Source organism: Pelobates fuscus, chromosome 1, assembly GCF_036172605.1.
Source record: "Pelobates fuscus isolate aPelFus1 chromosome 1, aPelFus1.pri, whole genome shotgun sequence".
NCBI lineage: Eukaryota > Metazoa > Chordata > Amphibia > Anura > Pelobatidae > Pelobates > Pelobates fuscus.
In genome coordinates this window covers 421842597-421914685 of record NC_086317.1, presented here as the reverse complement: position 1 = coordinate 421914685, position 72089 = coordinate 421842597, and the positions used below count along the sequence as shown (strand labels likewise).

The window sequence follows — 72089 nt, the reverse complement described above, 5'->3', positions numbered from 1 at the left end:
CCAGAACAAGAGAAAATAGTAATAGCTCCCAAAAGTAAATATAGATAATTTCTGGAAAATTCAATGCCCGAAGAGCTATACAATTCAAAACAGCTCAGAAAAATGAAGAACCCTTCCCCCCCTCCCCCCCCAAAAATCACTTAACCTTTAAGTGTATATAAGATCGGACTGCTGTTGCTGATTAATGAAAACTATTATTTCTCGTTTGTCTACTTCAGGCAGTTTTAAATAGTTTATACGTTCCACTATGTTCTGGCTCTCTGCTTATACCAACATCTTAAACAGGGTTTATCCATTCAGCGTTTCATGTATGTCTCAGGATCTACCAAGTCCTGTACCCTACCTCCTGACGTGTGCATGCGAGATCGCGTCAATACAGTTGAAAGCATGTATTGAGGTTTAAAGATACATTACTGTGAATATTATTGCCATGCAGCTCTCTTATACACTCAGACTCATTAACAATACGGAGCTCCTAGAAAGGAGGGACATTGGGATAGAAAATAGGGACAGAGGGATTTGGGCCCCAAATAGGGACTGCTCCAATAAATAGTGACACTTGGGAAATATGATATGATCTCTGCACAAAACTTGACATGAATATTACATCCAATTCTATAAAGACTGTTCTTGAACACCTGCAGCTATAAACATCTCCTAAGAGTTTTATTGACCTGTACGTACCGGTATGTAACATGAATAAGGGGAATGCTGATTACAGTTGCTATAAAGGATTACTGTTATCTGTGATGTTTAATATCTTAATATAATCGTTGATATACCATCTCATTAATCGTTTGTCTTTTAATTTATTTATTTATTTTAACTCCTGTATATTGAACTTTTTGGAGATATCACTTGTCTACTTTTCCCATTCCCCATTCCTGACATTCAACCATATGTACGCCACTTCAGTTATATTTCAGTTATCTGATCTAATACTCACTATTTTACAACATCCAATTGCTTTTTAAAATTGTGCGCACCGTCTGCCTGCAACATTTTCTTTCAGGTGATTGGGAGTATGAAGGTGCATAGTGATGCCTGTCAAAAAAAGGAGAAGTGGGAAAGATAGGCAAATGATTTCTTCAAAAATTTCAATACAAATGAAATGAGATGGTATACATTATATTAAGATATATATTTTTTAAATGATGACACAGTTCCCTTTTCTTCATCTTTAAAAATGTTGCATTCCATCTTCTAGCCATTGAGGTGTAAGGTGTAGTCTAAAGAAAGGTCTACTGCTGGGTCAATGCATTTCTTAGTTAAACTTGTCATTTTTGAATGACAGGTGCTTATCAACATATAGATACACCTGGGTAATCCCTAAATCCTGGACTGTTAGGTGTGCCTTGAGAGGAGGGTTGAGGAGCACTGTATTTATTGGATTTGTGCTGAATCTAAAACTACACTAAAACTTTTAGGCTGAAACAAGCAATTATAAGTTACAAACAATTTAGCAGCTACTAAAGCTGAGCTGGAGAATTTCCCAAACATTTTATTACTGCTTAGAATGGTTCTCTATATAACTACCTCCGCTTAATGAATTAGAGGTGCTAGGATACAATCCCTGAAGTCTTTCCTTTTAGTACAGTAACACTATAGTGACTGGAATAAAAACTTGTATTCCTGTCACTATAGTGTTAAAATCTCCATTTAAGCCACTGGACCCCCGTGGAACTCTTTAGAAGGGTAATAAAATTTACCTTTATTCCAGTACCGTGTGGGTCCACTGGAGCTGGCTCCTCACCTGCTCCACCTCCTTGACTGAGATCATCAAAGCCAATCAAATGCTTATTTCCATGCACCCCCTACAGCCCCTTACCCCCTAAAGCCCCTATACACCCTACACTAACTATAGCTCATATTACCCCCTGCATCTACTACAGCCCACTGTAGCCCATTCACCCACTACAGCCCCTGTACCACGTTCACCCACTACAGCCCCTATACTCCATGCATCCCCTATATCCCCTACAACCCCTATATCGCTTACAGCCCCTATACCCACTGCATCTAATATAGCCCTATTAGCCCCTGCACCCACTACAGACCCTATCTCTTACCTGCACCAACCACAGCCCCCATCACTCCTCTGCACCCACTATAGCTTCTATTACTCCCTGCCTCCAATATAGCCCCTATTTTCCCCTTCCCCCACTATAACCTCTATTACTTCCTGTCCCCACTACAGCTCCTAACCCTTACCTGCACCTACCACAGCCCCTATCACTCCTCTGCACCCACTATAGCTTCCCTGCCTCCAATATAGCCCCTAGTTTCCCTTACCCCCACTATAGCCTCTATTACTCCATGTCCCCACTAGACCCCCTATAAGCACTACAGCTACTATGCCCCGGCATCCATTGCAGCCTTTATTCCCCTGCCCCCATGTCCCCTGCACACACTACAGCTCCTATTACCCACCGCATCCATTAAAACCACTATTAACCCCTACACTCACTATCCCCCCGGTGATTACTACTATGACCCCCCCCCCTCCCTATTTTTGACTGTGGTGTCTTTTTATCCATTTAAATATATTCAATGAGGCACTCAGCTCACTTCAGCTCATTGAAATGGTCTGGGTGCAGTGTCCTAGGTTCCTTAACCCGGCAATGGTAATTATTGCAGTTTTTGATAAGAACATCCAGCGTCACCCAAAACCCCATAAGAAAGTATTACATAATGCTTTTCCATAGGAGAAGTTCTAATGCGAGCGCGGTGCTCGTTGCGCATGCACTTTAGGTCCCTTCCGCCGGCTGACGGAGGCGGAACCTAAACCAGCACTGAGGGACATCGGCGCTAGAATCAGGTAAGTGACAGAAAGGGTTTTTAGCTTTGGGGAGCTATAGTGCCCGGACAATAACTTTGTTTTCCTTTAAATATATTCTGAATCCATATATCCTGATATGACACATAAAGACATACCTATATTCACTTACACAGTGACTCACAGTGAATACACACACAGAAGCATATGTTCACTTTACATGCACATCCAATCAAATACACAGTACATCTACACCAGCATATATATTGGTCTGCAGGGGTCCCAGGTTCTTATTCTGCCCGGGGGCCCAGGACACTGTCAGTCAGTCCCTAGGCTCAATCAGGTTAAAAGGACACCTTACCAATACTACATAGGTGTGAACCGCATATTTTATTAGGGTATGCTCCTCGGGAGAATGTGTATAGATTTTTAATATTTATTTAATACTTACAGGGTTTTTCACTATAGTGAGAATTTCGGGAATTCAAAGTGAATTTAAATTTTAAGGCCAAAAGAGTTGAACTGAAAAGAAATCTCGAAGTCAGATATGCTTCCAGTTCGGACGTACAGGAACAGAGAGGTGGCAGGCCCTGCTCAATGAGCTTACATTCTAGAGCATATAAACATTGCCCAAAATATTGCCTTTAAGGGACAATCCAAATATCAAAAACAAATCACAATTTAGTAGATATTTAGTAGATATACTCCCAAATAAAAACACAAATGCATTTAGCTTGCAAAATTTTCCGATCTCTTGTCTGTAGACTTAGCAAGCCCTCCCCCTCCTATCCCGCCCAGAATTTCTGTGGCTGTCCAATCACAGACTTCCCAATACAGGTCATTGAGAAATCTTTGCAAGACAGGTGCACTGAGCAACTGCCTGTCTTTTGAGTTTATTTCCACTGAGCAAACCAACCAACCAGGAAGTAACAGGACTGTCAGTCTAATGGACAGCCTGAGGGTGTAACAAGGTTAACCCCTTAAGGACACATGACATGTGTGACATGTCATTATTCCCTTTTATTCCAGAAGTTTGGTCCTTAAGGGGTTAAAGGGTGACTATAAGCACCATAACCAGTGATTTGAAGTGGTCATGCTGCCTACAGTCTGTATGTACAGGTCTTCGCTATGAAACACTGCATGTGTGTCATAGGCGAGACACCACCTCTGGAAACGTCATTGGGCGATCATCAGCCAGTCCGGAACTAAAGCTCTGGGCAATGGTGTATTCTGGTTTTATGCTGCCCTTGGCATGACAAAACCCAGACACCCCCCTTCCAAATTTCTCTTCCTGTGTCAGGATTACAAGTTGATCCAGCACGCAGTACTGTGTCACACCTAGGACTAAGGATAACGTATAACCGGACCTTAGAATGGCCGGACTTAACGTCAAAAATACTAGCCGAGGTCAGGGACACAGAATCAGACACAAAGATGAGGGAAAGCCAAAAGTCAAGGATACCAGATATCAGGGAAGTCCAAACAAAGTCAAATACCAGAAGATCAAGATCAGGATCGCACTCTCGGATAACCATACGCATGAAACCACGACAGGGCACTGAGCAAGCGGAGAACTGGGCCTAAATACCCTACCTGTGGATCTGAAAGGCTGTAACCGGCCTTTGACCCCAAAGGCAATAACCAGGTTCCCATTTGCATGATTGCTGCTCAGCACAAACCCTCCTGTGGATTTGACTGCTGCTTGGCACAACTTTTCCTGTCAGGACAGTAAATGCCATTAACTACATTTTGTATGTGCGGATGAATACGTGACATCCTGACAGACACACACCCTCACTGATGCATGCACTCATATACACTCACTGATAGATACACATCATCATACACGTCATTGTGTCACACACTGTTTAACCAACACACGCTTTTACTGACACAGACATACACTCACTCATTCACAGTTATTCACTCACAGTTACACACACATTCACCTACAGACACACATACACACCGACAGACATGCATTCACTGACAGAAATGCATACACTCACTGACAAGACACATATGCTCACTAGCTGACAGACACACACACTGACAGAAATGCATACACACTCACTGACAGACACACACTCACTCAGTGTCAGACACACACAGAGATTTACATTTACTGACAGATACACACTCACTGAGACATATATACACAGAGACACACATTCACTGACAGACACACTTACACTAGCTGACAGACACACACTGACAGACATTCAGATTTACTAACAGACATATGCATTCACTGACAGACACACACTCTTAATGACAAACACGCATACACACACTCTCAGTGACAGATATAAACAATGACAGACACTCACTGACAAGCACATATACATTCTCACTGCCAAACAAACATACACACTCACTGACAAAAACATATACACTCTGTGACAGACACACACACTCTCTGACAGACACATACACATTCACTAACAGACACACTAACACACTTACAATTAAAAAAAAAAAATTAAAGTTCAATCCACCCAGCCTCCCTAACTTTGGGAGTGCTGGAGTGGATTCTTTCCTGGGGTGCAGCGGGACATGCTGTAGCTCGGCAGGCACAGGTGGGCGGACGCTCGGGCAGACACGTGAACGGTGGAAGCGGGCGGTGAGAGAGCTCTGGTCCTCTTGTTCAGCTCTCTTGTGCGCCTCTTAGTGATGTCGAGGCTGGAGTGACATCATAACCCGGCACTGGCATCACTATGGGGCATGTGAGGGAGCTTAGCAGGAAGAAGTCAGGGGAGAGCGCTTCCTCGCCGCCCGCCTCCATTGTGCGCAGATGCCAGCCTCGGGGAAGGGGAGGTGCCCTGAGGTGGCCAGCTCCTGGGCCCCTCAAAACCACATGCTGGCAAATCATCTCATAGGGCGTTTGGGTGTGGTGTTTTTTGCCACCCCCTGAAAGTGCCGCCCAAGGCAAATACCTTGTCAGCATCGTGCTAAATACAGCACTGTTTCTGGATTGGCTAATATTCTGTGCAAATTTCATTGCACAGAATGATAGTCATTGGCTGAGAGAGGTCAGCTCTGAAAAAGTCAAAAGTGCATGAACAGACAACAAGAAAGTCTTGGAGCCCAACAGGGACCTAGTTAAAAGTACCGGAATACTGCGCCGCGATACTCTTTAAAGCAGCAAAAGGTAAGTAAAAAAACTTTGTATTATTATTTCTACTACACACATGAAGCTATATAACAAGGGTCAGGGACACTAAAGCAGGTTTGTATTTATTTTAATGCATTGCATTTCTCTATTTGTTATTGGCATAATGCACTCAAAACGTGTGTGGTAAAGTCCACCTTAAAGCGTGTTATGTTAACATTAAAGAAACTGAGCGCTTAATGTATGTACTGTGATCTATTCATGAATATCAAATTATGGTAGCGATAGACTATCTGACTAATTGCAGTATTGTGATTACACCTGCTATCAGGTTACATGGCTTTCTGTCTGAAGCAAATGCTCCGTCCATGCAAGGTGATCCATGGATGCTTCAGAATGATTTTTTAATCCCTGGAGAAGCAAAGCTTCACACACCACCTGGTTGGTACAGCTGGACAAGACATGGAAAATACACAAGATGAAAGCACCAGATCTGACCCTACTGATCAAGTCATATGCATGCAATCAGCAATGTTATTAGGCAGGGGGGAGGAACACTAAGGGGCAGGGTGGAAACACTATGGGACAGGGGGGGCAGAAAGAACACTATGGGACAGGGGAGGGGGGGGAAACACTCTGGGACGGGGGGGAAAGAACACTATGAGACAGGGGAGGGGGGGGAAAGAACACTATGGGACGGAGGGGGGGGAAAGAACACTATGGGACGGGGGGGGGGAAGAACACTATGAGACAGGGGAGGGGGGAAAGAACACTATGGGACAGGGGATTGGGGGGAAAGAACATTATGGTCTAGGGGAGGGAACTATCGGGCTGGGGAGGAGGGGAGAAAGAACACTAACAAAGAGGGAGGGGAGAGGAACATTAAGCTGGGGGGGGTGGGGGGACCACTAAAAGAGAAGGGAAGTTTTTCATATTCATTTAATTAAATTAATTAAAAAGTATAATATGAAAAAGATTATAGGAAAAAAACTTTTTAAAAATCATTTGCGGGAAAAATTAAATTTTCGGCCACGGGCATCCTGAATTTGCGGTTTCGGACAAGAATTTGTATTTCGGTGCATCCCTAATATATATAGATACATATATGTATTTATAACGTCATTCTAAATGTATTTTTTTATTTAATATATAGGTATATTAATATGAAAATACAGTTAGAACAAATGAAAACTGGTGTATATATATTTTTTTATTTATTTTTATTTTAGATATAATTATAAATATTTAATTAACGTAAATCTATTATATATTAATATTAAAATACACTTTTATTAATGATGTACGTATGTGTATACAAAAGTAATTAGATCATATATATATATATATATATATATACACACATACATATATATGATCTAAGTACTTTTTATTTAATTTAAAAACTGTTTTATAACTTTTACAAACTTTTTTACAGGCATGAGGGGGGCAGCCTGAAAGGTCAGGCAGTCCCCCTGCAGGTACTGCATAAGCCGGCTATTCCGTCCATGTGATCGCGAGGACCCCACGATCACATGGCCGGGAGGGGGATTGTGACTGCCGTCGGGGGAACAGCAGGGAGCCGGTAAGTACAAAGGACGGCGGGGACGTTCTATGCTGCCCGCCTAAAAAAACGCCATCCTTAAGGGATTCATTTGACACTAACCTCTTGTGAGGAACTGTATTGAACACCTTGGCAAAATCCAAGGAGATTACATTCACTATGACACCCTGATCTATACTAATAATTTGTAGAATGCAATTAAAGGGACACTATAGTCACACGAACAACTTTAGCTTAATGAGGTTGTTCAGGTGAGAACTATAGCTCCCTGCAGCCTTTCTCGTGTAAACACTGTATTTTCTGAGAAAATACAGTGTTTACATTGAAAGCTAGGAACACCTCCAGTTGCAGTCACTCAGAGTGAACCAGAAGGACTTCGGCGTTGATGGAGGCATAATATGCCTCCATCCACTCAGATCTGCTGTCAGCAGAGCACAGGGCAGCACTGTGCACAGCATCCTGTGATTCAGTATCTCCTCCCTCTGCATGCAGACACTGAACTTTCCTCATAGAGATTAATTGATTTAATTAATCTCTATTTGGAGATGCTGATTGGCCAGGGCTGTGTTTGAATCATGCTGGCTCTGCCCCTGATCTGCCTCTTTGTCAGTCTCAGCCAATCCTATGGGGAAGCACTGTGATTGGATCAGGCTCCCACATGTCAGCAGACTGCTTGTTTTTCTGAGTCTAACAGCATGCAGATTTACAGCTTCAGGCTTGAATACTGTAAGATTTTCACTATATTTATGGAGGCATGAGGGGCCCAGGGGGGCTAGATGGTGGTGTTAACACTATAGGGTCAGGAATACATGTTTGTGTTCCTGACCCTATAGTGATCCTTTAAGTTAGTTAGACATAATCTGTTTTTCATGAAACCATGCTGATTTCTGCTAATTACATTGTTGTTGTTCCCAATGAATTCCTGAATAGTATACCTTAATAACCCTCCAGGCAGAGATTATGAACCCTTTTAAAATACCCTTTTTAAATAAAGGAATCGCATCTTCCTTACTCCAAAAGTACCCTAAAAGTTTAAAAACAGAGGTTTGCTTATTTGCATAGTTAGATCCTAAAGGTTTTATCTATGATATGAGCTATTTATGGATATCTCACTAATGAGACATTACAGAAATAGGTATCTAGAGGTCCCCCACCTAAGCAATTTCAATAACGTCTCCGGCAGACAGCATGGAGTCTTCCGTTTAACCCCTTAAGGACCAAACTTCTGGAATAGAAGGGAATCATGACATGTCACACATGTAATGTGTCCAGGGGTTAAAGGACCACTCCACATACAGCTTGCTGAAATGCTCTAGTATCCCATTTTATTTGCACATCATTAAAGCAGCTATTTCCATGAGAAATGGGCACTTTTATAACTTCATTCTGAAACACCTTCCTGGCTGTCAACCAAACAGTTGGGGAGGTTTGCATCCTTCTTCCATTAGCTCCTCGGAACTAACAGAATTTTTAGGTGCCTGCCTTCTCCCCTTGGCTTCCCACACACTTCATCTAGTCCTGATGGCAGAGATTCAGAGGCTTCTCAATGACAAGATACTGATAAGCCCTACTCTGTAAGTCTTTTCCTGAAGAAGAATGGCAGGGCTTGCAAAGGCTCTTGTCTTTTTTAGATGTACTCCCATTGGCTACGTGTAGAAATAAATGTAAATTAAATCCACTACATATCAGCATTTTGTGAATAAATGACAAAGGGGTTATGCATATAAAGTGGTGCAGCTGTATTCACACCAAAATGTTGTCACTTTTTCTATTTGCTATTAAATTGTTTCTCCAATTCTTTTTAGATTATATTACAATTCTATCCATCCCACCCTACAAAAACACTCAAACAGCATTTTAAAATAAGGTTTACTTATCTTAATGAAGCTCCTCAAGCTGTTTGGTGCACCCCTATCTGAAATAATAGAAGCTGCGCCAAGGTACAATCAAAGGCTTCTCATGGAGAAGACTTTGATTGGACCATTTTACTGGCTCGGGGCAGGTGAGAGGGAGGAAATGGAAGAAGAGGGAGGGCGGAGAACTAAAAAATATTACAGAGGGTAAAGGGAGGCCTCCGGCGTTACACATTGTGGGAGGTAGGGGAAATTATAGTAGTTAAGTATGTCAGCAGCGTGCAGTGTACTCTCAAGACACATCATCATGGTTGTTAGTTAAAAAAGTTGGAAATGTTCCCAGAACGTAGTGATCGATCACTCTTACACCTCAGCCTTGCCATGTGCTTATTTTTCTGCCTGGACAGGAACACCACCATTAACAAACATATTATCCCTAAGGGTATGTAGTCCATGTGACCACTGATCATTTGACTTATATAATCATCCCAATTAATATATCGAGAGGCTATAGGTAGGGTGTGTAAAATAACTATCTGGAGGCTGTAGCTAATTTAGGTTTAATAACTATCTGGAGGCTGTAGCAAAGGTGTGCATAATAACTCTTTGGAGACTGTAGCTAGGGTGTGCATAGTAACTATCTGGTGGCTGTAGCTAGGGTGTGCATAATAACGCTCTGGAGGCTCGTGAAAGAGAGCTGTCTTGGTGCTTGAACCAGTGATGTAGAAATGCGTCAGCCATGTGCTCACAACATTGGTGAAAACATATAACACATAATTGATATAAAAGTTACCTAGGGGGGGGGTATTTCTAAGTGAGATCTTCTTAGAATAGAGTAGTGTCTTCATAGAATAGAAGAGAACAAAGATGGTCATGTGTCAAGACTACGTATGTGACGTCCTTGCAATGTACAAGGTTGTTAGTTTTATGTCAATCAATATTTATTGAGTTTTCATGGGTAACAAAAGAAATACAGTAAGTACTTTGCATATTCAGTACAGTGGTTAGCATAGTGAACAATTGAACATGAAATTGGCTAACATTACACATTGGGGGAGTACGTCTAGTGGCGATAAGGTTCGCTTAGAGATAGTAGTGTCTAGGGATAGTCCTAACTCTGAAAGGTAAGTACAGGGTGCAATGGATAACAAATACCAAAAACTGGCAGCAACATACGTTCACATGCGTCTGGAATTGAGTGATAGCTCAAAAAATAGAAAAGTATGTACGCTCCGAGGCAGGTATGTTAGAAAATATATATGGTGTATCTTTTGAGATAAGACTCCTATACAATAAACATAAACTTAACACTGGTAATGTCTTGCTCGTTCGTGGAGACAATCGCCTGAGAATGATATATTGTGTTCTACACAGCCTCTCTCCCTTTAGTCCTTAGTTTAGCTCCCTCCCCTGCTTGGGTATTTTGTCTCATGGGTTATCTGTGTCTGGCGTCTATGTAGGATTGCCTGATGTCTATCAGGGCCATGTCTTGACTTCCCCCCTTGCAGAGCTTACGGAGTGGAGCTTACATCAGTGTGGGGGAAGGCGTCGGGCTCCCTCCACGTGTCTGATGGTAGTGAGGCTATTTGTCGGGGTAGTGTATGTTGTGTCTGGGCCCGGGTTTTCCGGGGCTTCTATTTCTGGGTGGTTCTCGGTCACCGTGCCCCCCTGTGTTGTCGCCCATCTGCTCCAATGTTGTGAACCTATCTGTACGTCAGGTGCCAGGACCAGTCCTGTCAGTGGGAGGTTGGATCTCTCACGTATCCAGTTGCGGTCGTGTCAGTCTCCCTGGGTGGTTTCCCATCCGGTCTGGGTTGTTTCGGTCACTCCTCTGGTATATTGGGTTGAAGGGGGTGTCCAGTAGGAGGTGGGGGGAGAGGGGGTGAGGACAGGGGGGTAGGGCAGGAAAGGTATCGGTGCGGGCATGGGTCCGCTGCCCGGGTGAGGTCCCCCCGGGCTTGTGTCAGACTCGTGATCCAGCAGCACACGGTTTGCGGCAGCACTTTTGTTCGCTTTGGTCCCAACCACCCAAGCTCGGTGCACTCCTCCGCTCCTAAGCCCTTCCCGTAGATATGTAGAGCCTCCACGGGTACCACTGTAGAGCGCATTTGTCCGAGCGTCCCTGCAGGGAGGCAGTCAGTATCTCCATATCATATATTGTTTCTACTTTATCCACACATTGACTAAAGGTGGGTGTCGATGCACTGTTCCAGTGTAGGGGTATCAGCGCTTTTGCGGCGTTCAGCAAATGGATAGTCAGTGAATGTTTGTATTTCTGTGTGGGGACGGATGTGTGGTGAAGAAGCATCGTCATGGGTAGTAGGGGAAGGTCGCCTCCAGTGATTTCCCTGATTTTCGAGTTTATCTGCCGCCAGTATGCCGCTATGCGAGGGCACGACCACCAGATGTGCAAGGTCGTGTTGTTGCCGTCGAAGTGTCTCAGGATATCGGGCGTGCGGTACCAATGGGACAACAGCTTATAGCCGGTCTCCTGGAACTTAGAGCTAATTGAACATTTATGGGTGAGTAAGACTATCTTGTCCCATTCTTGTTCTGTGAGTTGTGTACCGGTTTCCCGTTCCCATTTGCCTCTGTATCCTATGGGGCTGTTGTCTATGGTCCCCCGAAGGGTCCCGTATAGGAGTGATACCCCATGGTCCATGTGCGCCCGGTTTGTGCATAGCCGCTCGAAGCCCGTGGGTTGTCTATGTAGATGGTCTTGACCTGCCAGTTTAGCAACATACGTGTGCACCTGGTGATAGCGGAACTTATCTAGCTGGGTGGGTCGTGTGTCTCCCAGTAGGTCGGGCAATGGCCTGAGTGCTCTCCCCGAGCACCACTGACCCACGTAAATCCAATCCGGTTGCTGGAAGCTCCCGAACGCCGCCGGGGGTAAACCCCCTGCCAAGTCCGGGTTGTGGGTGATGGGGGTCAGTGGGTTCGGCGAGGATGTTAATCGCTGGGTGTAGCGGGTTTTGCACCAGGTCTTGAGGGTCGCATCTATCATGGGGTTGTCTGTGCGTAGCTCCGGGAATGTGGCGCGCCCTAGCCACAGTCTGGAGGGAAACCGGCCTTGCGTCTGCTGGAGTTCCATGGCTACCCAGTGTTTTGGACTTGAGCTAACATGCCAATCAACAATTCTATGTAGATGCGTGGCTTGGTAGTATGTGAGCGCCGACGGTAGTCCCAGCCCCCCAGCCAACTTAGGCCGCTCCATGACTGCCCTACGGATGCGCGAGGATCTGTGATTCCAGACAAACCCGCGAATGGCCGAGTCTGTCTCCTTGAAGAACGAGTGTGGTATGGATATCGGCAAGGTGGCGAAGAGGTATAGCAGCCGTGGCATCACATTCATTTTGACTGCATTAATACAGGTTGTTAGTTTTAACATTCACCAAGCAGAAATTAACCCTATCAGTGATGGAATGTTAGTCAGTCTCACATTAACTCTTTGTTAAACTCATACTAAAACTTACATGGTTGGAGTAACCCTTTAATACATTTTAATTTGCCTGTGCCACTCTTTGCACATTTTTTCTGATAGTTATATCCTGCAATTCTTGTTTTGAAGAGGAATAAAGCGTGGTGGAAACATAGATTATTTTGATGCATTACAGAAAAAAATTCCCATTGTATAACAGTTAAGTAACAGTATTATACATAAGAAAATGACGCATTCAAACAAAAATTTACGCAAAATTTAAAGACGCAATCTTTATACATAATACCCCACAGTGAATTTAAAATGTTAGCCTAAAATTGCCAAACTGGAAATGTTCCGACAAGCTATTTGTAAAAGTCAGCTTTCTATCAACTGCGGCTATTTTTGGCCCCAAATGTGATATACACATAGTGGTTTATTCACTGAACACAATTTGTAGTGAAGTGAAATCCAAATTGTTCAGTTCAGCCTAAAATTACAGAAGCCCAGAGACTGAGAGACAATGTATTTTTTTTAAAAATATTTTTCTGACTTATCTCCAGAAAACAAGTTGCTTTCTGTAGATAAAATGTGAGAAAAATAATTAAAAAAAAAAAAAAAAAACAACACATTTCCTCTATGAGCTTCTGTACAAAATAGCCAAGTTGTGACTATGGTCCCCCCTCCCCCAAACTGAGATGTTTTAGCTTAAATTTTGCTATTTGGAATAAAATTGACTGCAATTCGTTGTTTAAATGACTAAGTCCTACCTACATGAATGGAATGCAATTCCCATGTGGCTGCTATAACTGGGGCAAGCTAGGCTGCCACCACTAGGGTGTATCAAGATGGCCACTGCGTTGACTAGGACGTAGCAAGATGGCGGCGGTCCATTTGTGGTGTAGCAAGATGGCAGCACCCAGATTCCGGGTGCGGTCTGTCATGGAGGCGGAGTCCCAGCATACAGCCCCTGTGACTGAGTCCCGCCTAGTTTCCGTGTCAGATTGAGGAGCTGGGGGTGGGGGGGGGTTACCGTGTCTTCCCCTGTGCTGTGCGTGCCGGAGGGAGGCCAGGTGTGTCGGTCGGGAAGATGTCGGCTCTCGCGGCCTGGTTCTGGAACGAGCGCTTCTGGCTGCCGCAGAACGTCACCTGGGCGGACCTAGCGGACAGCGAGTCCGGGGAGCAGTACCCGCGGGCCGGTCACATCCTCTCCGCCTTCCCCATAGCGCTGGGGATCTTCGCCGTCCGCCTACTCTTCGAAAGGTGAGACCCGGAGCCATCCATCACCTGGGCTGCCCACAGCCATGGCCCCCTGGACCACCACCCCTGCTGGCTGTGCATGAAAAGCTGTGTCCCTGGGTACATGGGATTCATGTGCAGTAGGGAGGAAATTAGGCAAGCATGTAGGAATCCCAGAGGAACTGCCTTTACTTTACTCATTTCCTATTGCAGCATATGAATCCCACTTACTGTTGCGGCATGTGAATCCCACTTACTGTTGCTGCATGTGAATCCCACTTACTGTTGCTGCATGTGAATCCCACTTACTACAAGGCAGTACCTCTCACATTCTGCCCATCAGCATGGAGAAATGATAAATGTCTAGGAAAACATGATGAATTTGGCAGTCTGGTTATCCACCCCTCTTCCATGCAGTTTTCTATGGGGAATTATCCCTAAGGGTCTGTAATCCATGTGACCACTGGTCATTTGACTTTTATAATCATCTCAATTAGTATATCTAGATGCTATAGGTAGGGTGTGTAAAATAACTATCTGGAGGCTGTAGCTTGGATGTGTATAATAACTATCTGGAGGCTGTAGCTTGGATGTGTATAATAACTATCTGGAGGCTGTAGCTTGGATGTGTATAATAACTATCTGGAGGCTGTAGCTTGGATGTGTATAATAACTATCTGGAGGCTGTAGCTTGGATGTGTATAATAACTATCTGGAGGCTGTAGCTTGGATGTGTATAATAACTATCTGGAGGCTGTAGCTTGGATGTGTATAATAACTATCTGGAGGCTGTAGCTTGGATGTGTATAATAACTATCTGGAGGCTGTAGCTTGGATGTGTATAATAACTATCTGGAGGCTGTAGCTTGGATGTGTATAATAACTATCTGGAGGCTGTAGCTTGGATGTGTATAATAACTATCTGGAGGCTGTAGCTTGGATGTGTATAATAACTATCTGGAGGCTGTAGCTTGGATGTGTATAATAACTATCTGGAGGCTGTAGCTTGGATGTGTATAATAACTATCTGGAGGCTGTAGCTTGGATGTGTGTAATAACTATCTGGAGGCTGTAGCTTGGATGTGTGTAATAACTATCTGGAGGCTGTAGCTTGGATGTGTATAATAACTATCTGGAGGCTGTAGCTTGGATGTGTATAATAACTATCTGGAGGCTGTAGCTTGGATGTGTGTAATAACTATCTGGAGGCTGTAGCCAAGGCGTGCGTAATAACTATCTGGAGCCTGTAGCCAAGGCGTGCGTAATAGCAATCTGGAGGCTGTAGCCAAGGCGTGCGTAATAGCTATCTGGAGGCTGTAGCCAAGGCGTGCGTAATAGCTATCTGGAGGCTGTAGCCAAGGCGTGCGTAATAGCTATCTGGAGGCTGTAGCCAAGGCGTGCGTAATAGCTATCTGGAGGCTGTAGCCAAGGCGTGCGTAATAGCTATCTGGAGGCTGTAGCCAAGGTGTGCGTAATAGCTATCTGGAGGCTGTAGCCAAGGTTTTGTGTACTATCTGGTTGTTATGGTCAGTGTGTGTGTATATAAATATATATTATGCGGAGGCACTAGCCAGGGTGAGTATATTTTAACTATCTGGAGGCTGTAGCTAGGGTGAGTACATATCAACTGTCTGGAGGCTGTAGCTAGGGTGAGTACATATCAACTGTCTGGAGGCTGTAACCAGGAAGTAATTGAAAAAAATAATAATAAAACAAACGCACAAAACAAAAGGTTTGATGTTCTATACATAACAGTTGGTTAGTTGCTTAGTTGCTGCTTCTGGTATAAATGAAAAATATAATTCATATTGTATCTTCAACATTTTGTTTCACAAAACTCCAGATCACATTCCACGAACTAAACTTCAAGCTTTTGAACAGTTTTTTTTCATTTATTTTTTTATACTCAACAGGTTGACATTGAGATGTTTGAAGCAATGATTAAATTTGTTGACAGGGTGACTTTTAAATGTTGAGATAACATCTTCATGAAATTGGTATTATTTATAAAGCACCAACATAATCCGCAGCGCTGTACAATGGGAGGGGGACTAACATACAAGTCTTTGCAGCAAGACAGAGGGTGTTGCTCAATGCTCACAATGACTGTGTTGGAATTTCATTGAAATTCCAACCCTTTCAAAAGATATCATAAGACAGGGACTACTTTATCTTATGTATTTTTCCCTACGCTTGACAATAAGATGGAGCTATTGCTGGCATGTTTTGTCAAGTCCCCAGCCCTCCCTGACGGATGAGGGGGAAAATACTTTGTCTGTGGAGGATCCCGCTATTTTGCTGGATCTTCCATAGACATCAGTGTTGTACTATTGCGCATGCACAAGAGTATAGCATTGACATGAGCTCCTGGCTGAAGAGGATCTCGCGGAAGATGATCACCAGCTTGGGGCTCTCCTTTCCCTGCAACCCACCTCTATTTCGCTGCAATTGACACCATTGGGGGACTTTACTAAATATGCAAAGACCCCAGAAGGGGACAGAGCCGCTTTAAATTAGATTACTCTTTATTGAAGTCATTGTGGTTTTATCCACTTAGTTCTAGCTTACACTACCTAATCTCTTGATTTCATAGTGACATCTATAACTTCTTTAAAGCGATACTTTTTTTTCTCTCAAAACTTTGCAGAATTAGCAAAAACCCCTGATGGTGACATCGCTGCTGTGGGTCCAGTGGGCAGGGAGGTCAGGCAAAGGTAAGCTCTACTTACCTGAACCTGTCCCTCTCGGCCATCGCCATATTCTCCTGGCGGTTCCTCTTCAGCACCAGGAGCAGACGTCGCTGCAGAACTATTGAGCATGTAAAACAGTACAGCATTGAGGTCTATGGAGGATCCAGCAAGACGGGTGGGAACATTCATGGATTAAGCCAATTCCCTGCAGCCGTGACTGGTGACGGTGGAGGGGGAAGATAGACACTTGTAGACAGCGGTAGCTCCACACAGTGTCTCCAAGTGTCAGACATTGGATATATACAGAGACAAAGTAGTTCCCACTTTGGTTCAGTATATCTCTTGACTGGGTTGGATTTTTGAGCCCTGTCGCCCTGTTCCGATTTACATCCCCACTAATAATGCGGTGATCCTCACAGAAGTAGTTAATTTGATCCGCATCATAGAACTATGGACTCTACGGCACTATAGCGTTAGAAATTCAAGTTTGTTTTCCATAATACTTTAGTGTTCCTTGAACCTAATGGCAAGATTGTACCTTTTAGGAGGCAGGGAGTTATGCTAAAATATAGTGCCTATTTAACGTGCGCATATCTTGTCACTGTTTGTGTCCCTTTATAGGAATAAAACTTAATTTTTTTTGGCACTCTTGCTAGCACATGCTTAGATAAAAACTAGCTTATTTTTTTTTTCTTCCCGTTCTTGATCTTTTTCATTTATGATGTTTACATAAAGTTGTAAAAGCTAGTATGATGTTCACCGGTGCCTGCAAGATCAGCCACACTTCTTGCATTCTACATGTCAGTAGTCACTTCCAGGTCAATTGACAATCCACTGTGTCTGGTGATTCACAACTCTGTCCTTAAAGGACCACTATAGGCACTCAGACCACATCAGCTCAATGAAATAGTCTGGGTGCCAGGTCCCTCTAGTTTTAACCCTGCAGCTAAAAACATAGCCGTTTCAGAGAAACGGCTATGTTTTACTGAGGGTTAATCAAGCCTCTAGTGGCTGTCTCACTGACAGCCGCTAGAGGCGATTCTCATTGTGAAAATCACAGTGAGAAGACGCTGGACGTCCATAGAAAAGCATTGAGTAATGCTTTCCTATGGGCGATTTGAATGCTCGCGCCGCGCATGTGCATTCGGATCTGACGTCGGCAGGGGGTGGAGAGTTCCCCAGCACAGAGGTAGCCCAGCGCTGGAGAAAGGTAAGTGGCTGAACAGGGGCCCTGAGGGTGGGGGGGACCTAATGACTGTATAGTGCTCCTTTAAGGTACACAAACGCTTCAGGTTTGGTCAGTGTCCCGATAGGTATAACATTTGGAAATGCCTAAATACTACGCTATTGGTGAGCCTTGAAGTGGTTCTGTCACCTCAACCTTGCATTTCTCCTATTGTATCCTCTTTCAGTACCTGTTCTTTTATTCATTTCTAATCTAGTTCTCTTTAAAACAAAGGTAGTCACTATTTATCTACTATATCTTATGTATTTTTCCTACACTTGGCAATCTAGATAAAGGGTGGAGCTTAAGGCAAACTTTAGCTTGACAAAGGAAGCTCCACTCTTTTGTCAGAATTGTCAGGCGTAGAAAAAATACACAAGACAAAGTAGTCTGTACTTTGTCTTACGTTTTAAAGAGACAAAGAGCCGATTATGAAAGAGGCAAGTTTGGGCTGACAGTGCTGCCTTGTCAAACTCGTTTTTCCTGGCACTATAGAGTCTTTAGCCCCCCCCCCCCACCCTCAGGGTCCCACTCCTGCCGGGCTGGAGGGGTTAAAACACTTGCCTTTCTTCAGCGCCAGGCTCCCTTTGTGCTGGGTAACTCTCCTCTTCCTGCCAACGTCAGTGCCGAACGCGCATGCACGGCAAGAGCCGCACACATTTAAACCGCCCATAGGAAAGCCTTTCTCAACGCTTTCCTTTGGACATGCAGCATCTTCTCACTTTGATTTTCACAGTGAGAAGCGCAGAAGCGCCTCTAGCGGCTGTCAATGAGACAGACACTAGAGGCTGGATTAACCTATATGTAAACATGGCAGTTTCTCTGAAACTGCTATGTTTGCAGCTGCAGGGTTAACATTAGATGGACCTGGCACCCAGACCACTTCATTGAGCTGAAGTGGTCTGGGTACCTATAGTGGCCTTTAAGGCTTTGGTTGGAAACCAGTGTTTTTATACCACTCCTGACCATTATACACCATGTTGTAATTTTTTTCCTTTTAATTGAACCTCCAAGTTACTTGGTAGCATTCAAGATCTCTTGGCATTTATCTGAGTACTAGAATTATGGAATCCACTGTGTGTACAGCTAGCCAGGCCCTTTTTAGTTATGCATTTGAGGGCAATTTCACCAGTACTATTAGTATAGATTAACTTTAAACTTATCTAAAGGGGAAACGGGTGCCTGTGAATTATATGGCTGACTGGTGCGCTTTAAATAATCCTATCTAGATAAGACAAAGTATGTTATGCAAGCTCTGTAAACTTCATTGACTAGATCAGCTTGTTTCATTAATCCAGATCTAGTTAGATAAGATGTGCTGTTGCAGCCATGTCCTGTGTCAATGCAAATTTTACAGAATTTCTACCATAAGTAGTGTACAGTAGTTCAGATTTTTTTTTAATGAATCTAGGCCCTATAAATTTGTAAATATTGTGCTTGATTTTAACCATTAAAGTTCAGTAAAATACAGAATCAGGGGTATATTTTTTATTTATTTTTTTAAACTCCAATACATTGTTTTACTCTTTGTGTCTCTATTATATAACTACAGTATTATGGACATGTTTTTTTTACATGTCAAGAACTTTGTTGAGAGGTAAAACCTAATATTTTTAGGCCAAACCCAACTCTTGTCCCATCCACGTATTTCATTATCACAAGTTATGTTAAAGAATCACTTGTCAGTGTTTAGGGTTCTGATTTTTCTTTTCTGTCCATTAGTTGTTAAATAACAGTACTGTATACTTGTATAAAATATTGGTGCTGTATAAATAATAATAACCCTATGCTGTGATTAACATGAGAGCACACACACATTTGGCATGTGCATATGTGTATAGCAACTTCTGTTTGAGCAATTCTGGAACTTTTATATAGTTGTAAAACGTTTTGCAGCAAATTGTACGTTTTAGGACTATTGCAAACTTTATTGGAAGGGCAGTGAGGAAAGATTTACTAAATACAGGATACACTGAAGTGCGAATTGTTGGGAAATTTCAAAATAGACAAATTGAAAAAATGTCCACTGGCTACAGACCAGACACCTGCAAATGCAACTTGTAGGTTTGTTTTTATATCTCTCTTATTTAGAACGTTTATTTGTGCCATGAGGTGCAGTGAGTACAGCTCAGCCTTTTTTTTTTTTTTTTTGGCTGAATGACATCATCCCAAAAACTTGACACAAATGTCATAGTGCTTGTAATTGGCAAAATACGTTGGGCTCACGGCGATTCTATGTTTGCTGAGACATTTTTCTTACACAATGGACAATTGGGATTGGATGGTTTTTGCTTGAATAGTATTTGATACTTTCATCAGCTTCTAGGAGAATCAGAGTTAAGTTGATTAAAACTAAAATGTCAGACATTTTTGATGGTGTGTAAAAGTAAACTTGGCATAGAAAATGTAAATTTTTCTAAAGTAACATTATTTAAAATGATCGGTTATCAAAGTCTCCTGTGATCGTTAATTGTTTTAGGTAATTGCGTTTCCTCTTTGTATTAAGACACTGCAGATAGTTTGCTGCGAGTGCTTCTGCATTGTGCTATGGGAACACCTGAGAGTTGTTTGTGGATCTTTTTGACCGGCAGGTGGGTTGGCATGTTGAGACGTAACTTAGCTTGCCCCTTGTGAACACACGCCTATGCGATGTAGCGCTCAATGCTTCTCTTTGTGAAGTATTTGATTGGATAATGGTTATCAAGCTTGATGGCTTCAGAGTAGGCAGATCGGCTGTTGTATGAGGTTGTCTCAGCGCAAGAATAGAGGTACGTTAAAGTGTAGGTTTTTTTTTCTTTATTTTGAAAAAAAAAAGGAAGGCCCAGAAATCTAAACTTTTAAACTAACTTGACAAACTGACTTAGATCATATCTACTTTTTTTCCGCTAACAAAAAAATTGTAGTCAATTGAAAAGCAAATTGCAAAATTAGCCTAAATTAGCTAAGCCGAGTTTATACAGGAGTTTGAGTATTTTTTTCTGTATTGGTTATTTTAACTGTTATTCAGCATTTTGGTTTTTCAGTTCAGTGTTATTGGGTAACCCCCTTTGTGTATATTATTTTGATGTATACAGAAAAACAAAATATTTAGCATAGCTGTAATTCTTGCAAATTGTTGTAAATACACTTTCCTGTGGAGTCTTGTATACGGTATAAATACAAGTAAAGCATTTGGTAAACATTATTGCAAGCAGAATAAAACGAATGCTATTGGGTAAATATTAACACATTTTTCATTTGATGTGTTAAAGAAATGTAAATACACCTAAGATGATACGTTGCCTGTGGCAGATTTATGAACATTCATCCTTCTGTAAAACAAATGTTAACTGGAAGGGTCTAAGAAAGATATGCAGTGGTGGAGTTTTTCTCAGTACATATATATATATACTGTATGTGTATATATGTGTACAGCTTGTGTCCAGTGTAGTTTCGCAGTCTTTTATTCTATACCTTTGCTGGCAGAGCTACATTTGTAAATGCAGTTGTGTATCTGGATTCCTGACACTACTGCCCTGATGCCCCTCATCAAATACCCCACAGACATAAAAACGAAGTAAGTTAAAAAGACTTGATCACCTTTCCGCCAGCGCCGGGTCTCCTTTAAAGCTGCAGCAGCATCCTTCTTGGGTTGCATCATCCTGGAGGCGTGCCAGTCAAATGCTTGTCTTAGAGGAGCATTGGGGAGCGTAAGCACAACAAATCTCTATGGCCAACCGTGATGGCGCTGCGCATGTTCATATGATGTCCAGTTATGAGAGCCAGGAAGTAAGATTCCAAGCCTGTTAATTAGTGAAATAAAGGGTTTGGGAGTTGAGTTGTTAGTGCCTACAGCTTAAGCATGTCAGTGTGAGAGTGTCTGTAAATGTATGGAGAGCCAGAGGTACCACGGCTAATTTTATTTATTTTCGATAATTGTGCACACAAAATACCGGGGCTCCGTAGCAAAGCATCCTGCAGCATGTATGTTAAATCTAGCCCATAGCTACTTGTTTAGCAAATCAGATGTAGATAAGGTGATTGGATATTGAACTTTACTAATAAAGAGCAATATGGATGACACGCTAGTCGGATTTTGTATTTTCTACCCATACTATAAGTACATCCTGCTGCTCATACTTGTCATGTCAGTATGAACCAAACTACAGTTCTGTCCTGTTTTGCTCTATACCACAAGCAGATCTCTGGTCCTCCACGATCCAGAAAGCAATGATAGCTTTTGTCCACACAGCAGCCTGGACCAACTCACTGGAGAGCTTAATGTACACTAACCAACTTACTGTGCGTGAATCTGTTTTAACCTCGCAATATGCAACTACAGATTGGATTCTCGCAACCTACTGTCATCTACATAAGCAGGTTCATAAACCCCCTTTACAGGAACACTATAGGGCCAGGAACACATTCTGTATTCCTGATCCTATAGTGTTCAAAACACAATCTGACTCCCCTAAATATAGTAAAATCTTGCCTTTAATCCCAGGCTGATGGTGCTGGCTCTGCCCCAGACCTGCCTCCTTCCACTTAGAAGGGGCGATGTCAGCCAATCACCATGCTTTCCCATAGGAAAGCATTGTATTGGCTTAGATTGTCAATTCAAGATGATCTGCCCAAGTAGGCAGGCCGGAAGTGGACCAAACACAGCCCTGGTCAGTCAGCATCTCTATAAGGAAATTTCAGTGTCTCCATGCATAGGATGGAGGCGCTGAAGGGCTGTGCAGCACTGCCCCAGGAAGCACCTTTTAGAAGCCATCTGAGGAGTGGCCACTGGAGGGTTCCCTAGGCTATAATATAAACACTGCCTTTTCTCTGGAAATACAGTGTTTACTGCAAAAACCTTGCAGGGGCTGATTATACGCACCAGAACAAATACAATAAGCTGTAGTTGTTCTGGTGACTATAGTGTCCCTTTAAGTAATGTAGTGTGACTACTGCTTTATACAAATCCTTGATGCTAATGTTTATATACAAAACATAGTTTTCTTTTGTCTGCAGTGCAGTCTTAGACTTGCAAAGCATGGACTTCAGCACCCCACCTCATCTGTTATAACACTGCTCAAAAGGTGTGGTTTTCCAGAATAGTGCTTGCCCTTTCATTACAGAACAGTTGAGAATTAAAATGGTGATTTCAGACAGATAATTACTATTACCAAGAAAGTGCAAGTGTTTTTGCTTATGTAAAAGTTTTTTTGATTTTAACTGTAATAAATTCTAACCTATGGACACTCTTACAGATTTATTGCAAAGCCATGTGCACTTCAAATGGGTATTCAAGACTTCGGCCCGCGCAGAGCACAGCCAAACGCCATCCTAGAAAAAGTGTTTATGTCTATTACAAAGGTCAGTAACTATCAATAATTAATTGTGATATTCACATGGCAGATTTATGTATCAATGAGAAATCTTATAGGCATTCTTCTGGGGATTTCCCAATAGATTATATTTTAAAGAGTGAAAAGGAATTTTATTATATGTCTGGGTTGTGAACATTTTCCAAACTGGCCAATTTTTAACTCTGCTGTCCACTTAGTAAACGAATGCATTAGGACAGAGTTCCTAAAATTTTATCGGACATTCACAAAGATAAGTGCTATGTGTGGATATACATGTCTAATTTCTGTAAGTCTGGGGTGATCAGAAGTTTGGACTGGATCATCCATGGTGAGGAAAGAGCCCTGGCTGCTAGATCCTGCCATTGAATGACTCACAAGAGCTAACCATCTCCCTTTCTATTTGTGCAGTATTACAAAGAGGGGTCATACTTCTCTGCATTCCTTTTGCTGACCTTTCTGGCTTTGCTAAGTCTGTGCACATGCTCCAGTATGCAACCCCTCGCTGTGCTGTAATGTGCACTAGCAGTGGTTTGCAAGCGCCCCTTAGGTCACTCTAATTGTGACTTGCCCCTTTACTAGTGGCTTGAAGTAGCTTGCAACCCAGTCCTCAAGGCACATCAGCAGTCATAGAACTGCTGGACTGGGTGATTTTGGCCATAGTGGCAAATTGCTGTGGAACTGAAGAGGGGTGAGGTTAAATACCTGTGTGGCATGACGTTTATGGGCACATGGCTATAAATACATTTGTTTTTATTGTTGGATTGTTGCTTTTTCAACTTCAGCATCTGTATTAAAAAAGGCTCAATTAAACTTACCTGTAATCCCTTCTCGTCACTGCAGCTGCTCCATCTCTAATGAAGTTATTCATTCTGGTTTACTTTTGTCCAAACCAATGCTTCTTAAAGGAACTCTATACTGTTAAGAATCCAAACCTGTTTTCCTAACACTAGTGCATCTCGTCATATAAAAGTTCCACTTCCCCCTTGTGTGCAATAAAAATTAATGTAAATTTTACTTACATTTTTCCAGTGTCGAGTTTACCTCAGTGCTGCTCACCTCTACCCCTCCAGTGATGGTAGAGGAGTATTGGGGACCTGATGTGCTACCAGTGTTTCTCATAGAAGAGCATTGAATCCAATGCTTTCCTGTGAGTTTTACGGTGGTGGATTTAACCCCGCAATGTAAACATTGTAGTTTAAAATAAATAAATAATGAAACGAAAAAGAGCTAATTTTTTTTTTTTTTTTTTTTGCAAGCTACATTTGAGTTTTTCTTCTTTTTCCTTTTTTTTTTTTTTTTTTTTTTTGTAATTCTTTATTTCTGTGTGAAGAAGAATATAAACAGACTTGCATAGCCACAACAGCTGTGGCAAGCATTTGGTATCATACAGGTTGTAACAGTGTTGTGGCAAATAATATACAGGCACAATTTTGTGGTTTAGAAAACATAAGCAAGTACATCGATGTTCTAAATTCGCCAAATATATTAGAGTAAATAGTAGAGAGAACAAAAAATAAAGTAAACTCGGGATACACTTTGGGGGCATTTAATTCTTCTGTCTGGTGGGCCGATGGTTGTATACCTTAAATGGCAAGCTCGAGACAACACGTTGTAGCCTATACTGATTTACCTCTAGAACTGTGGTAATTGGACTCAGGGGTCCATGGTGCCAGAGGTGGGGTAGGGGGGCGATGGGAGAGCCTGGTTTATGGCCAGGTTGAGCATAAGTATATTTGACCTGTGTTTTGGACTGGTTTTCCAGAAAAAAAGAGAAGGGTTCAGAAAGAAAAATAACCAATTTCGAACCACAATTAGTGTAAGGCTCAAGCCACAATCCCTCAGCTTCAGGTAGTTACTGCTGCATAGGCTTCTGGCGTTGCATTCTTTGGGAAGGATGGCGTGATTGTATTCGGGTCCCAGTGGTGTACCGCCGATGTCATTGCTTGAAGGTTAGGCTGTTGTTTTATGCAGTGAGTCCCCTGGAAGGCCTAGCTTGGTGAGGAGTGTGGTTGCGTCGGAGATATGTTAGAGTGCACAGTATCACTGTGTCGCACTTGTAAGGCTCGTGGTGATCTCCAGCGTTATCCTATGTTATGGCTCTGGAGCAGAGCTGTGAGGGGTTGCAGCGTTTTGCGCCATTGTGTTTCACCGGAGAGATCTGCGAAGGAGAGAGCCATGTTCTCAAAGTTGTAGGAGGTAGTCCCTTTGAGTGCCGCATTTACCGTCGCCTTGTCTGTTCCACTTCGGAACTGCACAGTTAGATCTCTGGGAGCTGATTCACGTGCCTTTCGTGGTTTCGGGACCCTGAAGATTCCTTTGTGGTTTACATTTCCTGTTTAAGCTCTAATAGTTGTGCCAGGAGTCTCCGTAGGAGATGTGGGAGCTCTGCTGCAGGAACGTCTTCTGGAATTCCCTAGACTTTCAAGTTATTGCGGCGTTGCGAGTCTTCCAGCATGGCAAAGTGTTGGTCAGAGGCCGCTTGTCGTTTGGTAAGCTTTTGGATGTCCAGCTGGAGTTGAGCGATTTTTCTAGTGTCCTCTTCAGAGGTGGCTTCCACTGTTCCAAAGCGGCCGACTAGGTCGGCGCAGGGGGAACATCTGCCTGGATTGACCTCTGGAGAGTCCCTAGCATGTTCTGGAGCATTTCTGCCATCACGGATCTTAAGTCTCCGGTCTTAGGTATGGCTTGAGGCCTCCCTCTTTGATTTTTCGAGTTGTTTGAGAAATCTTCCAGGTCGGCGGCCATCTTGGGCCAAATATTGGCTTTGTGGAGAAGGTCTCCTATATTCATACCCGGCTTGGGTCTCTTGGGTTTTAGCTTTTTAGTTTTCCTACCCATATTTGTTAGGGCTGATGGGGCTGCGGTTTTGGGGTTCGAAAACTGGTTAATATCGCCGGGATATTATGTGTGCCCGGAGCTCATCTCTCGTGCGTCCGTTCAGGTCAGTTGCTTGGCTCCGCCTTAACAGCAATGTTTTACATAGCAGGGTTCAAATGACAGGACAAATGCACCTAGACCACTTCATTGAGATAAAGTGGTCTTGGTGACTTTAGTGTTCTCTTAAAGAGAAGCACTGAGGATATGTCGCTTGTGTGGCAATCGCTGCTCCCCGCCAGTCTGATGCTTCTCGTGAAGTATTTTATCCATTTTTGCGATTATACACTGAGCATGAAGACTTTTGAAAACCGAAAGTCTTCAGTGAGGAATCTCGTTAAATGCCTCTTAGCCCGACCGCTAGATGCATGGGTTTTTGCCAGAAAAAAATGGGTCAGGGACCACAACCACTTCACTGATGAATACATATTTAGGCTGTTTGAGTACCAACGTGTTGTCCATCTTCTTCTGGCCTAGTATCTTTTACCCTTGGTTCCTGGGATTATAACGTCTGTGATTATTCTCACCAATACACATTTCAGGGCAAATTTAAAGACAAAATGCATGTACGTAGTTTTATTTAACATCCCCTGCTACATCTTTCTCCATGAAATACCAGGCACCCTTCCTAGGTTTCTTCCTTTTTCTTTGTGCTCTTTATTTTGTGACTTTGCATGTGTCCAGATGGCAGCTGACACAATACAGCGTGCTTCCTGTTGAAATTTAGCTTCTCTCCACGGGCAGCCTGCCTCGTGAAACATACAGGAACCATTGTTGCTTGTGATACCTTGGTATTTCAGATGGTGAATTCTCTTACGAAAACAGCTTGTCTATCTGTTTTTTAACCCTAACAATCACTGGTAACATTTTATTAAATGTTTACGATAATCAACTTGATGGTATACAGTCTGAAAGTGGTTGCTTCTAGTTACAATCCAAAATAACTTTATATCAAATGATAACCCTTCATCCACGGTGACTTAATCCTTAGCTCTCTCTTTATTTTTTTTTAAACTCCAACTATGGTTTTATTTACTTAACTTTACTGTGCATTTACTTTGTCAATTCTAAATGAATGAACCCCAGAATGACTCTGCTTATTCTTTTCATTGACCAATCTGTAACAGCCTATAATCTACAGGGTTATTTATTAAAGGTAGAATTTAAAAATTATAGGAACACTGTAGTGTTAGAGATACATATCTGTAGTTTTAAAGCCTCTCCTTCATTTTTGTTAGAAAACAAACAAAAATAAATTGTCTGATGTCATTCTGGAGGCATGATGGTCCAATTAGGGAGCGTAGGTGCCTGCATTGCACAATCACGGGGATGCGCCTATGATTCATTGAATGAATCTATATGGCAGACGGTGAAAGCGTTGGGGACTGTGAGCTGGGAAGTAAAAGTCCTGACTCTAATAGCCACAGAGTGTGGCTTGAAGCCGTGCTACCAAGTGTTTGTAATAATTAAAATAAAAGGTTTTGGGGGTAGGACTTGGAGAGGGGGGATGGAGGTCTGAATAAGATGAAGTTGTTATAGTTAAAGGGACACTACAGGCACTCAGACGACTTTATCTCATTGAAGTGCTCTGGGTGATGTGTTCCTGTCCTCTTATCCCTGTAATGTAAAACATTGCACTTTTAGAGAAACTTCCAGACAGCCACTAGAGGCGCTTTCTTGATTCACACAGAGTGTGATACGACGCTGGACATCCTCCTGCTCTGCATGAGAATATCCAGCGATTTGAAAAATCCCCATAGGAAAGCTTTTATTTAATGTTTTCCTATGGCGCAGGCCTAAAGCATGAACACACACACTCTCTCACAGCATTGCTCTGATGTTGTGGGAGGAGACGGATCCAGTGCTGAGGATTTTAACTTTTTCATGGCCACAGGGGGAGAGCTGTGTTTTCAGTGTGGCTACTTGGGCCTTACATTTGAAGTTCACTTTGAATTCCCACTTTTGTGAATAACCTTGGTAATGTGCAGCCATAGTTCTTTCCACAATATTCTATACATATTTTTCCACTCGCACTCTTTTGTGTTGTTGCACTCAAATCCGTTTAACTAAAGTGTCTGTGCTAGTTTCTGTCTTAAAGGCGAATCGATTTGATCTAAATGAAAAAGCACAAGGGAACATTAGCCTAGGTTTAATAATATTTCTTGTGTAAACCATATATCAAGTCTAGATTACATCACCAAGCTTGTTTATATACTTTATTCCTATATATGGAACATCTGGTCAAGTTCTTTTAGTCTTCTCCAAGTACCTGCTTAAATAACCCTTTGCTTAAATGCTTTAAATGAAAAATGTTTTATTTTCATTAAACCACTGCATTATAATTCTTAGAATAATGTTCCACCTCTGCTCATTACCTTCACTGTGCTCCACTGTCTGCACACATCAAACATTGCAGTCCTCAAACTTTTAACCTTAAAATATATATATATATTTTTTTAAAGTGAATATTCGTGACAAATCTGTTATAAAAAGCTAGCTCCACTCATCACTGTAAAAGAAGGGTTTGACTTCTTGTCTGTCTGTCATATCTCTGCTATTCAGTGGCAAAATTAGCATTTTTATTGCAGGGATCTGAAATATATTATTGGTGTCATAGTTCTGAAAATTAGCCCTTCACCCCCACATTACCTTTCAAGTCACAAGACTAATTACCATCCTCTGCACCTTGTACATTAGTATCACCTCCAGGAGTGTTGGATGGGCGGGGGATCTCGGGTAAAGTCTGCTGATTTTTATCCCTCTGTCAATCATTTGCCAGAGTTTTATCACAGCTCCCAATTCACTGTTTATTGAATGGTGTTAGTGTGTTTGATTTCAGTGTAGCTTGGGATGAAAGGTGCAGGTTCATGTACTTTGGTTAAATAGCACTTGTTGCAACTAAATCTGCCAGCTGGAACACAATCCTTTATTGCATTTGAATAGTCGAACTCTGCCCATAAATAATTCTTCAGCAACATCATCTTTTTATTCCCCCCCCCCCCCCCCCCCCCGTTCTATATTTTCTTGTCCACATATTCTAGCTTATAATCATGTGATAAAAGGGACGGTCAATGAAAAGCTGAAAGGTTTAAAATAGAAATAGAAACTATAGCATTATTTCTGCCCTTTTTTAATAGACAGATCTGGTTATTCCTAAATCTGAAAATTGGCCTTGTAATTGCAACGTTTGTTTAATTAGCTGAGCTGGAGACAACTTTTTTTTTTGCTGTTATAACCGAACATTCGCTATTCACAATTTAAATTTTTTTTTGTGCCTATCCTCCTTGAGAACTCATTTAACGTTTGGTGGTAGAACCCATTTAATTTTTGGTGCTCACATCTTGGCAATTTGCCATCTGAGTTCATGCTGTCCAAACTAAATTATCCAAATTATGCCTTCAGACTCAAGTGTATAATGCCTCCTTTGCTATTCTCAAAGAGCATTCATTAGATAGTGGGAGCCCCGCTCCGATTCAGGATTTACTGCTAAATATGTGGCAATTGGCACTGGTGTGTGAAGCTATTTCAGCAAGCAGTAACTACTTTTCAGCAGAGGCTGTTCTTTTATTAAACTTCTACAGTTCTTGTCAACATTATACTTCACTATTAGACATTAGCCATGTGCTGCTAATCTTTATTTATTTTTTATTTTTTTTTGTCACCTTATCTCCTCCCCCCAAAAAAGATATTTAAGTATGCAAAAAAAGCCCAAAACATATGTACATTCTTTCTGTCACACAGTGAAGAAAGAATATTTCATGTATGCTAAACAACGTGTAAAATGTTTTATTTATATTTTCCCCCTTGTTGTGTATACTGCTAGGCCAGCATAGTGGTAAAGACTACAAATATAGAGTCTGAGTGGCTGAGATCAAAGTAATCTGGCGATGTAACGCAACTCTGATTTTAGGATTTGTGAAGTGACATTTATATATTTTTTTTATTTTTACATTGAATCTTTGTCTTTTTCCAGACATTGTAAGAGAATCTTTAGCTGCACATCTTTTAATCAGTTCATTTGCTGGTGATTTTGCAGTGGGCCGTGTATAGATTAAAATTATATTGGTCTGATGGCATTGTTGTCCACAACGTAAGCGTTTGTCAGATTCTCTTTAAGGAGATTCTATTGCAGTGGTTCTGAAATCAATCACTGCCGCACTGATGTGAGTTTACCTACATCTATGCCTCCATTCTATATACTATAAATGCTGCTGTCGGCAAGCAATGTCTGTGAAAAGACATTTATGGGGAATGTTAAGGGCCATAACCTATATTTCTTGGATAATATAGACTGCTTCCCTGTTTTAGGCACTGCATGCCTTACAACAAATTTTCAAACATTTTAACAGTTTTGAGCCCACCCCTTTTTTTCGGGTTCATCAAAGAGGCTGTCTGTACTTTCCCTCTGTCCATACAAAATTTGGTATGGCATTTTCCCACAAGGAGGGCATGTATTCTATTAAAATACCTCCTTCATCCAATCTTGCGCAGTTCGTTTCATGAAACTTTTGCCTTGAGCTGTTAAATCTCCATGCTTTTTAGTTAAAGGGTTACTCCAAGCTTCAGAACCACTACAGCCTGCTCTAGTGGTTATAATGCTTTGAGTATTGTGACACTGTTCTTGTTAAGTGGAGGGGCACACCCAGGTCCTGATGGGGCGCCGTGCCATCCTTATTGGCAGCTGAACCACATCAGGCTTCTGTGGAGCTGCAGTAACAGAGTGCTGATGCTGTCTATTATCCATTCATTGATCCAGATTTTTAGATCCAAATACACATATGTGTAACATTTGGAAAATGCAATTGACCATTTTTCAGCAAAAGCTTTACCTTTTGCCTGCTATACAATCAGATTGACCACAGCTACCAACGTACGGCCACATGTGTTGAATGTGTGGGATGTAATTAGGAGGCAACTGAGAAGTGTAGAAAAAACATGAATGGATATATAGGCCTTCCAGCGTCTTGTATGGGAGCACACTTAACATCTATCGTTCGCCATCACGTGTGTTGGCATCTAAAGCTCTATCATCAAAACGGGAGCTGTCAGCAGCCACTGTAAAAGCACTCTTAATGGGTACTGCAGTAGCTTGCATTCCTTGCATGGGGCTAACCTGTGATTGGCTATTAGTACTATGTATTTATTTCGTTTTACAATGGCAGTGATTTTTCAAAAAGTGCACCATTTGTGAGCCCACCACCTTGTTCACATTTGTTAGTGGTAGTCTTCACTACTCACTACCCTAAAAAATATCTGTTGTATTGCCTGTTCCAACAAGGAGGATGGGTGTACAGTACTATTAAATTCCAGGACCCTCCTTTAAAAAAAACAAAGCAAGCTAACATTCGGGCCTGGTAAAATGTCAGAGCCTCACTGGTTAATAATAATCTATACCAATTGTAAGTGTTGAAGTACCAAAAGAATAATGTGGGTACCTCTCTACCATGCCTTATATCCAAAAAGAGGACAAATATGTATAACATTTGGAAAATGTAATTCGTCATCTTTCAACAAAGCATTGTCTGTTACTTGCTGTACAATGAAGTTGACCACAACAACCGCTGGAAGGTCCGGGTGCTGAATGTGTGAGCTGTAATTTGGAGGTGAGAAAAGAGTCAGGAAAATAAATTGGATTGAAAAACGGAAGGAAGTGGGAATGAGTGATATTTGTACATTCTTCCTTTCTCATTCATAATATTCCTTTTGGAAGTGTGACTGGAAAAAAAAAAAAGAAAATGAACATCAATGTATAATCTGTATCCAAAAATGCAGCTCTTACATAATGCTGATTATAATGAAAGAGGCACTTTGATCACACAGGACTTAGGGGGACCTCCTAAACACCTCTAAAGCATTTCAGCAAGTTCTGTTCTTGTGTAGTAGCAGAAGGGGTTCATTATAGTTCTTAACACATCTCAACCTTGTCATTCCATTTGTAACGATTAAAATGATTTATATAGCGAAAACATATTCCCCAGCACTGTACAATAGGTAAAACAAGACGAGCTATTCTAACAAAACATAATTCATATACAGGTACAGTAGGTAAAGTGGGCCTTGCCTAAATAAGCTAAAAAAAACAATAGTTTTGAGAAACAAATTTAATTTATAATTTACTGAGTAAATGGGGAGGGGGAACACCTGTGGTTTTTTTTTTTTTTTTTGGTGAGGGGGGGAGGGGATTTAATTTATAATTTACTGAGTAAATGGGGAGGGGGAACACCTGTGGTTTTTTTTTTTTTTTTTGGTGAGGGGGGGAGGGGATGCCATGGCTTCAAATGGTCTGTGAATATTACATTCAGCCAATGAATGCCTACACTGACATTCAACTAATCCTACCAAAGAATCAGGGATCCTGTAAGTTTCAAATAATCATTTTTGCTTGTTTACTAGAACATGCTTACTGCTTCCTTTCTGTCCTTCCTCCTAAACCTGGAGTGTCCAATAACACGGTTGTCATCAGGAAGCACAACAAAGCACAGATAAAACATTCAAAGTAGTAGAGGATGTCAGTAGAGGGCTCCCAGAGTGGAATTGTTCTGGTGGAACCAGGATTGTGTGGGGCAGGGCTTAAACATGCTGCCTGGCAGTGCATGGAATTTCTTTGATGATCTCCTTAGCTTTTGACATGAATGAAATGATGCTTGAACTTGCAGTGACATCTCTGTTGTTTCTTTTGGCAACTTGAGACAACTTAGACTTTGCTCTTTCCCACATGTGTTTTTTGTTGTTTTTTCCCACTAAAGTTATTCTCAATTTCAATTTAATTTAATGTTTCTTTCATTTCGTAAAGATAGAATCTACATGATATGCTCTCATTGACTGCAAAACAGTCAAAAGATATGACAAAGCAAGGACCACTTTTTCTTATGGTAAAGTTAAGGTTGACAAAACCTGACAAAAGTCATAGCTTCTGCCATCACGTTTTGTCAGTTCACAGTGACGGCTGTGGGAATCCTGCATTGTCTAGCTCGGGTGTAGGCAACCTTTTAGTAGTACTGTGCCAAAACAATATCTTAAAGTCCCTTGGCGTGCCGGCCCAAATGTTCTAAATTCAAGTGTGTATTTTGCCGTATTCTGCTTGTGTTATTTATGGGTGCTGCATTGCGTTGTAACATTATATTTGTGCGCATGTAGACTGTTATATATTATATGTTCATTAGTAATTTGTGGTATTTTGTATGATACACATAAATGTAGACAGTGTATGGGGGGCTGCATGTGGAAGTGTGTGTGTGAGTGATATGGCACAGTGTGTTCGTTGGTGTGTATGTTTGGGGCTGCTTGTGGTATTGCATGTGAGACTGCTTGTGGAATTTGTGGGGACTGTGTGCATTTGCTGTGTGCAGGTCAAATGCAGGGCATTTGCTGTGTGCAGGTCAAAGGCAGGAGCTGCGATAATTGGTGGGGGCTGCTCTACTCTAGTATGGATTCCTGTTCACAAGTACTGGAACGGTAAATTGAGGATTATCCCTCACCACCTTTTTGTACTAGCAGATATTTGAAGCCCCACCAGGACTCCTGATGGGTCTGAGCCTGTTTGGCACCTCGAGTGCCATAGTTTGCTGACCCCTGGTCTAGCTTATTGCGAGACATGATATGTGGGGAGTGGGGGAGTGGACTGGACTTGTGGTAGCTGCAGATAACTTGATCTACAGTTATTGTAAGCCGATATTTCATATGTGTGCAAAACTCCGTGCATAATGCAGGTGGGTCATGAAGATTGGTTTGGGAATCACTGGTATAAGGTATTCCTAAGCCTATTTTATCCTTATTTTGCTTGTTTCTGCAATTATTCACACTCAACATCTACTTTAGAAAGAGTCCAGATAGCTATCAAAGGCTCCTTTATACTACTGCCGATTCCCTCATACTTTGTTTCCGCTACGTCATAGCGCTATTTGCTTGCATATGAGAGTACTGGAATTGCTTACACCTTCCCCTCAGTCTGGGTCTAAGTTTGTATTCTAGCTTTACCTTCTTCAAAAAAGATATTGAAGCAAACGTGTGCAAGAACTTAATTTTAATTAATCAAAAGAACATACACGTACTGATGATACTAGATACATGAGCACACGGCTCTGCCCCCTTATCTCAGAATTGTAAAGCACGCAGCAAGGGTTTATTATGGGAGATGTGAACTGGCCTGCACATGCACAAATAGTTCTCTACACCGTGTCTCATGCATATGGAAACAGGAAAATAAAACCAATGACAGTTGCCATTCATGGGTGTTTGGCGTTAAACATATATTTTGAAATATTGTCCTGGGATTCTGACTGTGTAGATACACCGTATTTATATTTCACTGAGACTAGTTTGTCTGATCTCAGCCTGCATGTGTTAAGGTATATATCATGGCATATCATTAGTACTGAGAGTAATTCTTTTTTTACTTTTTCCCTCTTCCTTCATCAAAATTTTGTGTTCTTTAGTGTCCCGATGGGAAACGGCTGGAAGGATTGTCCAAACAGTTAGACTGGGATGCTCGCAAAATACAGAGATGGTTCAGGCACAGGCGGAATCAGGATAAACCAAGTACACTAACAAAGTTTTGTGAGAGCATGTAAGTATAATAGATACATTTTTTAATTTATTAAGCTGCATTATAATCCTGATATGGAATGAGAATTGCTGCATATTTACAATTAAACTGAGCTTGTTGTCTTAGAAATGGCTTAAAACAACACATTTTATCTTGAATCTAAAGGTGAGGTGGTCTCTTTGCCCCATTCTGCCCATAGGAGATCATTATTAGTGAGGTTCTCCCAGGGCAATCTAATCATTCTCATAGAATCAGCACCCTCTGGAGTTGTATTTTGTCTAGAGCTATTAAACTTCTACTGTGAGTCCTGTTCAAAGTGAGGCAGAGCACCATCTTGCCTGATTGCAACTTAGAATTCACCACTTTTATGAAATAAGACTAAGTGCTTTAAGGGCTTGGAGTGTTTCTTTAAAGTATGTGACGAACTGAACCTCGTCACGGTGCTTGGAGGGGCCTGCTGGCCTACCTCTTGCCAAAAGACTATGGGCCCTCTAAAAAAACAAAACTATGTGAACAGACTTGGTTCGGGAACCAAACAGCCGCACGAACCGGAGCCACCCTGGAGCTTGTTAGGCTTAATTGCAACTTTGCAGCAATTTTCACAGCAGTGTTGCAAGTGTTCCTCTGGGCGGCCGCAATTCCTATGGACGACCACGAGGTGGCGGCCATCTTGTTCGCATGAAAGCAGGCAGCGGTGTTTGGGCATGAATCTCATGGAACTGAAAATGGACACAGAAACTCCCGAAACACCGCTGAACTTCCAGCATTGCTTGCGTTCCGTTCTACAACACTTAGAAAGGCGCTGTGTGGTGGAAACGTTCCCACGAACAAGGGGAACAAGCTCCAGGGTAAGAACATTGACTCTGTTAGGTAGCCCTGCTTCTCTGGAACTGTTTTGGGCATGGGACTATGCGTGCCGTCGGTCAAATTATGACTTCCAGGAAATTCCTGAATTCCTGAAATGATCTGGGGGATTTTTGGATATGTTGGTCACCCAGATCATTTGTGTGTGTTTAACCCCTTAAGGACCAAACTTCTGGAATAAAAGGGAATCATGACGTGTCAGACATGTCATGTGTCCTTAAGGGGTTAAGGTATTTTTGGGGTGTTATAAAAATGTGTTTTCTGTGCCTGGAGATAATTGCGTTTAATACAGTGCTTGACTCAATTATTTCCCAATCACGTGGGAGGGATTGACCTATTTTGTATGGGAGTGTCCTGGACCTGAGAGCCAATATAATTGTGTATGTGTTTTTACTGTAGTCTACTCTCTGGTCCAAAGGGGAGTGCCCCTTGCATGGGGACTTGCATATAAGGCCAGTTGGGGCTGCCATTAAACAGATTAATTTTACCCTTCATAAAGTCTAGGCTCATGTTTGCGGGGTTGGAGAGCTATATTCACTCTGAGGATTGCTATAATCACTATACTCCCTTGGATCACAAAGATTCCTCTTGTAAGAGCAGCCTGTTTCGCATTTGACTGACCGCATGCATGGTCCCATGCCCAAAACAGTTCCAGAGAATTGGGCTGTGCGGTCTGTCTACTCCGGGCATTCGAAGTGTAATAAAAATACAGAACGTAGAGAGTTCGTATGGCACTTAGTCTGTCTTTCCTTCGGGAATTTATTCTTACCGAACGCCGTTCGAATAGCCGAACATCCATGGAAGGTAAATGGTTAGCAGTGTTCGTGCCGTTGAGTGTCCGATTTGAGTTCCAAGAACTCGACGACCAAACACCGCTCATTGTACTTGCGGCTCAAGATGGCCGCCGTCACAAGTTCGAATGCCGCTTCGAACCACTTTGACCGTTCGGGAGTTCTAAGTGCTCCTGGTATAAGTCCAAAAGGACACAAAACATATTTTCAACCAGGGTTTAACACTGGGTCCATAGTCACAGGGCAGGAGGCTGGCAAACCGGCCCCTCCAAAAACCAGTGGCGAGGTTACTTTCGCCACACAACCCTCTTAGGTGAATTCTGTGTATACAGTTCACCTTACCGCTTTTAGCTAAAAGAAAAAAAAAAGTATTTTTATGAAACATTAGGGTGAAAATGTTATGACAAATATTATTTTTCTTTGAACTTGATTTGGTTGCGAGACATTCGCTTTATTTTTCAGTGGCTTTTAGTAGTTAAGTATTTACTTACCTTTCATCCCTCTCTGCCACAATCTCACCGTGGCCAACTCTCTGTCTCTGGTTGAGATCCTCATTACTTATCTCAGGCAATCCAGTGTTTCTCCTAAGAGAGGCAACAGAGAACCTACTGTGCATGGAAGTATATCAATAATGGGTATTCATAGCTACTTGACTAGTGATGGATTAGCCATGTTGGAGCCAAGATATCACATGATTGCCAGTAGCAGCTTCAGGTTAGCAAATTCCACCTGATGCACACTATATTACCATTTTCAAACCCTCTGAGCAACTTGCAGAGAAGTATTTTTTTTTTTTTTTTTTTATGGATTTGGAAGCAGTCAATCAGAACTGCTTGTTTATCTACATTCTCTCCTAAGTTTCCAGCATTCTACTAAACAGAAATGAGGTGCTTAAAGGACCACTCCGCACTTATATTCTTGAAAAAAATGTAATTCATTGTTTAGTTGATATACCCCTGTTGAATACATGCACTCCTTGGAGGTATATTTAAGAGGAGCTTGCAAAATCTGCATTTCTTATGAACTGCAGCCTCTGCCACCCTTGTTCCTCGGAAGAGTCTATCTGAGGTTTGTCATCAAGAAGTGCTGAAGAGAATGTATGTTTTTGCTTTTTTTTTAATGTTTTTAGTTCTCTTATAGGTGCAGACAGGCAGGCCCTAAAACAGACTTAAGAACATTAACCTCTTAAGGACCAAACTTCTGGAATAAAAGGGAATCATGACATGTCACACATGTCATGTGTCCTTAAGGGGTTAAGAATGTAGTGTTAGGAAAATAGATAATTATTCCTAAGGCTTTAGTATCCCTTTAATCTGCACTTAGGAGAGGGTTAGGAAGTCCAGCTTAGCTGCTAATTTTGCATTTATATATGTACCCATGCTGTTGGTAGTTACAAAAGTATGTTCTAGTGCAGACAAAATGTTTGCTAGAGCCATTGTAAGCTTTAATGTAGCAATGAAAACTCTACACATATTTCTCTAGAGCGCAATGAGACTTCCCCTTTAACAGTCTGAGAACGTGTTTAAAAAAATAAAATGGCAAAACCCTAACATTTCAGGAAAAATGCCAGTATTTTGTAATGTTCAATCATGCAACACCTTTTTTTCTTTTTTTGGTATCAGCAGTGTCATGATAAAAACTGTCCTGCCTTAGCAGTAGCTTTGAAGATTATTATTATTATTATTATTATTATTATTATTATTGCCATTTATATAGCGCCAACATATTCCGTAGCGCTTTACAATATTAAATGTTAAAGGGCTGTTAAAGGGGGACACTCTAGGCACCTAGACCACTTATGCTCATTGGAGTGGTCTGGGTGCCAACTCCCACTACTCTTAACCCTGCAAGTGTAATTATTGCAGTTTTTTTTATAAACTGCAATAATTACCTTGCAGGGTTAACTCCACCTCTAGTGGCTGTCTATTAGACAGCCACTAGAGGTCACTTCCTGGGTTCTAGCACAGGAAACCTGTGCTAGAGCGTCGCTGGACGTCCTCACGCTGTGTGAGGACCTCCAGCGTCGCTCAAAACCCCATAGGAAAGCATTGAAATGATTTTTCAATGCTTTCCTATGGGGAGACGTAATGCGCATGTGCGGCATTGCCGCGCATGCACATTAGGTCCCCTCAGCCGGTGGGCGAGATCAGTCTCGCCCACCGGCCGATGCAATGAACTGGAGGAGCGTCGTGGAGACAGCGACGAGGGACATCGCCACTCCTTCAGGTAAGTCACTGAAGGGGTTTTCACCCCTTCAGTAACCGGGGATTGGGGGGTGGGAGGGAGAGGGACCCTCCAGTGCCAGGAAAACGGATCGTTTTCCTGGCACTGGCGTTTCCCTTTAAATCTCATTTCCCTTTTACATTTGTAATCCACAAAACTTTTTGTCAATATGTGACTTCCCGCCACTCCAGACCCCACTTGACAGTAATTTTTCTGAGAAATGAAACCAAGAAATCAATAGAAAGTATGAAAAAGCATTGCTCTGCATTATTTTGTAGTGAATATAAATAAGTTAATACCTCTTTATATTGCATCTCCTGGCTTACCCTTGCTCTTTGATGACAGACCTCTTTAGCCCTCATTAGCACCACTTGCACAATAGGGCTATAGATAGCTGTTCCCATAGATCTGGCCAGGAGATGCGTAGAAAAGCGGTTATATAATGTGTGATCTTTTTAATTAACATAAACCATTTTACTTTAAATGCAGTTAACGGAAAGTATCCACGCCATTTAAATGCGGCATCATAGTGTACTTTTTTGGCATGCGCGTTAAAGCTTTAGTTTACAGAATCATGTTGGGAAAAGGATTGATTCATTTTGGGATTAAAGGATGATTTTAAGATTTATGGTTTTATTAAAAATGCCTTTCCCACCCTAATCCCTAAACCTCTGACAGGGCCCTATTTTGAAGACTTTCAAAACCTTCTATATGTGGAAATCCACACAACGTGGCGGCATTTATCACTACCGTATTTCTTTAGGTAAACTTATTTTAAGTAAGAATATATATATAAATCCTTACATTATGGAATTTCCTTTTTAACCCAATTCAAGCCTAAATAACATCTGCATCATTACCCTGAAACGGCTCCTCTCTTTCTTGCCCTATGATGCTAGACTTCTTATATTTCTCGCATTGCATTGCTAACTTCTTTCTCTTTTCCTATCTCTAGGTGGAGGTTTACTTTTTACCTGTATATCTTTTCCTATGGAGTACGGTTTCTTTGGTCGGTAAGTTGGAACGAGTCTCCTAGCAGATGCGTATTGTTCTAGCACTCCACGTTAAGCTTAGATGAAAGAAGCATGCATTAGCCTGTTAATGTGTTTTCATAGGGTCTGTGATGGTTCGTTTTGCAAAACGAATGCCAAATGGCAGGTTACGCAACTTCCTTTCCTAATTTTAAGAGCTGCATCATCGTTGGCCATTTTGAATAGCTGCCTTTTGTACTTTATCATGTATCAGTGACAGTGATGATGACCAGGATTTGTATAGGTTGTGTTTGTATACATTTTGACCAGGCTGCAGACCTGAATAGCCAGGGTCACCTGTATTCTTCTGGTGCAGGCACAGTTTGAAATAATTGTCTTTATGCATCACTAGATACTGTATTTTAAGCGTATCATTTGAGCCTCAGACATATTGTCATCCCTTGTATGACCAGTTAGAGCAGTAATACCATCACTATTTTTGAACTCGGAAACTCTGGTTCGAATCCTGGTCAAATCACCTTTAGAATACGTGTCAGTGGGCAAAACCTCTAATAACGTACATCTTCCTACTTTATATCCTCAGTGTGTCAGCTTGTTTGAGCAGAGCCGCCTTTTCCTCTCAAATATTTCCTTTCTATAATTGTAAAGCGCTGCGGAATAGGTTTGCGATATATAAATAAATATATAAAGCACCTTTCTTCACAGCTATAAAATGTAGTTGTGCAACTGAAGGGCAGTGTTTTGGTTATACTTTCCTGAGAAGCCATGTTTGTTAATTCACAGAAACTCGTTAATTGTTAAGATAAGGAAGTTCTGCCTTTGGCCATGCACAACGCTAAAAATGTCTTACTCATGGCTGCATTCCTCCTACCTTGCACATATAAATTTAAGTGCAATTATATTAGGAGGGGGAGAAGGGGGGAATGTTTGAAAGTAACGGGAAAATGGATTTGTATAAAGTATAATTTGGCCCTCTTGATAAAAGGAGACAGCAGAACATTATACAAATTATACTCTGCAAAGCTGTTTAAATATTATATTACAATTAGTAGAAAGCAAAACATAGAGAAACCCTAGAGAAAATATGTGTTGTACATTTCATCCACACTTGTGGAGGTCCAGATCTCTAGGGGGAGATCATTTCATATACAGGAAGGAGCATGTGAGTAGTCCTGGGATCGTAGAGTAGATATCTAGTCTTTGAAATCTAAGCTGACGTTCGTGGTCGAAGAGCATGGTAACCCATCAGATTAAAGTCAAGACACTCTCTCAGATAAGGCCCCAAGTTGTGCATGTGACCCGTTAGAGTACTAGAATGGAATTTATGTAATATACGCATAGTGTAAACTGCCATAGTAGCTGGAGTCTTTTTTTTTTTTTTTAAAGTAGAAAACGGCTCTATTTAAAGGGCATGCCTATAGTTCAGACATGTTGAGACAAACATGCCCTCCTTGGACCCTTAGGCAACAGTAACTTAATATAACGGCTGAAACCTGAGCCCACGTATCGAAGTTGCTGTAAAAAAGGACCGTGAGATGACAAACCGTTGACATGGCAACAGTCCTAATTCGTTAAGGCTATCGATTTAAGCTCAGCTATATCTTTCTCTCTCAATGCCATCCAGATGAATTCTGAAAACCTGTATTTGAGCATATAGAATGGTTTTATTTTTTAACTGTTATTTCCTGGAACATTTAAAGGGATAATGCATTTAAAAGAATGTAAGCTCGTTTGAGCAGGGTCCTCTTCAACCTATCGTTCCTGTAAGTTTATTTGTAATTGTCCTATTTATAGTTAAATCCCCCTCTCATAATATTGTAAAGCGCTACGGAATCTGTTGGCGCTATATAAATGGCAATAATAAATAAAATTAAATAAAAGAAAGTGGACTCTGACGCAGAATCCAGTGTACAAGGGAAGTGCTTTAGTTCCTCAGCAAGTACTAGTTCTCCCTTACAAACATTTTAGGGAGTGCTGTATGAATTCCCCTTCTCGCAACCAATATCAGCAGGGGACCTGTTTAGTACGGAGTATTCAAATTCATATTGCTGTTGGCAGGCCAGTCGCACAGATAACCCATAACAACACTCTGTATATGCACAGTCTACCTGTTCAGTGTTCATTCTTTTACAATCTCCAATGGTTTGAAGAAAATATTTTAATGTTTTTGAAAAGTTGAAAATGTACATCGTCATCTAATGGTTTGCATTTCTTTTTTTCTTTTTTTTTTTTTCTTTGTTATGAATGCAAGGTCATTTGGGACATCTGTTTTATAGAATTGCATTACTGCAGGGTAGATCAGATGATTTTAGAAATACATTATATAAAGCCCAGTGTTTCACAAACACTTTTTATTTAGTTATTTATTCATAATTTTTGTTGTTGTTGTTAATGTATTTTTCTTTGCAGACTCCCTGGTTTTGGGATACACGACAGTGTTGGTACAACTATCCTTATCAGGTAGTGTATTTTAAGTTATCTGTTATCCAGAAACCACTGCCGGCCTATCGGTCACATTGCATAGTTCGGCAATTATTGGGTGTATATGCTCCAAATGTATAGTTAAAATAATCTCTTCCCTCACAGATGTAAACTGCTGCATTGCATTCCTTTTCTATCAATTTGCTATCTTTATACTTATTTGGTTACCTACATAGATGTATTATAGAAAAAATTACTATATTGCAAAGTATATTTCTTGTTGTTGAACATTCTGCCAAAACTCTGGCTTTTGTATAAGGTGGGTATGGCCGGGCAGTTCCCCGCTTCCTTCTGTAACTGTAGGTATTGAGTAGAGAATTTTTTTTGTTTTTTACTCTTTTTCACACACAAGCATTAGTGTGGTAAGGAGCTCGGTGGATGAAATTGTTCCTTTTTTATTTAAAATAAAAGCTTGCATGTGTTTTAGCCTGTGTGTGTGTGTTCTGTAATGCATACAAACAGTAAGTTAATACATATTTCAGAGCATCTCCTGGCTTATCCTTGGTTCTTAGGCGCAGCCATCTTTACATCTTCTTGGGTCAAGAGCACTAATTTAAGGGACACTCCACTGCCCAAATAAAAAGTAAATACAAATCGTTGTTTAGCAGATATACCCCAAATTAAAACGTGCATGCATTGAATGATGCAGTTTTTTTTATTGCATTTCTATCTAAAACAGCTTGCAAAACTGCAGCTTTTTTTCCCGGCTGCCTTTGCAAGCCCTCTCCTTCTAACACTACTAAGACTTGTTGTGGCTGTCCAATCACAGGCTTCCCAATGCAGCTCAATGAGATGTCTTTGAAGGCGGGTGCTCTGGGCAATCGCTGCCTCTTGAGTTCAATGCAACTAAACTAACCAAACCAGGAAGTAACAGGGCCTGTCATCTGCTTGAAAAACTTGAAATCTGCACTTTTGCCGAAATAAAAAAAGAGGACACACTCTTCACACATTAAACTTTTCAGCACGCTAAAGTGCTTTAGATAACATGCTGCAGATAAAATGACAACTACTGTGTATTAGCAAATCCTGATGTCATAGACAAGTTCTCTGAGCTCTTTTCCCCTTTTCAAACTGCACATAGTTTTGGAAGACACATGTATAATTTTAAAAAACACAAAATTACTAATCGTTAACGAGAGGTCCCAAATTAAGCAAGTGCTGTGCCTGCCATACTATGTTTCTACTAGATAAAAAACAAACAAACAAAAAAAACGTTTAAAAGCACTGTTGCCAAGTGCTACAATGTGGTTAAATATTTACCGCTCCAGAGAGAGCTGTTGTGTTTTGACAGTGAAGATGGGGTAATATTTGAGTGTATTGATTTGCAAAGTGCTGTACATTTGTTAATTGTCATTGTTAGTCAGCATAAATAAACTGAATTTGAGCAGCCTTTTAGCTGCTGTTAAACTGCCAGAGTTTCAATTACAGATGTAGGGATACAGCGTGATAAAGCGTTATCATTGCCGTTTTGCTCCGTGAATCTTTTTGAGTTATTTAATGGTTATTTATGACTTTCCCCCTTTAAAGTAGCAGTGTGAATTTCCTACTTAAAAGAAGCTTGTTACTCAAGACAAAGCCTCTATGGTGTAATGATTGCTAGAAATGACATTTCCAATTATTCAGTAGCATAGTTCATTCTTTTTCTAATTTCTAACTTGTTAGTCCATTAATTGGTTAATTGTCAAGCCAAAATATCTTAAAGGAAAACTATAGTCACCTAAATGACTTTAGCTAAATAAAGCAGTTTTAGTGTATAGATTATTCCCCTGCAATTTCACTGCTCAATTCACTGTCATTTAGGAGTTAAATCACTTTGTTTCTGTTTATGCAGCAATAGCCACACCTCCCCTGGCTATGATTGACAGAGCCTGCATGAAAAAAAAACTGGTTTCACTTTCAAACAGATGTAATTTACCTTAAATAATTGTATCTCAATCTCTAAATTGAACTTTAATCACATACAGGAGGCTCTTGCAGGGTCTAGCAAGCTATTAACATAGCAGGGGATAAGAAAATCTTAATTAAACAGAACTTGCACTAAAGAAAGCCTAAATAGGACTCTCTTTACAGGAAGTGTTTATGGAAGGCTGTGCAAGTCACATGCAGGGAGGTGTGACTAGGGTTCCTAAATGGCAGAGGATTGAGCAGTGAGGCTGCCTGCAGGGGCATGTTCTATACACCAAAACTGCTTCATAAAGCTAAAGTTGTTCAGGTGACTATAGTGTCCCTTTAATTGGAAACCCTCTCCTGCTTTCACAATTATTGTGACCCATATTGTTTCTTCACAATTCACTATTTAGTATGTAAGCCTCCAGTGGTTCTGTTTTGGAACATTGGTTTCTTATTGTACCTGCCCAGTGCTTCCTTGATAAATCACGTATTGCTTCCGGAAGAAAGAATTGTGGAGAACTATCTCAAGTGCATTTTATTTTATTTTCAGCCGCTCACTTCGGGGGTATACTACTATTATATTACAGAACTGGCCTTTTATTGGTCCCTGATGTTCTCGCAGTTTACAGATATCAAACGCAAGGTAAGGATGAAATCAGGGTCTTTTTTTTTTATGAATAATTGTGTAGTACATTGTTTAGGCTCTGAATGTCTAATACAATGGAGTTAACCAATTGTGATATTAAGAAGTGGTACACAGGGCACCTTGACCTGTTAGAGGTTACTCTGATGTGTTTTGGGATGTTTTGATGGATAAAAAAAAAATCCTGACCAGGCTCTGTTCAAGGGTGAAAATGCGTATGCATTCTCCATGATTTAGCAGCAGAAACCACTTTCATTGTGAAATTGCTGTGACTCGTGCATTGGGCAACACTAGGAATTATCTCTTGCATCAGAGAATGTGGAGAAATGACAGGCCTGTTTTAATTCATAAAAGGTACAGGGGTACCTTGAGCATGTATTTAGATATTTCCTTATTTACAAATCTGCATAGCAGCTATTGCTTTGCATTAGCATTTTCTTTCCTGTAGGTTAAGAAATCCGTAGTAATCAGTACTATTACATGTTGACAAATGTAACCATTGCAATACGCTGTTTCCAACTTTGAATTTGTCATTTGGTTTTCAAATTTATTTTTTATTTTTTCTTCCTCCTTGTGAATTAGGAACATACATTATAAATACTTAGTGCCATTTCCTTTGGAAAAGCATTCCAGGCATTTTGTAATAGAGTGTAGATTTTTACGTTGAGTGTTGTAGTCTAGGGAGCTGTGGGCGTGCACTGCCAAAATGAAATAGCTCTTTAATTGCTAGACAGTTGTCTTTGGAAAGCAAATTGCTTTCTGGGTTAACATTTGAATGTGATCCTATAGAGTACAGACAGTGCACATCTTTGTTGGCGGTTTTAAAACTCTGAAAATGTATGAATTATTTTAATTATGAACAGATCCAGTGTCCTATTTGTTACCACTGCCACTATGCAGAGAGTTCTATTATTAACTTTAACAGTCTTGCTTTATAAAAAGCAATCACAACAAATGTAATACAAATATAAATCAAATTTACAGTGAGATTGTTTTTGGTGTGGGGGAAAAAAATATATTTGGCTCCTATTTCATATATACTTTGGTAGGTAATTTAGAAATATATCTGCTCGTGATAAGCAAGTCAAGCTCTTTCCACTGAATAAATGTGTACATTTTATGGAAAGCAAATAATATCTAAATAATATTTATATAGTATTTGAGTGGGACAATGCAGTCCTTTCTTGCTGAATAAAAAAAAATAGTGTTTTTTTTAACTCGTTGAGTACAGCAACCAAAGCTGTTCATATAATTTGCTAAATCTTTGTGGTAAAATGATGCTCTTTATGCTGATGTTCATCGAATAGCACAATTCCTTCTTTCAAAACCCACATATTCTACTGCATCAAGTAATTCATTTCATAGAATCCTGTTTCTGAGTTATTAGCTTTAGCTCTTCCCTACACTGCTTTTAACACAATTAGGTCATTTAAAAAAAAAAAAAAAATTATTTTTTTTATAACAATCCTGCGAATAGCGTATTTTTTCTTTGATTTTCATGGCGAACGTGTTTTCTAAATTTGCTTTAACCCTTGACGGAGGCATTTATCCAACTTCTGAACCAAAAACAAAATCTTGAATTTGAGCTACAGGTGTTTCTCTTCAAGTGCCCCCATACATACATACATACATACATACATACATACATACATACATACATACATACATACATACATACATACATACATACATACATACATACACACATACACACATACACACATACACACACACACACACACTAATTTTTTTTTAAGGGCAGAAAGGGCTTTCATTTATTATTCAATATGTATACCTAACACATCACCTGTGAATAAAATGGGAAAATAGATTTATTTATTTTTCTTCACATTTTTATTATAATTTTTACACATCCAGTGCACCTAAATAAAAAGAACTCAAAATAGACATATATCATTTCTGATTGTTAAATGCCTAGGATTGAAGTTAACTTTTAGTAGTTAATGCTGACCATATACAAACCCACACACTAATGCTATATCCACCATAATCCTTACCCAATGCTTACATAAACTTCAACTGTATATCTACCCTAATCTTACCCTAGACTCGACATTATCCCTAAAACTGTATTAATCCAAACCCAGCATTAACACTTACTTTACACTTACCCTACAGCTACCCATAACTCTTCCCATAACTCTTCCCTAACCCTACCCTACTCTTACCCCTTAATCTAACACAACCAGGATTTTAATCCAGCTCACACCACAGTCCCTTTATCACATTTAATTGCCTTTTTAATGGGACACTATTGTCGCCTAAGGGATGTGCTCAGCTCAATGGGAAGTACTTGGTGCATCTTGATTGGATGAACCACTTCCTGGTCTGTGTTGAGCTCCCAGCAAATGCTGCAAAGCTCGAGGTTAATGCAGATACTTCACGTGCAGCCATTAAGCACTACATTTGTGATGGAATATGGTATTTTTTTTTAGATTAGATATTTAAGCATTGTCACTACTGCTGTGAACTAAATTTATTATGATCCCGAGACAAATGGATAGCTTGGTATTGAGGGTAATATTCCATAAGTGCCAAAGGTTATCCAGCAGGAACATGATATAACAAATTAATATTTTGTACTGGTAAAGGAGTTTCCATTTCTAAATGTCCTTCTTTGAGTTCCTGTGTAGGTCAAAAAAAGGTTGTCAGATGGAAAAAAGAAAAGGTGACGAGAGCCTTGCTCAAGAGTTTGCTGTTAATGCACCATGTAGTCTTGTTTATGGTCTGGTGGTTAATGTAAAGTTGTTTTTAAGTGGACGACTTGCTGTTGGATATCTGAGATTCCACATTGATGTTTTTCAGTAACTGAAAGCCAAGCCATTTTTCTGTTAATGCCACTTCATAGATGTCTAATGGATGTGCAAATTGAAATGGGATTTCCCCAGCTGCCTGAGAGCATTTTCACAATAATGATATTTTAATAGGTGTAACCTGTGGCTGCTCTTTGCTTTGTACATAGATTTCATACAAGAGAGTTTTTTATTAAAGTGAATCTGTTATTTACATACACATTGTGTGAATAACACTTGCTGGTAATTTTGATGTGACAGTGTACAGATTATAGGATATATTTGCTTAGTTTTAATCCTGTAAAATGTCTTCATGCACTGGTTTGGAAATAGAAGGTGTGCATGTTACACCCTACCTTCAAATGGCATTCATTGTTTACCACAATTCTTAGTGTGCAGAATATATGCTTGGTTGCATAACGTAAAGCTGTGTCATTTGATAATGGAGCATTAGTTTGTTGCGCCATTGGATCTCCTGTGGTGTTGTTTGAACGACACCACCTCTCTGCTGGGGTTTCATGGAGTATGTGTTTATATTTTGATGTAAAATGATAGTCCAAGCACTCAAGTAGATGGCAGAGCAGCAGCTTTATTGGGGCAAACACACAGCAATGTTTCAAGCTTGACAAAGACCCGGTTGGGTCTAAATGTTGCTGTGTGTTTGCCCCCAATAAAGCTGCTGCTAAGCTATTTACTTGAGTGCCTGGACCGTCGCGTTACTTTTCATATACAATGTGGAGTCTCGTCTGCCCCTGATCCGGTGCACCGTGGTAGCCTGGTAAGTGCGGTATCCTCCAATCTACTATCATTTATATTTTGGGGTATCTTTGGATTTATACTAATCCATCATGATCATACTTGCTGTCCCATTCTTACACAAAGGATTCTGTCTCCTTCCAGTCCAGGCTTAGCGGATGGCTACCACCAAACCATGGGTGATAAACAAGTATTCCTCTAACCTCAGTTAATGGAGATCAGCAATGTGCCAAGCCTATAAAGAATGAATGGTTCCCCAACCCAATACTCATATGTGTGTACGATTTCATCTATATTTTGAGCTTGTGAAATTCCTTATTCCACTGCTGCTTACACTGCACAGCCACCTTACACGGTAACATGTAACTTGATCCTCGGAAACGCTGTGGTTAAGCAAAAGCAGAAAGGACATAAAAAATTGCCTGTCTGTGGCATATCTTTAAATTTCCGAGGTGTTTACTCAGAAAACACTACAGCTGCTTTCATGTGGGTAAAGAAGGTATTTTAACCTGGCAGTGTTTGGTGGAGTAATAATTAATAACCAGCATTGTGTGTGCAGTTATTTGTTCACAGCAATGTCTGCTGTCTGGTAGTGCGTGCAATGCATGTTTACAATCACAAAACCCGTTTTTCGTTCATTACCTCTTGCTTTTTTGTCTTGTACGGCATCATCATATTCACGGTGAAATGGTACAAAGCAATTATTGACAGATTTGGGTTAATAGTGTTCTGAAGTGACAAGGACCTGCTCTCACAGTAGCTTGCCGTTTAGAAACAGAGCTGTTTCCTTTTAAATCACCTGCTTCAACCACTATTAATCACCAACCAGTAATGCCTGTTTTTGTTTGGGACAAGTAGATGGAGGACGGAACTTTTAAGATACATTTTTCAAATTCAAGTTGTTAATGTCCATGATCTGATTTGTTTGTTTCGCTGTTCGTATGTGTTTTTAATCCTAATTCAGTGTGTAGTTATAGGTAGGGTTTAATAATAAGGGCAGTGAGACACTATCATTTATCGTTTTTTTTTTTTTTAAGTAAAAAAATAAAAGCCTTCTATAAGCACACTGATATGACAGTAAATTGACTGAGAGGTCCCAGAAAGAGATGTCACAACTGTATTTCATGCACTTTTTTTTTTTTTTTTTTTTTAAACGAATAAAAGCTTAATGGGCAACCAGCTATCTCAATATGCTGTGTGCCTAAGTAATTGCTTCCAGTAAGTATTCTCTTCTAACAAATATTGTAGGATGACCGTATGATGATGAGTCTGTAGCTGGCTTTGTGCAGTTTGGGAACCAGTAAGGCAGTGGGAATATCTGTTTCTACAGGAGCTATAAGGGTAGATCTCCAGCTTAAAAAAAAAAAAAAAAACCTTTACAAATTTTTTTTTTTTTAACAAATCTATCTACAGATGGTACGCACACCTCTGAATCTATCCTTTAAGATGTCTCTAGGGGTGCCCGGTTCCTAGTTTGAAGCTTCCTTCTTTGCTCCACAGACTCGCACCCTTAACCCCTTAAGGACCAAACTTCTGGAATAAAAGGGAATCATGACGTGTCTCACACGTCATGTGTCCTTAAGGGGTTAAAGAAGTCATATCGGTTAACTGTTGGCTTTTTATCCCTACACCTAAACCACTTTCAACACTGCAACTGCATCTTCTAAAAAAGAAACGAAGCCTTCTTTGTAAACCCTTCTTGCAACCTACTTTTCCATTACATGAAATACATCCGACTCTAACCTGTTCTGTAATTTTACCTCACTCCACTTAGAATGCAGGCTTGTTTGAGCAGGGCTCTTAGCACTTATTGTTTCTGAACTCCCAACTTGTCTTGTTGCAACTTCTTGTTAGTCTATTCTACAGTGCTGTGGAATTTGTTGGCACTTCATAAAATAAATTGTTATAATATGTCTCTTACAAACCATTCACCTGTTACCCACCACAGTAACCACAATACAGGTATTGTATTTGCTGTAATTGCTCATTTAGCAAGTGCATATCATGCTTTGCTAAAGGAGTATAGAAATAGTGACAGGTTTCAATCTGTTCATTCACCCATCTTCTGGCGAGCAAGTCAACTTGCACTGCTACTGAAGTGTGTCCAGTCAGAGACCATTACGTAGAACGGAGGAATGGTGTGTGGGGGTAACTGTTGGTGTAACATCGAACCCGAGATCACTCTAATGCTGTTGGTGCTGGAGGAGATGGTAATATTTAGTTAACATCTCCTTAACCCAAGGCTTGACAAATTTGCTTGAAATCTAGGAGCCAGCTAAAAAAGTTAGGTGCCAGATTTTTAAATGTCACAAATACTATTCTTAAAGGGACACTATAGTCAACAGAACCACTACAGCTTAACCCCTTAAGGACCAACCCTTCTGGAATAAAAGGGAATCATGACATGTCACACATGTCATGTGTCCTTAAGGGGTTAATGTAGTTGTTCTGAAGTCTATATACTGTCCCTGCACGCTTTTCAATGTAGACACTGACTTTTCAGACTAAGGTATGGTTTACATTGCGGTCTGGCAACACCTCTAGTGACAGTCAATCAGAAGGCCTCTAGAAGTGCTTCCCAGGTAACATTAATGCTCCCCATAGGGATGCATTGATTCAATGCATCTCTGAGGAGACGTTTATTGTGCAGCATGGCGTTTTGCCACACATGCACAGTGGTCTCCCAATGTTTTTCTATGGGGAAGAATTGGGTTGTCTGAGATAATCTAAATTGATGATCGCAGCCATTGAAGTGGGACCGGCCACGGTGTCACCAGCACGGTGTGTGGAAAAGGGTGAGTAAAAACACCTTTACCATGTGATTTTTAGGGGGCCAGGTCACCTAAACAAACACACTCCCTGACAGACACACAGACAGACAGACATATATATATATATATACTCACTCACTGACGGACACACACGTACTCGCTCACTGACAGGGACACACACGTACTCGCTCACTGACGGGGACACACACGTACTCGCTCACTGACGGGGACACACACGTACTCGCTCACTGACGGGGACACACACGTACTCGCTCACTGACGGGGACACACACACGTACTCGCTCACTGACGGGGACACACACACGTACTCGCTCACTGACGGGGACACACACACGTACTCGCTCACTGACGGGGACACACACACGTACTCGCTCACTGACGGGGACACACACACGTACTCGCTCACTGACGGGGACACACACACGTACTCGCTCACTGACGGGGACACACACACGTACTCGCTCACTGACGGGGACACACACACACGTACTCGCTCACTGACGGGGACACACACACACGTACTCGCTCACTGACGGGACACACACACACGTACTCGCTCACTGACGGGGACACACACACACACGTACTCGCTCACTGACGGGGACACACACACACACGTACTCGCTCACTGACGGACACACACACACACGTACTCGCTCACTGACGGGGACACACACACACACGTACTCGCTCACTGACTGGGACACACACACACACGTACTCGCTCACTGACGGGGACACACACACACACGTACTCGCTCACTGACGGGGACACACACACACACGTACTCGCTCACTGACGGGGACACACACACGTACTCGCTCACTGACGGGGACACACACACGTACTCGCTCACTGACGGGGACACACACACGTACTCGCTCACTGACGGGGACACACACACGTACTCGCTCACTGACGGGGACACACACACGTACTCGCTCACTGACGGGGACACACACACGTACTCGCTCACTGACGGGGACACACACATACTCGCTCACTGACGGGGACACACACACGTACTCGCTCACTGACGGGGACACACACACGTACTCGCTCACTGACGGGGACACACACACGTACTCGCTCACTGACGGGGACACATATACGGACGGACGGACAGACAGACAGGCACACATATACACTCGCTCACAAATCATTAGTTTTATAATTTTAAATCCATCCTGCCTCCCTACCTATGAGAAAGCTGGAGTGGATTAAATTTTCATGGAGATCCAGTAGGACTGCTGTGATCTCCCTACAGTGATGCGGGGCCAGAATGACATATTCCAGCTCCCGGCATCACTGGAGGGCGTGTGAGGGAGCAGAGCAGGGATATTACATTACTCCCTCACCGCCACACTCCTTCAGCGGCCCGCCTCCCTCCTCTCTCAATGAGGTGACCATCTGCCTGCCTGCTCGCCTCAACCCTGCGTGAGCCGATCTGACGCCTGGGGTTTGTCGAGCCCTGCCTTAACCAATTAAATATTGAATTTTATACATTATATATTTCTTGCTCTAGTAGATGTTTATAAGTTAAAGTGAATCTGTACTCATCCATGATGGCATCAATCATGGTGCTGACCAAGGTTCATAGGAGTGTACACAACACAAGAGATACTGTGATAGCTGTGTAAAAATAAAAATAAAAAATAACAAACAGAATTGAATTGGATGCTGGAATGTATCCATAGTTTCATGCAGTACCATAAATAAATCTTGCAGAAGTGGTTTAACCAATGGTTCACACGTCAATAGCCCAGGTTTTATATATATTCTTGTTTATGGACCATTGGTGGTAAAGTTGGAAGTGCGCAGATGCAAATACTGCACTAAAAACAAGCTAGTGATGACCACAGTGCTTACAGTTTTTTTCTTGTTTTGTGTTGTCCAACCCCCGTGCCTCCCTCCCCTGCAGCCCTCTCCACACAATCCCCTGTACTTATTATAGTCTATATTGCACAGATAACAGTAGGTTGTGAGTAAACATGCTCAAAGTAGTTTGTTTACAAATTGGTTGCATCAGAAGAAGGGAAAACACAAATCCCTTTGGGAATTTAACCCAGATGATGGAAAAGACCTGCTGTACATAGGTAAATTGGCTGTTAGGTTTCCCTGAGCTTTATAGGTAGAAGCAGCTGTGAACACTCGGAGTAAAAATATTTATTTTTAATGTTTTCCTTTATTAGTTTTGATTACTAGAAAGTTCAGACCCCTTTGTGTGTTTTTAAAAGGAAAACAAAAATAAAAACCCGTATAAATCCTAAATGTAATCCAGCGTCTACCATGGTGAGATACTCGTGATAATCTCCGATTCCACCAAAGGCTTCTCAGTGAGGCATTGTGGACCTAAATGCAGTCGTCGCCCTCCACAATAAGGAGCCATTTGTACTGGTCTACTGTATGTATTTTGTAATTCCTGTCCACTACGTGTTTATGGGAAATGTATCTGAGCCATCAGCCACAGTTCCATTCATCAGATTTGACCTGCTGAATGAGTGAATAGCAACCTTAATATAGCTCAGATCAGTTTATTTACAGACCCAATTTGTTTCAGCCACCCAATTGATGGAATGTGAATGCAGCTGCAACTGGGAGTCTATCTATGGAGGAGACGATTTGCTGTTTTTTAACAGCACACATTTATATAGCCAAAGAAGAAATGGTTTCCTAATCAGAGGTCTGAAAGAAAGTGGCAGGCTTATGTGTGTACTTTTGGCAAACCACTTCAGTTATATGCAGCCATATACGACGGGGACTGGGTATCTCTTGGTACCATAACCTATGTAAGGAATATGTTACCATCGCCAAACTACACAGCTAATACAAATAGGGGAGACTGCAAAAGGGGGAAACCAGGACCACAGTCTAATGCTTTTAATTCTACAACCACTTCATGTGATTACTTTTATTATCAGGGTTTGAGCCTATTTCTTTTTGTTTGTGTCAGATCAGTATGTTGCATTGGGTGTCAATGGGAGGTGGAACCTCATGCCATAGCCTCCCCTGTATTGTGTACTTATGTACAATATATTAAATATTCTGATAACTGGTGAAAGAAGCAGGTAGGCTGGGAGATTCAAGAACAAAATAATTATTGGTCTTACTTTTTATTTTGTGCCGGAGTCTTCCAGCTTGTCCCCCTCCCCAATATTGTTATTGAAAATATAAAGTACAACTCCCAAGCCTTTGCTGCACCCATAAATTACTGCTAATGACAGGTGCTTTATGGGTGCAGCACAATAAGGTGGCCAGAATTAGATGTGCAACACTGGGGAGTCTGGCATAAACTCAGTTCTTTTTTTGTAACCGAGAATCTTGAATTATTAAGTGACTTCCCGGTTACTTGAGAGCTACCTGCAGACGCTGCAATTATTGACGTTTTGCAGCAAACACAGTACACTTTATTTTTAAGTTTGTGGTTTCTGTATATTTTTAATAAAGCTGGAAAAAAGCGTGGATAATTGCATCCTGGAGTATCGCTTTAAAAAATTGTGGATCATAAGTTGTATAGATCATGTTCCCTACATTATTATATTGTTTGTACAGCTCTCTGCTGTAAATTAAGAAGACTGACAAGCTAAAATGCAGGGACAATGAGTAGTTGTAAATGAACTTGTGCATACAGATAGCAGTTGCTGCTAAAGCGGGGCATACAAGGTCAGAAAGTGTATAGACGAACACTACTATGTTCTCACAGAGGTGAATGCAGTATTTCATAAGGCTAATAAGTAGGTGGTTGCATGTCAGTTATTGTAGTAATGAAGGGATGTACTGCTCCCACTAACCAGTACCACTGGTTTTATGCCAGCAGCAAAGAGGTGTAAGCTAAAATCTTAATTTACAAATACAGTTTTATCAATGTGTTCTATGAAATTGCATGGCACATAGTCCTTCCTCAGAAAATAAAACCAGGTCTTATATAAATTTTTCCCCCGAAAAATGCACTAGGGCTTATTTTTGAGAGATGTCTTATTTCGGGAGGGAAACGGTAGCAAACATGTACTAGAAAGCAGGTCTACGTTGGGGTCATTCCCCCGAATATAGACCAGTTCACTAGGGCATGGAAATCTGCAAATCTACGTTCGAAGAAACTTTCCCGAACATAGATTAGCTTACTCGCGAATGGAATCTCGCCAATCTATGTTCGGGGAAAATTCCTCAAACATATATTAGCGAACTAGCAACTAGGGCTTATTTTTGGGGGTAGGGTATAAATTACGAGCATCCCCCGAAAATAAAAAATTTTCAGGGGGTGTCTTATTTTCGGAGAAACCCGGTAGTAGGCACTTTATCCATTAACATTAAGTTTGTGTTTCTTGTTCGTTGTTCCCCAGTTGGGTTCCATCAGTACATTGCAATGTAAGTTTTACTTTGTCAGAAAGCAAACGGCTTAACTACAAATCAAGCAGAATTCATGACTTTGTATGCATCGATATTTTGGAGAGAATATGGAGAACACTGTAGGGAGCGAGGGGGAGAAAAACAGTAGGCTCACAGAGCAAACAAAATCCAATTCGTAAAACAACCCTTAACCTAACCTACATATTGAACCGAACATGTTGGTGTCTGTATTGCTCTTTTAATGCTATATTCTTCTTGCTCACCTGTTAGTGAGACAATCACTGAACTTAAATGGGATCCAACTGAACTAATTATATTCGATTACAAGTATGATCACAGTGCTAGCAAACTAACATTAGTGTTTGTGTCTCTTTTTTTTTTTTTTAGGATTTTCTAATAATGTTTATTCACCATTTGGCCACAGTTGGCCTCATGTCCTTTTCTTATGTCAATAATATGGTGCGTGTTGGTACACTGGTCATGTGCCTGCATGATGCCTCGGATTTCTTGTTAGAGGTGAGTCAGCTTCCCATTACAGCCATTTACAAATAACACACAGTTTGAATTTCACTATTTACTTTTCCTTTTTTTGTTTCCTCAGTATGTATTGTCTTGTGCTATCATGACTTTGTACTCCATTCTCTACATCTATCCTTTGAACGTTTTGTGTTCTTTCACTGTGCTTTTTGTTTCAATGTAAACCATTTAAACTAGAGACATAAACTGCAGAACAAAGTGCTTTCGGAACAGAAATAATTATAAAGCAGTTATCATGGAATGCTGATGTCTAATTATCTGTATAAAATGTCCAATATGGGCCTTTTAATGGTAGTTTCCCTATTTGCAGCATTACTGAAATAATATATGCCAGCAATTGCTAAATCTCCCAGGTCCAAACTGCTGCACCCTTTCACTGCTTTCTGTAATTACTTTTACTGTGAATGTGGCTTCCTTTCTAAAGACTTTGGTTTTTTTTTTTGTTTGTTTTTTTTCCTTTTAATCCTCTTTTTTTTTTTTTTTTTTTTTTTTTTTAAAGGCTGCAAAACTGACAAATTATGCAAAGTACCAGCGGCTGTGCGATGCATTCTTCATGTTCTTTGCAATGGTGTTTGTTACCACACGGCTTGTCATTTATCCATTATGGTAAGGCACACTAAAATGTTTCAGCACTTTGTACTTGATGTGTATATTTTCACATATTTGTTTTGATACTGCCTGTTACAAGAGATCTTTTTTGGTTTTAGGATCTTAAACACAACGTTGCTTGAGAGCTGGGAACTTATAGGACCATATCCCTCGTGGTGGCTGTTCAATGGTCTTCTGCTGGTTTTGCAAGTTCTTCATGTTATCTGGTCTTACCTCATCATCCGTATTGCATACAAGGCCATAATGCGGGGCAAGGTACGCTTTCTGGAGATGTTATGTATACGTTCTGTGGATGTACCACAAGCTATGAGTAATAATGCGATTGAGTCTGACTGCTGGTCTTACGCAGTTCCTTTCCCTCGATTTTCTATTGGGTTATACTATGGCTTTTTCTTTTCTGACCCAAGTGACCTTGTTGAGGTAGGACTTTCAATGTCTTTGCACTCTGCACCTCACTTTCTCTCCCTCCTTTTCTCTGTGTCAGGTTGGAACTGGAAAATATCACCCTTTGCCTGTAAGTGTTTATCTGTGCTGCTTCCATCATTATGAACATCTTCCTTCTTGGTGCCCTTTCACCACTTGCATGTTCATTACCTTCATACGCTCAAATTCATCAATGCAGATAATACACCGTAATGGATGGCCACCAAGGTTCCATAAAGGTTATTGTGATGTTTGAGACGTGTATCGCTGATGAATCTGGGCCTTTGACGTCATATGCTCTTTTATGCCTGATCTGCTCTAATGTTTGCGTATACATTCAAACCTGGCATCACACAACAGCCTTTCCCTTTTGAGGTGCTAAAAAATGTTCATTTGCCAACATCTCTGCTAGTAACCCTGTGGCATGGGGGAACCGTTTTGGTCCTTTAATGACACTATGTAATAAGGTAGATCACTGGTACAGACTGCTAAATATGTGCTTTGCTATGAGCCATTTTAGTGCAATAAAGGCCAAGGTATGCTGTTGGGAAATATATATGAAAATCTCTGTTCTGAACAGTAGAAAGCCATGCGTTGTTCTAGAGCTGATTTCACATTTATAGCTATCCCATATTTTGTGTGGGATCCAGTGCCTTTTGCTGCATTGGATGAATACAAAATATGAAAGAAAGCCAATGTTTTTAAAATATCACAAGGGGTCAGCTGACTAGCTTTTTCCATATATCACCAGTTCTCTTTTGCAGGAATTATTTGTATTACTTTAAAAAAAAAAAATTAAAATTTTGCGAAAGCGAAATGTGTGATATGGTTTAACCAAAAGCTCTAATCGATAGAACCGTTAACCAAACTGGAAGAGTTGGGACAGAACCCATCTTGCTTTATTATGATCATCTGAACTTGGGTTTCCAAGATATCTGGTGATATTGGATATGTATTCTAAAATTTGAAGTATTTGGTGTCTATCTGTTTCTAATCAGCAGCATTTCTTGCCTTGGGCACACATGCACTGCTGCATCCCATTTTCTTGTCTTCTCCAGCGGATTGTGTTATCTTTATTAATGGCACAGTATAATCTATGCTGTTTGCTTAAAACATGTTTTGAGAAGTTAGCTGGTTAGTCTGCTTTGAGAATGTGCAAATGTTAAGCCTTGATGAGGTGATCTGTCAAGTGCTGACCTTCAAAGTTACTCACCACCACAAATGGATGCAAAATCATGACAAACCTTTTTTTTTTTTTTTTTTTTTTTAAGCAGAGTTTTGTTTACTGCATTAATAACGTATACACCATGCTATAGTGTGTGAATACAGAGCTGTGTTTTTTGGCTAGTCATTGGGTGTCTCTCTGCAGGGATGTCTGTACATATGTGTGTAGTGTCAGTGTGTGAATGCATAAATCTATATGTTGATCTCCACCGTCATTCAAGCGGAAACACGGAGATACACGAGCTGCTGATATAATTTGCTGGATTATTTGTCTTCCTTTGGAGCATTTGCTCCTGGCGTAGGATTAGGGGGATCTTGAAGTGCGGAGCGTCTGGCACCTATACTTCGTCTGAGGAGTTGACGAGGTTGCCTGATGGAGCTCAGGTGGCGGTGGCCCTCCATACAACTTTGCATCTGGGCTTCCTCCTTTATTTATCTGCAATCCTTCCTTGCTTTTTCTTGCCTTGTCCTACTGCTCGCTTCCCCCTCCCCCTCCTCCTCCCATCTTCCTACCAGGTTTTTTTTCTTTCTTTCTTTTCCATCCCTTTTCTCCTTTTCCATTTACCGGCTATAGAATATTACATGTTTTATTATGTTTATATGTTCCTATTCAAATACATATTAAGGTATGGATGTCTAATGAGTTAAAAAGAACAGATGGTAGTTTGCTATTCTGTACCATGAGGACTCTGGAATGTGCTGTATAGTGAGATTGGGGGCAGGGTCCTTATACGGGTAATATCCTTATATGGCCAGAGTTTAATTTAAAAGTTATGATGTAATTTTGCCAATAAAGAACAGGGGACAAAAGAGACCACGTTCTCTTCTTCTACTCTTCGCTCTTCTCTCAGGGTGTGTCCCTGACTTGCTGATACCAAGACGAATATATCAAAGATCTCTCTCTCTCTCTCTGTAAAGTTGTTAAGAAATACCATCTGTTAAGTATATTATTGTTTGCTTTTGAAGTAGAATAAATGGATATATTTTATAAAGAACGTCAGATTGCGTATTAGTAATTTTTGTTTACATAGACGTATATTAACCTGGCGCGCCTTTAACCCAAGAAGATATCTACATAAAAGACTTATTTCAATTACCCTTGAAAACACAAATCAAGATATTACACCGGCTCTGGTGTAAGGTTTTTTGTTTTTATCTAGGCAGATCTTCAACTGTTAGGTGGCCCGTTGTCCTTTTGATTTCTGTTCTCCTCCAGGCCACCTTGTGATGCTAGCTAGCTGTGTGGTCCACTGTTATACAGTGCTTGATATTTTGTGTATTGCTTATTAGCAGTATGATGTCCAAATTATTATGAGGTTTGTTAGCACATTCTTTAGATTTAGTTTTGTTTTTTAAATTTTTTATTTTTGCAGTGCAATATAGAATGACATAAAGGCCTGAGGTGCCCCAAAGGCAGTCCTCTGGCTGAGCTGTACTGTATATTTGACATGCACAATTTTTTAATATAGAGAACAGAAGGAAAAACAGCAGTTAAAGATCATGCTAGGTTGGTTATATCATAAAGAACGTTATGTTAGTAGGTTGATTAAACAGTTGTTCATTCTAAGGTAACAGTCTAACATAGTAATACAGGCTGGGTTTAACTGTGATTTGAGATTAAGGTACGGTTGGTTAGTTTAAGCTTTCCACAAAGTAATCATGACGGTGCGACACCAAAAAACTGCCACTGGGAGCGTTATGGCCCACACACACAGCCTAGAGATGTCAGAATTATTCAAGCTAAATCCCTTGCACAATAAAAAAGAAAAATTAAAAATACAACGTCAGAAACAAGGTAGATAGCAGGTTATGCATACATTAGCTAACATTAGGTGTAGTCATGTGAGGTGACCGTGAATTAAAACTTAAATGTAACGTTACATGTTCTAGTTCAAGCTAGGCAAATTATGTGGTCTACGTTCATGTATACAACAGTACAGGTAGGGTAAGCATGCTAGTCGGCTGGTGTACACTGGGCATGTAAAATGCGAAACAAGCTTATCAACAATCAACATAATACACTTATTTGACTGTGGCAAATGAGTATGTGTCTAACTATGTGGATTTGCCAGATAAGGAAAGGCTAGTTAATACCTTGATAGGAACATACATATATATAGGTTATGCAACAGAGTAAGGTCAAGCTATTTATGGGTAGCCTGGGCGTCATTTCTATGTGACTGTGGAGACAGCCGTGGGCCCCTCGCCGAGCTAGTCCAGGCTGTGTAAATCGATCCCTACTCTGGAGGCCTGGTCTGCCTGCCCGGGGGATTGATCAAAGCTGTCCTGTGGGCCCAGGCCGTAGAGGCGGGCAACCCCGCCGGTGAGGTGTGTAGTGATGCTCCATCCCTTAGATTGCACTTGAGTTGTTACTTCCCTGCCGTGTACTTGGTGACCGCCAGGCTTAGGCCGTACGCCGGGATTCCACCCCAGCTGTGGAGATGCATGGTGTCTTGATGTCGGGTCTCCTCTCCTGCCCCAGAGCCTTGTGAGAGCTAGTGCCCTCCTGCCACGAGCCTGGGAACCGTCTTGGTCCAGGGTCGTCCCTTTCGGGATGGTGCGGGGAGTCTTGGTAGTCGAGCTGGGTCGTCGTTTTGCTGCTCTCCGCCTGTGTGGCCTGCACCTTCGGGTTTTGTGCCCTGTTGCTCTCGGCCCGGGAAGGCATGTAATGTGGGATTCAGTAGCGTGGGCCTTAGTGGTGCCATGAAGAGAAGTTCCAAACCTCCTTTCACCTTCGGTCTCATCCCGCTTGGGTAGTGCGCAGCGAGGTGCCACTGGCTGTAAGCTCGCCATCAGCTTGGCCCAAAAGCGGTCAAAGATTGCTTCCAGGGGGTCCCCTGTATGTCCACAGGTATGTGCTGTAGCAGTTTGCTGTTGCCGCCCGCTTCGCCGCGTGTCATTCCGCCATCTTGGAGGCCCTCAGTGCATTTGCAGGGCCCGTCGTGTAGTGTGTTGTTTGGGGCACTCCGGCTGGCGAGGACCGGGATAACCCCCGCCAGTCCATAGGGGAGAGGGGGGAGGTGGTTTGCAGTCGCTTGAGACGTTCAGCCTTGAGTAGGAAGGCGGCCACCCTTCCCCCCCATCTCCTCCGGTAGGCCTCATTCTGCAGCTGCGGTTCCCGGTCATGCCGGTTGTCGAGTGAGGTGTCAGCAGGTTCGTGCTTACTTCCCCAGTCCAGTGGGTTGTGTAGTGGGCAGCTCTCGTCGCTGTACCCCAAGATGTCAACAGAATTCGAGTCCAGACAGCAGGAGCTCTTGCTGAGTGTGTCTTGTTAGTTTGCCAGTCAGGCCCCACCCCCCTTTAGATTTAGTTTTGAGGATTTTGGGGGATTAATGTTTGTTCCAATTGCTTTGATCTGAATGTTACCTTTGTCTGAAACCCCCCCCCCCCCCCACATATTTAACGTAAATAGGGTATATATGGTAAGCTATATTGTGTGAATAAGGTGTGTGTGAGGAGAGACAGAGCAGCCTTCATAAGTGTTGAAAGGGTTAATTCTGCTCCACTGTGAGGGGCAGCACTGGATAACACAGCAAGTGTAGACCAGGTAGAAGTGATTTGTAATGTCAAGAAGATGGAACCTAGAGCGGAAGTGTTGATAGCCGATGCACTGCTCCCTGTAAGGCAGAAAGTTAGCTGGAACTCTAACAGACTTTAGGTGAAGCTCCCTCGCCAGGGCTCAATATCCACCTGCATCCACCTTTTTATACCTGTGCAACACCTTTCATTACAGTATCCAAAAGTATACTTGTCAACTAGACTGTGCAGACAAGCTTGTCCAACATAAAGTGATCTGGACATTTTAGAATTGATTCTTAGATTAGCCATAACAAAAGAGGTTTCAAGTTGGTAATGAATTAAATTGGCATTTATTTGACGTGAGGGGACAGAACTCTAGGTATAAGTAGAACTATGTGGATTGTTTCACCAAGAAAATAATGGGAATTTTTTTTTGTTTTTTTTACTGCCTTGTGGTAATTCTAATGGGAAAAGGTTAAATTTAAGTGGCGTTTTTAACACTGAAAATCATCTCCTCTAGAAGCAGAAATACAGCACCGTGTAGTCTTTATGGACTCAAGCAGGGAGGAACATCAAAAGGATAATTAGCTGCCTCTATTAGAGTACTGCAATTTATCATGTTTATTTTTTTAATGCGTTTACCTTTCTATCAGGCGCTTTGCATTTAAAGAGTCACTGTCACCCCTATTCCTCATAGGTATTTCATATTTTTATTAAAGGATCACTATAGTGTCAAGAAAACAAAGCAGTTTTCCTGACACTATAGTGCCCTCAGGGTCCCCCTCTCGTGGCGCTGAAGCTTCAGCCACTTACCTTAATCCAGTGCCGGGCTCCCTCAGCGCTGGTGACCTCTCCTCCCCGTCCGACGTCACTGGAGCCAAATGCGCATGCGCGGCAAGTGCCGCGCGCATTCGAAGTGTCCATAGGAGAGCATTTCTCAATGCTTTCCTATGGACGCTCTGCGCGATGGAGGCGAAATTTGCCTCCACCGTCGCAGATGCGCCTCTAGTGGCTGTCCGGAAGACAGCCACTAGAGGCTGGATTAACCCCAAATGTAAACATAGCAGTTTCTCTGAAACTGTTATGTTTACATGTGAAGGGTTAAAACCTGAGGGACCTGGCACCCAGACCACTTCATTGAGCTGAAGTGGTCTGGGTGACTATAGTGTCCCTTTAAATACTCATTGACTGTGTTGGGATTTCAGTGAAATTCCAACACAGTCAAGAGATCTACTGAGGGGTAAATCTCCATAGACCTCAATGCTGTATTCTCAGCAGTGACTACTACTGGCTACAGAGGACCTGCCAGAAGAAGATTGGCGGCACACGTGAGGGACACGTTCAGGTGACCTGTTGCCCGTCAAAGTCTCCAGACGGTGTCAGTGTCGCTTTAACTGTAGATAACAAAAATCTAGTAGTGAGGAATTCCAGCTTCACATGGGGCTGAGACTGTTCCTGCAAAATGTTTCTACTCCTGCATTGTAACTTTATAAAGGCCTTATTCATAGGAGTTCTCACAAGGACACAGTATGACTTTTCATTAACCAGTTTCTCTTATTTCATTTTGATGTTTTATCGGTGCTGGTAGCTCAGTACATTATTTTGATATTCTAACTAGTCTAAATTCCTTACAGCACATGTTCATTATGAAACAAGACTGCCTATAGATAGAGAATGGATATGACCCAGGAAATCTGCTATTTTTGTTTTCTTCTTAAACAAACACTTTGAACACCATAACCACTATAGCTTGCACCATAAACCAATGCAAAGCGTATTCGTGTTTATGGGGTTTGGAATAGCCATTTAATTCTTTCCTATGCAAACGTTATGTGCAATAGATGTACTGTGCAATAAAATCTATTTAGCAGTCAGCTGGAAAAGTACAATGGATGCTTCTACCGAGCTATTTTTATTCCCAGATTTTACCCATTTTCCCATTCAAGGCTTCTGCATTTCTTTAAGTGTAATCTAAACTGGGCCAAAAGCTCAATTAGCTGAAAGGAACCTAAATTATGTGGACTTGCATTAAGTGGTTCAATATTCTGCCATTCTATTAATTTACTACTGGCTGCTTGTGTGCATTTTGATTTGAAGTTTCTAACGTCTGTCTTACTGCTTGCCATGACACGGTTTTTGTTAACTTTTTTTTCTGTGTCTGAATTATTCTCTGCCTTAACCAAAAGAATACAAATTTAAAAGGAAACAGGAAGTGTATTAAGTAGAGAAAACAGTAAATCACCCTGTGGAGCAGGATATCCTCCCACAATTCCAAACAGGTGTTCTATATAAATTGACTGCTTAGCATGCGTCAACTACAACAAGTTTTGCCTTTTACTCTTGAAGAAATTAGTTTTATCTATGTTTTAGGGATATTGGGTTAGAGCTGAGAGATGTTAGGAACATGTTAATAAATTGCCCATTTGTGGTATGCGTATCCTGTATAGCACAGGTATTTAATCATTACCTGTTTAATTTCAGAATGTGATGGTATGTGCTGCAAAGTGTTAATGTTCTGTGGGTACTTCTTTAATGAAATGTTGATATTGGTTATTCACCAGAGGCTCTAAATTATAGTCAATTAGAAAAACACTGAATAGCAGATTGTAGGCCAAAATAGCAGATCTGAAAACATTCTTAACCCCTTAAGGACCAAACTTCTGGAATAAAAGGGAATTATGACATGTCACACATGTCATGTGTCCTTAAGGGGTTAAACTCTATTAAAGTCACAGCTTGGCTAGTTTAGCCTCTGTTTGGCCAGTCATATTTTAATTTAATACAGCTTGGAGTTTATGGGATTATCCCTCAAAGGGTGAAAAAACCCATTACTGGTTGTATGCGGTTTAAAAAAGGGGGGGAGGGTTGGAGCTACTCATCACACAGCAAAGTATCAATTAACTCTAATAAAAGCCCATGTTAATTATTCCTCCTTGAATTTCACTGTTCCGTTGTCACTGACACGTCTGTGCTTAAGAGGTAGGAAACCCTCTGATATAGGCCCAGTAGCCTTATAGAAGCAGATAGCTCTTATTAAAGCCGTGTAGGTGTGAGATAGTATATAGATAGTGGTTTAACAACCTTCTTTATTGACTTGGATCACGATATCATTGAAACTCTTTGGCTAGGATCATGGGACCAAAGATCCAAAGTATTCCAGTGTAATAAAATATAAGAGAAATTGAACTTGGTAGATCAAAGGACATTTTCAGACCAGAGCAATATATCTGTCATCCTTTCCTAATCCCTAATAGTTTGTCTGGAATAAGGTCCATTGGCTCTCCACGTGGCTGGCTGTTTTACATATATTAAATGATACTGAAACACGGGGCATTTATTTTCAGTGAGATTTGTACAATTCTTGGTGGTGAAGAAGGTAAGTGGGAGAGAAGCTGGAAAGCTGTTATAAGAGACCCAGCCAGGTGTTGACAACAATAGCATGAAAAAGGGACCATGTTGCTTTAGAAGAAAGACAGACCAAGTGGAGCAGTGGGTGGAAACCCCCAGGATTAATGTGCAAAAGTATTCAAGAGCCCAATTCTCATATATGGAAGATAAATTGAATGGTAAACACAACTGATGACTGTATCACAGAATTGCCCCCAGCCATTGTTAGGGAAATGAAATGGTAAAGGTTTGTTGCTAAAAATGAGAAAGCACCATGTGCTGGTATCTAAGCTTCATTAAATGCACTGTGCCTAGGGGCAACCAGTAGGTGACTGATTTTGGAACTCTAACTCTTCTCATTTTTCCTATAAAAAGAATCCATTTGTGTAATTTGTCTGTTCCCTTAAAAACACATCAGCAATTTATCTTTATTTTTTAGCAGAGCCTTATTTATACCCCAGTTAGCCCATAAGATATATTCCTTTAGTAAATACATTATTTAAACTGGCCTGTAATTCCACATATCTGCTTACATATTCTAATCTAAGGGATTCACAATCTTTCTTTACACTTCTTCCAGCACGCATTCTGTGCTATGTTAGATGTTTCTTGAATTTTGTTTTAATGCCGATTTGGACTCCTCTACAGACTTTCACTCAATATTATGTTGAGGTTTTAATTTGATCTAAAAATGCTGTCACTTTTTTGGCCTTTCTTAAATAAGGCTTCATTTGCTTCTATTTAGCTCAATTTGCAGGTGAACCTTCTCTTGTAGGAGTTTAGAGAGTGATGGAACGTTATAGAAAATATATGTACATTGTACACCAGTTCATTAGTAATTAGCATGCTATCAGGATCCAGGGGCTGCAGGGATTCACTCATTTACTTGAATGTCTTCAAGTCAAAGCCTACAGTTAACCACTAAATCCATTTTAAGATTAATTTTATATACATATTTTTTTGGCAGGTATTGAAAGACGATCGAAGTGATGTAGAAAGCAGTTCAGAAGACGAAGATGCTGCATTAAATGGCACTAAAGCAATCCACAACATGTCCAGCAATGGAGCAAACCGGGTGAATGGCCATGCAGCAAGTGGCCAGTGGGTGGAAGAATGAGTCTATAGATGAACCTCCAGGAGATGAGCGAATGTGTCCTCACAAAACCAGTCCTGAACTCTTTTTAGACCCAGACACCCCTGGAGGGTGAAGCACTTGGTTATGTTGCATTGGGTGAACGTGAGATTTTATCCCAGTCTGTACTTGATTTTTTGCTCCTCTGAGTCTGGATTAAGATTCTGTTCCGGGTCAGAACCAAATGTCTTTCCGATGCCATCTGCCCTCCGTGCACGCACTGCAGACTTGACCTTTCTGATAAACCTGCACATCGCAATAGACTGTGCATCAACAATCCTTCACATGGCTCACCCATTCTGCAAAAATGACTGCTGTGTGCTATAGCAGAGGCAGGGAGATTGAGATAGATACTAGCAGAGTCTGGTAACCATGCAATGTTTGTTGTTGCTAGCAGCTCACCGGGCCATCATCAGATCTTTGTGTTCAGTGTGAATGAAGAAAGTCAATCCAGAAACAGGCCCGGATGTTCTCCCACTTTTGTTCCAGGTACAATGACTGGGAGCCCATACACGAGTCATTTGGAAAATCTGATCAGATGTGTGCGCCTTTATGTAATATTTTATATAATTGTTTACTTCAGTCTGTGAAAAAAAAATATAATTAAAAAAAAAAGAGAGAAAAAATGCTGGGTATATGTTTTTGAGGTTTCCTTTTACCCGTTTATGTGATCTGACATTCTATCAAGTTGCTTTAAGCTTTTTATTTCGTTAATGAACGGCTGTGAATGAAGTGTGTTTTTGTTTTTATCTTTCTTGAAGAATGAAAGAATGACTTGACTTAGCCCTTATTACATGTATTTAATCTGTATTACATAACAAATATTTGATTGACACTATGATTACAATAGTTTAATTTTGTGTTGACAAAGGCTTTCTAATTATTATTCACAATACAGTGCATAATGAAAAAAATACTGTTGTGCATCACCTGCATGTTTCAAGTTGGACTTTATAAAGTACCCCTCAGACATTGAAAACTTTAGAATTCATTTTCCACAACTATCCCAGAATTCCCAGCTGGACATGCAAATGAGCACAGACAGTTACTGTTTTTCAGACTTTATCCTGCATTTGTGCAGATACCCTTTGCATTGGGTACTGTTTTAAACACAGACTTTATTTAGTGGTTTTGTTTTTTGTCACCAAAACAACTTTAGCTTAACGAAGCAGTTTTGGTGTATATATCATGCCACTACAGTCTCACTACTCCAATCTCCATTTAGTAGTTAAATCAATTTGTTAATACGAAGTCCTAGTCACACCTCCCTACATGTGATTGGCACAGCTTTCCTAGACATTTCCTGTAGAGAAACATCTAATGTTTAAACTTCCTTTATTTAAAATTCTGTTTAGTTTACCATTTATCTCTTGCACTGTTCATAGCTTGCTAGACTTTGCATGAGCCTTCTGTATGTGATTAAAGTTCAGTTTGCAGGAGATATTAACATCTGATTGAAAATAAAACCTTTTTTTTCCATGCAGGCGGTGTGAGTCACAGCCAGGGGAGGTGTGGCTAGGTTTGCATTTACAGAAACAAAATTGATTTAAATTCTAAATTGCAGAGAATTGAGACTTCACTGGCATGATCTATATACCAAAACTGCTTAATTACGCTAAAGATCTATAGTGTCAACTTGAGATTTGCCAGATATGCACAATAGTAATTTTTCTATTTGTACTGTGGGGAGTTTTATTGTGTTTGGTCTCACCAAAATATTTTTGGCACCTTGCTGTATGGTTTGAGAGAGATTTAAACTTTCAGAACAGAACTGGCGGCGTGCTGACGACCCACGAGGTTGAAACGGTACAGTTCGTGGTTGGTCCTTTTGGATCACAAACCAAAGCTGATAATTCTGGGGTAGTTGTGGAACCACGATTTCTTGCGTTTGTGATCAAGGGGGACTTTTCAACTTGAGTTATGTAGGTAATGTACAGCAGGAAATTTTATAATTAGATGTCAGCCCAACTGCAATGTGTATTTTCAAGGTGTAGTGGGCCTCACAAGCTTCCAAACCCCTTACGAGCAATATATATCAATAATTTAAAGGACCACTCAAGGAAGTGGTCTGGGTTCAGTGGTTTTAACCCTGCAATTTCAAACACTGCCGTTAAGTAGGTTTGTAAAGGAAAATAAAGGTGACTGCGCACAGATTGTTCAGAAATACCTCACAATAAGTGATGGTAGATGGAACCTAACATGAAACACAAAGAACCAACCTAGTGTAATCTGTAACAACTATGTATAATTAGAGAGTAACTTGGCACACTCACAAGTTTAAAAGCAATTTATAAGTGGGTGCTACACTATAAAGGCATATCAGCAATCCCAGGTGTAATCTGTAACAACTATGTATAATTAGAGAGTAACTTGGCACACTCACAAGTTTAAAAGCAATTTATAAGTGGGTGCTACACTATAAAGGCATATCAGCAATCCCAGGTGTAGACGGGGTACAGCACGTCGGGTATCCTTAAAAACATTTTGTACTCTTTAAGTAGGTATGGTAATGTTATAACTGCATGATTAAACACACATCTATTTGTTGTCTTCCTGACAGCCACAGATTGCTCTTCTGCTTAATAACAGTCATACTCTGCTATTAAATGTTGCTCATAAATGTTAATCAGATGTTGCTGATAGAGAGTATTTGATTGGAACAGCGTGGCATGTTTCTGCCCACGCCCACTGGCCTCCCTATAGAGAAGCATTGGATTGTCTGGGAGATGGTGAGACTGCGGCAAAACCAGAGCAGCAATGGAGAAAAAGTAAGTTTTAAAAGTACCTGTTAAACCTCCACTTGGAGGGGTGGATAACTAATTAGGAATACATGTTTGTATTCATAACACTATAGTGTTCCTTTAAGGCAGAAGTGCCAACAAGGTAGATCCCCAGATGTTATTGAATTAAAACTCTCATGATGCTTTGCATTCCTATAGAATGACAAACCATCATGGAAGCGGTTTTAAAACATCTGGGCATCTACCTTTTTGGCACCCCTGCTTTAAGGTATAAAAGTGGTCACAATGCTGAAATGTGCTTTGCTATCTCTGGAACAATGATCCAGGCAGTACTAGATGGGAAGCAGTTAGATATGTGACCTTAAAGGGACGTTATAGTCACCAGAACAACTACAGCTTATTGAATTTGTTCTTGTGAGTAGAATCATTTCCTTCAGGCTTTTTGCTGTAAACACTGTCTTTTCAGAGGAAATGTAGTGTTTACATTACAGCCTAGTGATAACTTCACTGGCCACTCCTCAGATGGCTGTTAGATCCTTCCTGGGTCATGGCTGCCTACAATGCATCCAAACATTCAGTGTCTCCACCCTCTGCACGCAGACACTGGACTTTCCTCATAGAGATGCATTGATTCAATGCATCTCTATGAGGAGATACTGATTGGCCAGGGCTGTGTTTGAATTGTGCTGGCTCTGCCTCCTTGTCAGCCTCAGCCAATCCTATGGAGAAGCATTGTGATTGGATCAGGCTACTACTTTTGCTGATGTCAGCAGGCAGTGGGCAGTTTAAAAGGAAACCGGGACAAAGCCTGCAGCTTCAGGCTTGAATACAAGTAAGATTTTACTAGATTTAGGGAGGCATGAGGTGGCCAGGGGGGGGCAAGATGGTAGTTTTAAAACTATAGGGTCAGGAATACATGTTTGTGTTCCTGACCCCATAGTGCTCCTTTAACATTCACAGAAACACTGGCACATATAAACAGTACTTGTAACATTGTATCTACCTCATTTACCATGATCATGGGTCAGTAGAAGCCTTGATGGTAAAAGTCTTCCTTTCAAAACTTCCAACTTTCAAACCCCCTCCCCCACAATTTTAACAAGGAAACAAGAACCTATCTGCTATTGAGCAGAGTGATACTCTGTCCTCGCCATTATCCACAATGTGTTATGCTTCTAAAAAATTACATTGAGAAACGTTTGGCTCTGAAACCATAAATCACTTATTGTACCCTGTGACTGTAAATCCTGGGGATTAAGGTTATTCCCAAAACTTGGGAAACAAGTTTTGGTACAAAGCCTGCTGAGATTACTTTTTAGGCAATGGAAATAGAACAAGTTCTTAAATTTTGAAATAACTTGTACATTGTGTTTTTGTATATACACACAAAGATTTATGGTGGGTAAAGGAAAACTCCAAACGCCATAACCAGTCTCTCGAGTTACTCTCCACAGCCTATATCTAGGTCTAAAAATGGTTCCCAGGAGCTGCAGTTCTCTAGTCTGCAGCCTTTCCAAGCCCTCCTCTTCTTCCCCAGCCCAGACTTTCTGTGGCTGTCCAATCACATACTTCACAAGGCAGCTTCAATGTTAAGTCTTTGCAAGGCAGGTGCTCTGGGTAATTGTTGCCTATTTATTTTAGTTTCACACACAAAGCATTTCAGTAAGCTATATACTCTAGAGGTCTGGAGTGTCCCTTTCTGGGACGGCTTATTGGATGAGCGCATCAGCTGATCACTCTTTGTCAATAAGCTAAGCCCTGCACAACAGGGGGGAGGGGGTAGCCAGCACGCTGTAGTAGTTCTTTTTACGCATCACCCTGCTGCAGTAGCATGTCTGATAAACCACTACGTTGGAATATTAAGAACTTGCTATGTGTTCATTTGAGAATAAACAATGGTTTTCTATATATTACATTCTACAACTTATTTCTGCTCTTTAGATTCCAATGTATTTGAATTCATTTATTTCTAACCTGGCTTTCTAGCACAAATGTTCTTGAAATAAAATTATATTTTATTTTTTTCATGCCTTCCTTTTGCTATGTCTGTAACAGCAGCACACAGCCTTATAGAGGAGCATCACCCAACCCATGATTTGGGTTTAATTAAACTTAAATTGACCTTTCTGAAACAGATGGTATCGTGTATTGCAAACACTTAATCTCATTTGTTTTCTCTGCAATAGCGGAGATTGCCACAGCTCCAGAAAATCATTTAAAGTAATTGGCTGCATTGGACCTTTGTTAAGGGATGGGAAAATAATTTAAAAACTAGCTTATGTTTGATTGCAATGTCACTCTTTACGCATTAACCCTCATTTTGATCGGGATATCAAGTCCTTGTTGTAGTCTAAAAGTTGCCCGATTTCTATTCTGGGAGTATATTTCCCATTGCTGATAACTGGTTTATATGCCTGTGATAGCCTAGAAGCAGGAGCGAAAAAACCCCAAAATGAAGTTATGTAATAGTGCGTTAACGTGTGCAGTGGTGGTATACGCTAGAGTAGCACTGCCCCCTAGTGGTAGGTTTTCTACATGAGCCAAGGCTAAATTGTCTCAATTAAACATTTCTAATAGAACTCATTGTAGCCTATGAAAGGGCTTGACATTTCATTTCCTTATTTACATAATTTTACATTATTAGAGTATGTAATCATGTCTTCCCCAAATTCCTTTCCCACCAGGACCACTCGCATCTTTAGTGCATCAGGCCTTCTACTGTGGCTTGGTTGTTGTGCTTAAAGGGGCACCTAAACTTTAGTTTAATTAAGTAGTTTGTGTATAGATAATGCCTCTGAAGATTCACTGCCATTTAATAGTTAAATAACTTTTGTTTCTGTTTATGAAGCCCTAGCCACGCCTTCCCTGCCTGTGACTGACAGCCTGCATTAAAACAAAATGGTTTCATTTTAAATCAGTTGTAACTTTCTTTAAAAGTACTACTTCCTATTTCCTCTCAGATAGCAGGGAAAAACCAAACACCACTCCTGCTAAACAATACCACTTTAAAAAAGATATTAAAAAAAAAAAAAACCTTCAAAACCAACTTGCAGTTGTATTTCCAATAGCCTACTGCATGTGGACATTGAGATTTTATAACGTAAAGGCAGCCTTTTCTTTTTATTGATAGTGTGATGCACATCTTAGACGTGGGTCCTCAAACTCCAGCCCCCCAGATGTTGCTGAACTACAACTCCCATGCTTCTCTGGCTATGTAATTGAAAGAATCATGGGAGTTGTAGTTCAGCAACAGCTGGGGGGCCAGAGTTGGAGGACCCATGTCTTAGACTATCAA

At 41.0% G+C, this 72089-nt stretch overlaps 1 protein-coding gene across 2 annotated transcripts; it reads left to right on the top strand.

Annotated features, from left to right (window-relative positions):
- The first annotated feature begins 13664 nt into the window (after nucleotides 1-13664).
- CERS5 (ceramide synthase 5) lies at nucleotides 13665-66662 on the top strand. Of its 2 annotated transcripts, XM_063428595.1 has the most exons (11): nucleotides 13665-13986; nucleotides 23112-23217; nucleotides 34520-34650; nucleotides 39463-39520; nucleotides 41909-41959; nucleotides 44421-44513; nucleotides 55610-55738; nucleotides 56259-56365; nucleotides 56467-56623; nucleotides 56853-56882; nucleotides 65889-66662. In XM_063428595.1, exons 1-11 carry the CDS (start codon nucleotides 13814-13816, stop codon nucleotides 66036-66038), a joined length of 1185 nt encoding a protein of 394 aa, XP_063284665.1. In that variant the 5' UTR covers nucleotides 13665-13813; the 3' UTR covers nucleotides 66039-66662. The 2 variants fall into 2 exon arrangements, with proteins under 2 accessions (XP_063284665.1, XP_063284670.1); XM_063428600.1 differs by lacking the exon at nucleotides 56853-56882 and having other exon boundaries at nucleotides 13668-13986.
- The last annotated feature ends 5427 nt before the right edge of the window (nucleotides 66663-72089 follow it).

Bases quoted from the DNA above. Each gene is read 5' to 3' on its own strand.
- CERS5 (XM_063428595.1), top strand. From the start codon at position 13,814: ATGTCGGCTCTCGCGGCCTGGTTCTGGAACGAGCGCTTCTGGCTGCCG. The intron at 44,514-55,609 runs GTAAGGATGAAA...TTTTTTTTTTAG, and splicing joins TTACAGATATCAAACGCAAG to GATTTTCTAATAATGTTTAT. The intron at 55,739-56,258 runs GTGAGTCAGCTT...TTTTTTTTAAAG, and splicing joins CCTCGGATTTCTTGTTAGAG to GCTGCAAAACTGACAAATTA.